Raw genomic sequence first — 72,089 nt, 5'->3', positions numbered from 1 at the left:
CTATAGGACTTGGTATGTACAAAACGGCATATTTTTTGGCGGTATATATCTTCGTTTCAAGAAGAGACAGGAGAACAGTAAATACATCAAATCAATAGCGTTGAGTTAAGCTTTCAAAAGGTGTGTAAGCTGTCAGGATCAGACATACACACGGCTCAGTATAGCCAAAAAACTGAAAAACTAAACTTTGAAAATTTTGGTTTTTCGACAATTACTCAAAATTTCAACCTACGAATTACGCCAATAACTGAGCGTTTGTAGAAGGACTCTAGACGAATCTAACGGCATTGTTTATCTACACACTAACGGTGTATACCCTATATCCGGGAAAATTCGAATTTTTAAGTTATAGGCTTCATAAATATGATCAAATCTATTTCTTATGGGAAAACGGTATTTCAAGCTCAATAATTCCTGTAATAGCTTCAGTTATCCTACTTGACCTTAGATGCATAAGATACTACTTGTCAATACGTTTCAAACTCATGTTTAGTGAACAAAATCGGTTAAGCCGTTTAGAAGTTATTAAGCTACAAAAGTATAATCCAATTAACGATTATTCCCTAAATGGTTTATGTAGTTGTAATGGTTACGACGCTAATTTGATCTGGCAACGGGCAATCCGAGTTCATTTATTGGCCATCCCAATATTTTTTTCCATTTATTTCGAATAGAAAAAAATCTAATGTACATTCGATGGACACTAGATCATTTGGGAGATAATGCGACAAAGGCGACCATTTATAAAGCTTAACGTGTAATCGAGAAACATTGCATTCAACTTTATACATTTAATTTATAAATAACTTTGAAAAACTTCTGATACAAGAATAAAAAACCGCTAAACGCCGTAAAAATGAGTGGCGCATAAAATATTCCAGCTACAAAAGATCTGATATGAATATTACGTGGCGCGAAAATGTATTTTCATTTTGATGCAAAACAAAATTCTAGTTTTATTTTAAAAGATTTTTTCATAATATGTATGTGCTAAATTTGAAGTAAACGCGCCACAAAAGAGTTTCAAAATTCAAACTCTATCAAAGTTACTCTTTTGTGGCGCGTTTTACTTCAAATTGGGCAAATATTATGAAAAAATATTTTAATATAGAACTAGAATTTTGTTTTGCATCAAAATGAAAATACATTTTCGCGCCACGTAATATTTATATCAGATCTTTTGTAGCTGGAATATTTTATGCGTCACTCATTTTTACGGCGTTTAGCGGTTTTTTATTCTTGTAATTTTTACTTGAAAAATATCTTACCCCGGAATACAAAAACTATTTTTATTTGTTGTTACATTAGTCAATATTTTAGAATTTGTTTTTTATTTTATGGTTTGTTATTGAACATACAATGAAAATAATTTATTAGAATTGAAGTTTTTCTAACTTTTTTTAACTGTCCAGTTATTACTTTTACGGGTCAGTGCATTATAAATAACCTTAATGTGGATAAATTATTAATGAAGGAAAATAAATTATGATTATCTAAACCCATTCATTACCAATTTTTTTAGACCCTTTTTCATCATCTTATAGACACTGTCGAATTAGATCCCGAAAAAGGAAAGGTTTAAGTATCTAATGAAGCCAGACCAAAATACAAAAGAGTCTCGACAGCAGGCGCTAAAGCTTATCCGAAGGACACAAAGATAAATGTAGGCTGTACACAAAAGCTTACGTCCCGTCGCAGCGTGGAAAAGTCTACGGTCTACAAGGTCAAACGACTGGTTTAAATACATGATATTTTTGTTTCATATCCAGTATCCTCATTTACATTAATTACATATTTAAAAAATAACAAACAATCAATGATAAAATAGAGCCAAAATTATGACATAATTTTGGCATAACGGAGTGTGTTATAACGTGTTTTTTAAGGAAAACAATTTATTCGTATTAAGAGGAAACAGTAGCGATCAACAGTTAGCGAAAACGCGTTCCAAGATTGCGGCTGTAATTTTGAATATTTTTTCGAGATATTTGGCACACGTATTCGTAATATAATAAAGAATGGCGGTACAGAGCCCAATTTGAAAAATATATTAATATGTGGAAATTACTCTGTAATTAAATGCAATATTAAAAAAAACGAGCCTGTACCGCCATTAAGAAGAACAAAAAAATACACTTTCTTCAAATAAACTTTTTTATCCGATGCCTAGATTTTGTGTCATTTTGGAACTACTAAAATTTTTTATTTCATTAGTAGTTCCAAAATGACACAAAATCTAGGCATCGGATAAAAAAGTTTATTTGAAGAAAGTGTATTTTTTGTTCTTCTCAATGGCGGTATAGGCTCGTTTTTTAATATTGTATTTAATTACAGAGTAATTTCCACATAATAATATATTTTTCAAATAGGGCTCTGTACCGCTATTCTTTATTATATTACGAATACGTGTGCCAAATATTACGAAAAAATATTCAAAATTACAGCCGCAATCTTGGAACGCATTTTGGCTACCTGTTGATCGCTACTGTATCACCTTAAGGTAAACTTAACACGCATTCTGTATCAGCAGCACGGAATAAATTCAGTTAGCGGTGTGATCGAAAAACTGTAAGACTTGTATTTTTTTTCATATCGAAAAACTGTTTATGCAGGGTGTATCATGTCCTAATAGACTTAATTTTCTTATTTTATGTACAATATTTTGTAGAGTGTAGAGTATGTAGGTATCCAGGTTTCGGATTGTTCGTTCTTCACAATATTCAAAATAATATATTTCATATACAAAACATATAGTCCAGGAACCGAAGCGTTTCACCTCGCAATTTTTACAGAATGGATCGATTTGCTTGAAAATTTGAGAATAAGTAGTGGATAGTCCAGGAATCAAAATCTATATGATGCTGAAAGGCGCTTTTACCATGGGGGGGTGGTTGCCACCCCATCACGGGGGTGGAAACTTTTTATTATATTTTGACTGCAAAAGTTGATAAAAACGTTCATTCTAAGCAAAAAATGTTTTATACATTTTTTGCTAAAATTAATAGTTTTTGATTTATTCGCTACCGAAAATGTTAGTTTTATATCGAAAACATCAATGTTTTTCGATATACTCATTTACGATTCACGAAATTTTTGCCGTAGAAAAAATTTTTTCAAACCAAATTCTTGGGAATTAAATTACCTACAGTTTTATATTTAAATATTTTTTGTATCTCTAATGCTAATCTTTCTATTCTGAAAAAAATGGCATTTTTTACCAAACTACAAAAATTTCTTATTCGCTTTTAACTCCAGTTTTTTAAAAACTGATAATTCTAAGCCGGTCAAACTTCTAGGATCTATTAATAATACATAAATAAAGAATAACGAATAAGGCTAATGACTAAAAACACTGCTAACATACATTATTATGCTTCCAATTGGATTTCTCCTTTTTTTTTTTTCAAAAAATTATATTGATTTTTTAACCGTAACTTTTTATTTTTTATCTTACAAAGTTTGTTAAAAAAGAATTTTGTAGATTTTTACAAGATCTATAAGCCTGTTAATATTAAATCTTTTTAAAATCCTCAGTCAAAAAAGAGGTGACTTTGAAACGGTTGGTAAAGTTGGTTTTTGCATGTTATTACAAGTTTTAATTGTCAATAGCTCACTTAATTTGTGATGTAGAAAAATTTTTTGAAAACCATGTTCTTGGAAATTAAATAAGCTAGAAACTCATATTTAAATATTTTTTCTTATCGCTGACGCTTATCTTTTTATTCTGAAGAAAAGGCCATTTTTTGCAAACTACCAAAATTCGTTATTTGGTTTTAACTCCATTTTTTTTAAACTAATCGCTCTAAGCCTTGTCAAACTTCTAACACCTATTAATAATACATAAACAAAGAAGACAAAATAAGGTCAATGACTAATTTTAATTAGGATGGTGATTAGGGAGTTGCTCCTCATCACTTTTTCGCTGAAAAAGATAGCGACTGACATTCTTTTCATTATAAGTCACTTAACTTTTGAGCTAGATACTTTTTTTATTCCCGGAGGTAGATATTTTTAAATACTTCAAATTAGTTTCCACAAGTTATCCTCGAAAAATGCATAGTTTTTCCGTCTTTTGACTTTGAAACTACAATATTTAGCATTTGACGAAGAAAGCTAACATATAACAAAGTACAGCTCGATTACTATTGGTCTTAAAGAAAATTAAAAAAACCGGTTGATTTTTTCGATATACAGGGTGTTTCTAAATTCATGCGACAAACTTCAGGAGGTGATTGCTCGTATGAAATTAATATGGGTTCTTCCTATAACAAAATTTCCTCAGCCCAACCCTTAAGGGTGATATCACCCATAAAAGGTGGTAACTAAAATTGAGTTTTTATTTTTTTTTTTTAATTTCAGTAAAGCTAGAAACTTAAAATTCTGTAATTTTCGTGCACTCGCAAAGGACTAACCACGTGTATTTTTTCAATATTCCTGTTACATTATACGGGGGTGAAATTAGCAACCCTTACTTTATTTCATATCAAAACTATTTTTTCGAGACGAAGTTGTATGAAATAAAATTTAACTTAAAATCCTTGTTTTATTTAAAACTTTTTTTTATTCTTAAATTTTTTTCCCAAAACCAATAGCTGCAGAGAAAAAAAATAAACATAATAGCTGCAGAGAAAAAAAATAAACATCATAATTTATAATTTTTTTAATAAATTGAGTGGAAAACAGTAAAGATGTAAAATGTAATACGATTCATAATAAATGCTGGAAATGACCACCTCTAGAGAAAATACATGAACGTAGCCTACGTGTCATGGATTGCCGTACACGTTCAAAGATTTGAGGTGTATTTCTTATGGTGTCACACGCTATTTGAATAAGATTCTTCAAATCGTTGATATCAACTATGGGTGTCGTGTAGACTAATGATTTAAGGTAACCCCAAAAACAGAAATCACAAGGATTTAACTCTGGAGATCGAGGAGGCCAATGTTGGGGCCCTCCTCGGCCAATCCAACGGTTGGGATATGTTACATCTAAATGTTGCCTAGCAGTCCGACAGAAGTGTACTGGAGCACCATCGTGCATGAACCACATGTTTTGTCTGATATTCAGTGCGATGTCTTCAAGTAGTTCAGGGAGATCATTTTGTAGAAAACTGGTGTAAGAAATTCCATTTAATGGCTAAGCCAGAAAATGTGGCCCAATTAGGTTATCCCCTACTTACTATACCAATCCATACGTTCACTGAAAAAACATTTTGAAAATGGTGCTCTATAATCTCATGGGGATTCTCGTCTGCCCATACGTGATTATTGTGAAAATTTATGATAGCTACTCTTGAAAAATGTGCCTCGTCCGTAAACAATACATTATTTAAAAATTGAGGATTTTGTCGCATTTCATGTGTTAACCATTCACAAAATCTAGCTCGTTGAGGAAAATCTCTAGGTAAAAGAGCTTGAACCCGTTGGATGTGGTAAGGATATAACTGCTGCTCTTTTAAAACTCGCCACACAGATGAATGGCTGATATTTAAGGTGTTGGCAATTATTCTAGTGCTTGTTTCCGGGTGTACATCAATTTCATCTAAAATTGCTTGTTCTACCATTACATTTCTAACTGTCCGGAAACGACCAGTACTGTTTGAATTTCTTTTTAACATTCCAGTTTCGGATAAGCGGTTGTGAATACGTGCAAATACGGAATGATGAGGCGTTATTCGTTGCGGATATTTTTCAGCATAAAGACGTCTAACTTTTCGACAATTGCCATTTGCCATACCATACACAAAATGCATGTCGGCCATTTCAGCGTTTGTATACATGTTATAAAATAAACAATACACAGATAATGCAAAAATAACAACCTACAAACTTACAAGTAAACTTCGATTGGTAACTACCAACAACAGTGTTTGACATCCGTCTACTAAAATTTGAATAAACATTAAGTAAACACGGTAAATGTCGAAGTGACAGCAGCCTACTATTCTAAAACTTTGTAATTAAAAGCATTAAGGTAGAGGTGGTCATTTCCAGCATTTATTATGAATCGTATCACATTTTATATCTTTACTGTTTTCCACTCAATTTATTAAAAAAATTATAAATTATGATGTTTATTTTTTTTCTCTGGAGCTATTGGTTTTGGGAAAAAAATTTCAGAATAAAAAAAGTTTTAAATAAAACAAGGATTTTAAGTTAAATTGTATTTCATACAACTTCGTCTCGAAAAAAAAGTTTTGATATGAAATAAAGTAAGGGTTGCTAATTTCACCCCCGTATAATGTAACAGGAATATTGAAAAAATACACGTGGTTAGTCCTTTGCGAGTGCACGAAAATTACAGAATTTCAAGTTTCTAGCTTTACTGAAATTTAAAAAAAAAATAAAAACTCAATTTTAGTTACCACCTTTTATGGGTGATATCACCCTTAAGGGTTGGGCTGAGGAAATTTTGTTATAGGAAGAACCCATATTAATTTCATATATGAGCAATCACCTCCTGAAGTTTGTCGCATGAATTTAGAAACACCCTGTATGTAAAACTAACACTTTCGATAGCGAATAAATCGAAAACTATTAATTTTATCAAAAAAATGTACAGACAGTTTTTTGCTTAGAACGAATGTTTTTACCAACTTTTTTGGTCAAAATATAATAAAAAATTTACACCCCCGCGATGGGGTGGCAACCACCCCTATGGTAAAAGCGTCTTTCGGCATCATATAGACTTTGATCCTTGCACTATCCACTACTTATTCTCAAATTTTCAAGCAAATCGATCCATTCTGTAAAAATTGCGAGGTTTTGTACTATTGTAAGCTTCATTACTTGGACTAATATATCTAACCGGAAATATGATCTGTTTTCAGTTTCATTGTAAAAATTAACACAAAGAAAGAAAATTATTGGATCACAGAAGTTCTCACACACTTAAAAAATAGTAAATATTACTGTTTATTTATTATTATTATAAAAATATAATGAGTAGGTAACTTAATTGCAATGTGCGAGATATTTAAAATGCCAATCGGTAACATCTTGTCAACACTCTAATCTTAAACATAAACCTGGATCCCGCGTAGCAAAAAAAAGTTGATTAATTGCAAGCTGAAAATTTGTTAATACCTTAACGGTGTCTAGTCGGACAAACTTTGATGTATGGGAACACTGGAACAGGGGAAGTTTTAATTGTTGAACAGGTTCAAAAATTGAAACGTCAGTTCCTACGAAAACGTTCCATGTATATTGTCGGACAGAACTTCCAATTGATTTGTTACAATTTCATTAAACTCTCATGCAAAAATCAGACTAGTGTTTATCACCGACTGAGCATTTTAATGAGTGGAACACGAAGAACATGTAAAATGACAGGAATCATGTTGGTTAGAAACAGCAGTCTGATGTTTGCATGCGAGTTTAATGAAAGGGTAACAAATCAATTGGATGTTCTGTCGGACAAAATACATGGGACGTTTTCGTAATCTGATGTTCCAAATTTTTAAACTGTTCCACAATTAAAACTTTCCCTGTTCCAGTGTTCCCTTACATCATAGTTTGTCCGACTAGACACCGTTAAGCTATTAACAAATTTTCAGCTTGCTATTAATCAACTTTTTTTGGTACGCGGGATCCAGGCCTAACAAGAATTTCTTCTAACTCTTAAGCGTCGTTTAAACACAACGATAAGTCACAGCAACTAGTTGTGATGACAAGTTGAAACGCTGTTTAGACGCTGCGATTCAATGCGATACCACCTTCAACCCAACTCCAACTTTGATAAGTTGTGCGATGCACCGTTTACACACAGTGATAAGTTGCAACAACTCGATTGACCTTGATAAGTTGTTTGATATATCGCTGTGTTTAAACGATCCTTAAGGAAACTAAGTTGAGTGGTTTAGTTTTGATTTTTGAAATAATACTTTTGACATAAAGGCAGGTTTACATGTATCCAGTAACTGGCGCCAATCGCACTGACATGAAACCGCTGGCACGCTCTGGCATGGTAGTGGCATTATGTAAACACTTTTTTTGCGCCAGTCCAGTGCTGTCTGCCAGCGCTGTCTCGAATAGAAAGGTGGTCTATTTTTCATGCCAGTGGCATGCCAGTGAGACTGGCGGCAGTTAATGGATAAAGGTAAACGTGCCATTGACATGCGCCAGACAGTGTCCTTTTCAACGATCTTCTTCTTGTGCAGTCTTGTGATCCTCGGGTTGAGATACTGCTGGACATTGATGTTATGGAGCGGTGCTAGATTCTGCTAAAACCATATCGTATTAGCTGGATTTTGTGGATCTAAGTAATTGAAATAGAAGTTTGTGGAATATGGCACTTTTGTGATGTGAAGGCTGTAATTATTTTTACTCAGTTTTAAATCACCTTCACCGTTACAATTGCCACCAATGAAAACGGGGCCTATAGATATGTCCTCCAACAACCCCTGTCCAAATTTTAACCTTCGCAGGGGTTTCGAGTGAGGATTTTTCTATCATTGATTGTCATTATTTGTAATCCAAAAATATGTTCTTCTATTAAAATTGTCTTCTGTGAGCTCCTGCATTGGATCATTTTATAGAGACCCGTTTGATGTTTTATTCGAATAATCGGTGAATGGCTACAATCTAACTAGTCTGGGCTGATTATCGGAGAATAGGCCATTTTTGGGAAAAGTTATTTACCAGCAATTTTATTGCTGGAATCGAAGCTTATGATTATGTATATTAATAATATAGGTATGCAAAGTCCGCAGATAGTGTGCTACTTTTTTTATAAACAAAATGGCGACCGAAAATCGTGTTTTTTTAAATTATTGCTCTATAACTTAAAAGATTTTAACTTTACAACAAAACCACTCAAATAAAAATTCACCGCAATTAAATTCTGCATAGAGATTTGTTTTTTCCGATCTGCTCCGATGAAAATTTTCCTCGGAAAATCCGGGTTTTCCCAACAAAATCTTTAATTTTCAAATAAAGTTTTAGATAGGTAATTATCTACCAATAATTAAATAATTTGGCGACTTAAAAGCCTTCTTGGTTTGGATTATAGTTCCAGAAGCTGGTGAAAATTGAACGAATATTTTAGCAACAATTCAATTGTTAATTAATAATTTACGGCCGCAATAATAACCAAAACAATCATGATACATTGATCAAACTTATAAAGATTATAAAGATGAGATGCCTATTTAACATTTTGTCGACAAAATATATATTTTTTATTTTTTTGCATAATCTTTAAATGTTTAAAAAAATAGTTATATTAAACAAATTAACGCTTATCAGAAAGTTTTTATTATATTCTAATTTTAAAAAAATAGTTAGAATGCGTATTTCAAATATCTTGAAAATGAATGTTTTAAAACTTTTTTACAACCATTTGCAAAAAAGTTATGAAACAGCAAAGTAAACATACGATTACTGCGTTGTTTATAATTTTTTTAATTCTTTCAAAGCGTAAAAGTGAGTTTAAAGTACAAGCTAATTGCTTACAAAAAATATCGATTATTAGTTTAATGGTTATATTTTAATTAAAGATTATAAATATTTTTTTTGTAATTTACACGCGCGAAAGTAGACTAATAGAGTATCGTAGCTATGTATTATACCCGTCCACATACAGAACTCGCGCGAGTTTAAAGCGTGTCAGTCGCTTCGAGTGAACAGATCCGGCTCTGTATCAAGCCTACTTTCGCGCTAAAAATTACAAAAAAAGTATTTTTAATCTTTGAATAAAATAGAACCATTAAACTAATATTTGTTATTCTTTGTGAGTAATTAGATTGTACCACAGACTCACTTTTAAGCTTTGAAACAATTAAAACAAATTATAAACAACGGAACAATCGTATATTTATTTTGCTGTTTCATAACTTTTTTTCAAGTGGTGGGAAAATTTTTTTGGAACATATATTTTCAAGACCTTTGAAATACGCATTTTAAGTATTTTTTAAAATTAGAATATAATAAACACTTGCTGGGGACTGTTAATTTGTTTATAACTATTTTTTTTTAAACATTTAAAGATTATGCAAAAAAATAAAAATATTATATTTTGTCGAAAAAATATTAAATAGGCATCACATCTTTATAATCTTTCTAAGTTTGATCAATGTCTCATGATTATTTTGGTTTTTATTGCGACTGTAAATTAATTAGCAATTTGAATTGTTGCTAAGATATTCGTTTAATTTTCAGCGGCTTCTGTAGTTATAATCTATGCCAAGAAAGCTTTTATTTCACCAAGTTATTTAATTATTGATAAATAATTACTTGACCAAAAAATTTATTTAAAATTCGAGATTTTGTTGGGAAAACCCACATTTCCCGAGGAAAATTTTTGTCGGGGCAAATCGAGAAAAACATGCCTATAGGTAGAATTAAATTGGGGTGAATTTTATTTGAGTGTTGTTGGTGTAAAGTTAAAATCTTAGGAGTTATAGACCAATAATTGAAAAAAACACGATTTAGGGGCTTCATTTTGTTAATAAAAAAGTAGCACACTATCTGCGGACTTGGCATACCTATATTATTAATATATAGGATCATAATATTCGATTGCAGCAACGAAATTGCTGGAAAATAACTTTTCTTTTTACTTTACTAATTAGACCAACTATTTTTTTTTTAATTTAATTATTATGCAAAAATACGAAAAATGTATATTTTGTCGATAAAATATTAAATAAACATCTTATCTTTATAATCTTTATAAGTTTGATCAATGTATCATGATTATTTTGGTTATTATTGCGATCGTAAATTGTTAATTTACAATTGAATTGTTGCTAAAATATTCGTTTAATTTTCACCGGCTTCTGGAATTACAATCTATACCAAGAAAGCTTTGATGTCACTAAGTTATTTAATTATTGATTAATAATTACCTACCTAAAACTTTATTTGAAAATTAGAGTTTTTGTTGGGAAAACCCGCATTTTCCAAAGAAAATTTTCGTCGGAGCAAATCGGGAAAAACATATCGTTATGCAGAATTTAATTGGGTGAATTTTTATTTGGGTGTTTTTGTTGTAATATTCAAATCTCTGGAGTTATAGAGCAATAATTGAAAAAAATACGATTTGTCGGCGCCATTTTGTTTATAAAAAAAGTAGCACACTATCTGCGGGCTTTGCATACCCATATTATTAATATATAGGATCTTATAATTCGATTTCAGCAATAAAATTGCTGGTAAATAACTTTTCCATGAATTTTGCTAATTAGTCCAGAGTAAACGTTGGAGCTGGACAGATGTGAATTTTTGTCGAACCTCTACATTATAGTATTTGGTTTTATTATTTATTACTCTGGCAGTTGGTTTATTATTTATCTGTCACTGTATTTATCTGTCACTGTGCATGTAGTAGCCAAATTCCCTGTCTGGAGATAGTTGCCAAATTGTGTGGCTCCGTGTTTGTGGCAATTTGAGTTAAGTCTCCAAAACACAAAATTTGGTAAATATATTTTCTTGTGATGGTTTGTAGTTGTTAGCTACAGATCATAACTAATGCGCTATTTAATTTCGAAATGTAGTATACCCATTATCAACTTGGTTCATCAATTCATAAACTTTCTGTAAAATCGAAAGTTTCGTTTATTCTATTTTTGTTTTTTATATACACATACCTCTTCGTGCCGGTTTACTGTAAAGAGGCCGAAATCATTAGACGGAAAGCAGTAGACCGAACTCATTAGACCGAAAAGCACTTTACCGAAACATCACTAGACCGAAAAGCAGGAGACCGAAAAGCATTAGGTACATAATACAGGGTGCTCAAATAGGATTCAACCTCCCTTCGCTCTTCACCCTTTATCCAGGCATAGGACTGGCAGCACAAGGTACTGGCGAGTTTAGAGGTTGTATTTTTTATTTGTTTTTTGTTTATTTTTTTGTTTTTATTTGTTTTTGGTTTATTTTTTATTTATTATATACAATGCTAAAAATTAATGTAATGAAATGTAATTACAACTAAATGTTATTTGGATCGTTATTAGAAATAGTTAAAATAGTGTTAACGTCGCTCTACCCTTAATTTATTTTTACCTTCACTAATTTGTTTAACGGCTGAAAATTATTTCATATCAGATTGTACAGAGTAACAATTTACCCAGTATATTTATAAAATAATACAAAAAAAATACAATAAACAAAAAGACAGATATACCAAATATTAGCATAATTTACTGCAATATTTTTTAATTTATGTACCATTTCGGTCTAATGCTGTTCGGTCTAGTGAGGTCTCGGTAAAGTGCTTTTCGGTCCAATGAGTTTGGTCTACTGCTTTTGGTCTAATGATTTCGGTCTAATTGTCGTGTACCTTCACTAGTATTATTTTTACGCCCAAAAATTATAATTTAAGGATAGGAGAGCAATTACGAAGAGCAATTTAAGAAGATAGCAAATTACCAAAGAGCCATCCAAAAAGATAACAAAGGGCAAGAAGGAATGGATAAAAGTTGTCTACAGAAGCTGAAAAAAACAACGTTACACCCAACATCTTAGGATAGAAGCACTCCAAATACTCTTTATTACGTATGATCATTCCAAAATTTGATTTTTTGATATTCATCGTTAAGATTAAATTTAAGGTGTTTAAAGTAGCGAAATTAATAACAGAAGTTAAATTGACAAGACGATCCATATGGAAATTCCCTTAGTATTATCCTTTACATAATTATATGATGTTATTAAGCAATTTTAGGATAATAAATATTATTTTAAAATTCAGTAATTATAGTAATTATACATTTTGCTTTTCAGTTTTGCTTTTGAGTTTCAACTGTAATTTTTTCACCTCCGCCTCTGTGTAATGTACCATATTGTACAACGAGAATTAAAACACATTTGGACTAGAGAAATCTCTGAATTAGCAGATATATTAAGCTTTAAACACTAGCAGAAGGGATTATCTTTACATAAACACTGCATCATTTATGCAGCAAACTGCTTTTTAATTAAAATTAAAACATAATTTACAGAGAAATGGGAAATATATTACTTTTTACCTTCTTTATTACTCAACAACCAGCGGGAAATTACTTAATATAATTACAGCGTTTATATTTACCTCGCTAAGAATTTTCTATTTTGTATCTTGTATCTTTCTATTTGTTTCATGATTTATAAAGAGCGTTTATTTTTTTGGGAGGATAAGGTCGGAAATTATATACATTACTCCTTATTTTATTCGTTAATTAAGTTAAGTATAGGTACATTATGAATCCTTGCTTAGCCTCTATGCGTCTTGAAGGTATGGGATCCCTTCTGTAGCAAACTCCTGGAGGTTATTTGTGGCTAGATCCTCACCTAGAAACAGGTATTAACCCTTATCCGGGCATCACATTTTACTTACGTAATCGGGTAACTCGGGTCCGTTGGCCCCACCACTTTTCGTGAATGTACTATTCATATTTACCCATATATTTCTAATATTCTTTCTTCATTTTTTACCAAGTTAAATTTAGATCGTCTGGATTAATAAAAGGTGTTACTGTAGTATGCGGTCTACCTTGAGGGTGCGATCTACCTGAAGGATTTGCCATATTTTCATGCCATACTTATCTGGTTTGAAGGCATATACTGCTTGAAAGGACACCTACCTCGATACGTAACACGTTGCTTATCTACCGTTATGTTTTTTCCTGGTAAATAGTATTTCTAAAAGTTTTGTTTGACTTGATTCCACACATCGCGTATTGCTGCTAATTTGTCCAATTTAAATTTACCAAACCATTTAAAGGGTTTTTACCCAATATATTTTGGTGGCTCAGGCAGGCTATTTTTTTGGCATTTAGAACACTGATGATGGATTTCTTAATCCGAAAACGTTTTGTCTTAATGTGACCCTTATTTAGGGTATTTTAAAATATACCTTTTACAACAAATCTAGTATTATTGTTTATAAATAAAAATATATTTAGTGACATAATGTCTAAAAAAAAAACAATTGCAAGATGTACTTACATTACTACAATCGTGGCGTATTTTGTATAGCACCGGAAACAACAAATAATAAACTGGTAATGACGATCTCCTCAGAACGCCGATTATAATGAAAGTAAAACCAATTGTAAAGCACATTCCAGTGATAGGTTAGATAGATAAATAAGGTCAAAAATAAAATTTTTAAAAATATTTGCATTAGAATTCTTATATCTGGCGTACAAAATACGCCAGCGCGTGTAGTTAAAGGTTAATTAAATATATTAAGATTGACTATATATCGTTTCACTATTAATTTTTAACACATTTAAAACTTAATCCAAAGGTTCTCTCAGATTTTTAAGTATATTAACAGTCAAAATTTAACCCATTTTTATTTTTCTTTAATTATACCCTTTAATGCAAGAAGTTTTTCACTTTATTGTTTTTTAAACGATGGTACATATATGGCAATCACTGGAATACCTAACTTTTATATTATACTGTGTGACATAATACGTTTCACTACCACATTATATTCCATATTTCATATGTTTCCAAAACATGTCGTTTTTAAATAAAACCCAGTAACGATGTAGCGAAAAAAATAAGAGAGACCAGATATTAATCGGCACGTACTAATTATAAGATAAATATTGTGGTAGGGGAGCAAAGTATGCTAAATGTGCAGTCACTCGAGCGCTTTGGGGACATATTGGGTTGTGAAGAGTAGGTCCTAAAACCAAAAAAAGTTAAGTAAAGTTTTCCATTTTAGTGGGCGCTTGCCATTTTTTAATTTAATTTTCCATTTCCAACAATCGTTTTTTCCGATTATAACGCCATCCATCCATTATTAGAAAAAATGTTTCGAATAAAAGTTACTTATTTTTACGTAAGGAATCCAAATCTGCAATAAAAAATGAGGGCTCCTATTTAAGATTTTAAAGTAACCCCCCACCCCACATCCATGGGGGGTCGTGTTTAGTACCATTCGATAGATTTTTCAAAAATACTGAATAAGTGTATTTTACAGTTTTTTGATCTGATGTTCATTTCGCGAAATATCGCGGTATTCGTATTTAAAATATTAAATTTACCCCCCACCCCTCTCCGTGGGAAGTCCTGTTTGGTATAATTCGATAGATTTTTAAAAAATATTGGGCACATATTTTTTAGTTTTTCGATCTGTCATTCATTTCGCGAAATATTCGCTTTTTTCTTGTGAAACTTTGGGACTCGCCCATTTCCTTACGCCCGGCTCAAATCGTCAGATTTTTGAAATATACACTCTTTTGCATGTACTTAACTTACTTTATCTTAATCTGACAATTTCGAGTTTTTTTAAGGATATATTTTTACAAGAATCTACAGGTCGAGCAAGTCTCGTAAATTTCACGATTGCGAGCCACGCTTCACGCAACCGTGTTTGCGTACTTGTGTTTCGAGTTGCGTGGTCGTGCGGAGTTATATTTACCAATTCGCGCAATCGTACTTGAGACGCTGTGTCAGGTGAGGTGTTTGAAAATTTGTGTAACTTGATTGCTTGATTCTGTGGTGTGAAGGTGGTTAAACTTTTGTTTTATTTTTTTTTGTTGTGTTTTTTGAAGATAACACAGAAAATACAAGAGGCAGCATACTTTGCAAAACAACTGTTACAATTTGAAATCAACAATTTGTTAAGTTGTTGTCTTGCAGGTAAAAAAAGTGACTTTTTAAAAAAATTATATCTTGGAAACTAAAAATTATTTTTATTTATAATTGAAACATGTAAAAGTATAGTACTCTCAAAAAAATTTTAGCCAAAAATATTCATTTTTGTAGAGTTGACTGCAATTTTTCGACAACAGCCCTTTTTTGCGGTGAGCAGCATAACAAGTTCAGTCTCATCTGAAATCAAAGTTTCTTGTAGTTTATACCTCTGGCTAGTGAATGAACAAAGGATTTTTTATTAGATGAGGTCATTTTTGTTTTATAAAAAAAACTACTTTAAAAATGAGAAAAATTGGGGTCAAAAATGTGTTTAAACTTATGTAAAATCTTCAAATTTCATTTTTTTTTTAATTCCTTCGTTCATATTCTAGCCAGAGGTATAAACTACAAGAAACTTTTTGATTTCAGATGAGACTGGACTTAGTTATGCTGCCAACGCAAAAAAACTTAAACTCTACAAAAATGAATATTTTTGGCTGAAACTTTTTTTGAGACTACCTTAAGTACTATATACTTTTACATGTTCCAATTATAAATAAAAATAAATTTTAGTTTTCGAGATATAATTTTTTTAAAAAGTCACTTTTTTACACACAAGACCTATGTAACCCCTTAAAAAAATGTTTGGAAGAATATGTTAGATGGCCAAGATGCATACATATATTTAGAAGGAAAGTTCCTGATTTCTGTAGTATAATACATAATACCGAAGAGGAAGTAGCCCTAAGCGCCGGACTCCACTTGCGATTTGTAGTTGTGAAGATTGAACACATTCTTTCAAATAGAAGTCAATCCATGATTATTTAGTCACAAATGGATTGACTTGTATTTGAAACAATGTGTTCAATCTTCCTGATTACAAATCGCAAGTGGAGTGCGGCGGTAATAACACCAAAATATTCCATAGAAGGTACAATTCCATTGAAAAATTCCTGGAATATCCCCGAAAACATGTTCCCTGAACATCCCAGGAAAATCCTGTGTCAGCATTTTAAACATTACATGAATGTCTTATTGGAACATTCCATGAATGTCCACGAATGTTCTCTGGACATTCAAAATATATTTTGTAGACATTCCCTGGATATACCAGAAATACAGTGATGAGCGCTCTAATAACCGGCAAAATAGCACAAAAGATATATTAAGTAGTGAGATAAAAAGACATGAAACTAGTCGAGCTGGGAAATTTAGCGATATTAACTTATACATTTAGATTGTATTGATTGTGTACCACCTTCAGACGTATCAGACGAGTTTGGAAACTACCACTGTCACAGTGACAGTTTTAGTTGACATACTCCTCCGATATGTGTAAAGGTGGGATCAATATAACGTAAATTTAAAGGTTAATTTCGCTAAATTTCCCAGCTCGACTAGTTTCATTTCTTTTTATCTCACAACTAAATATGTTGCCCATATTTTGCCGGTTATTAGGGCACTCATCACTGTACATCCTTGCCGATGTGACAATACCTCCTATCTGTTTTTTCATGAGTTTTGTATGAGAGATGGAAAAACATGTTTTAAGGTCACCTCCTGTGTTCATATGTCAGTTTTGACTTGTTTTGTAGTTCATAGATAGTTTAATTTACTACAAAACAAGTCAAAAAATATCATATGAAAACAGGAGGTGACCCTAAGACAAGTTTTTAGTCTCTCTTACAAAACTCATGAAAAAACAGATAGGATGTATTATTACATCACTGACGATATGTGGCCATACCAAATAATACATCCTTGATAAATATAAACATTTTTATTGAACAAAATCTTTTCATACATTTTTTTAATGCAATTTACTGATATTCCTAAATATTTCAAAAAAATGTGTCACATTTGCTTTGTAAACCTTTCTTTTGCCTTTCGTAGCCACATATTCCGTTTCCTTCCTGGTTTTTTGTAGACCACTTCTCTCAGCTGATTCTAAAAAAAATAAAATAAATGGTAATTTTTCTATCCTTTACAATTAACAATCAGAAGAAATATTATTTACAGATAATGATATGCATAATAATAATAGGTTTGTTCTAGCATCAGTTTGAAACCATCAGCGAATAGTGGACCAGCGCGAGTAGAGGGGATCGCACTGGTGACTGTATTATGTTCTTTTACTGACCAACTGTTTGCTGATGGTTTTTGACTAGTTTGACTGTTTGCTAGAACAAACCTAATAATAATGAATATTTTGTATTTTGACAATGACATCTGATGTGGAAGTCAAAACATTAATAAAATTATTTTTTCAAGTTAACTTTCACATGCGCGTCTTAAAATTGTACTTTTAATACTTATATCATAAATAACTATTAAAACTATCTTAAGAGGAAACAGTATCGATCAACAGGTAGCGAAAATGTGTTCCAAGATTGCGGCTGTAATTTTGAATATTTTTTCGAGATATTTGGCACACATATTCGTAATATAATAAAGAATGGCGGTACAGAGCCCAATTTGAAAAATATATTAATATGTGGAAATTACTCTGTAATTAAATACAATATAAAAAAAACGAGCTTGTACCGCCATTAAGAAGAACAAAAAAATACACTTTCTTCAAATACAACTTTTTTATCCGATTTTGTGTTATTTTGGAACTACTAAAATTTTTTATTTCATTAGTAGTTCCAAAATTACACAAAATCTAGGCATCGGATAAAAAAGTTTATTTGAAGAAAGTGTATTTTTTTGTTCTTCTTAATGGCGGTACAGGCTCGTTTTTTAAATATTGTATAATTACAGAGTAATTTCCACATATTAATATATTTTTCAAATTGGGCTCTGTACCGCCATTCTTTATTATTTTACGAATACGTGTGCCAAATGCCTCGAAAAAATATTCAAAATTACAGTGACAATCTTGGAACACGTTTTGGCTACCTGTTTATCGCTACTGTATTACCTTAAAACATTGTAATTTGCTAAACCAGTATATTTTACTCTACTACTACTCTACTAGCTACCTCATTTTCCACTGTTTCTAAAGACTTGTTTACATGGGTAGAGTTTTGAGGAGAGTAGAGTAGCGGTAGTACTCTACCAAAAATGGCTTGATACCATTCACATGAGGAGAGTACAAGTATAGTACTGATGCTAGTATAGTGAAACCGATTTTTGTATTTTTAAACACTCTTGATTATAAGTGCACCTTAAATTATTAATTTTTTGCTTAAGCTTGTTTACTCCAAAGCCCCCTTTGCCATTCTTTCGACGATTTCATCCTCCGCAGCTTGCTGCAAACTTTTATTTCTGTAGTATACACTACCTAAATTCCATAAACTCTGGTATTCGCCGTATTATAGCTCTACAAGTTTTAAAGTTTCATCTTCGGTGAACTTCATTTTCACTATTTACACAAAACACAATTCCAGCCAGAATGACAGCGCCCCCATGTACTCTCCTACCTACTCTATTCTGCCATAATTGAGCGTGTTCCATGGGTAGAGTGTGCAGCCGAGTAGACATTTTGGCAGTAGTGGTGGTCATAGAGTAGTTACTTTGCCATAGGTTGCTAGTCACTCTACTTTAACTCCAACTATACACTCTACCAGCTATTCTACTGTGCTGAGCATTTTTACAGGTAGAGTTACTCTACTCTATCAAGTACTTGCATCATTACTCTACCCGTGTAAACAAGTCTTAAATCTACTGAATGAAAATCTACTTAATCTTAATCTACTCTTAATGAAAAATGTCTAAAATCATTTACCCACCGAGTATTATTGTAGAATTTAAGACAGTCCAGTGCCTTATAAATAATTTCGATATGAATATTTTTTCCTTTAATTCTCCTTTGATACCACTCCATTTTAGATTTTCTGGAACTTATTTCATTGTGTTAATAGCCCATATTTATTGAAGGAACCCAATCTGGATATTGTTATTATCGATTAAGTCGGCTGGTTTTCCTATAAGATTAAAATGTTAACATCTTCAAAAATCGTTACTGTTGTAATTGTAACTTACCAGATATAAAATGATTACAGCAGACGGGACAGGAAAATTTTCATTTCGCTAGTAAAACCTGTACATTGTATTGCATTTAACCATTGTTGTCTCTCAGATACCTTATGTAGTTCAGTTTAAAAGTGAACTTTATCTTGACTTTATCACAATTACTTTGCATTTCACACTTCAAAACACAACACCAATGAAGCATATTATCTTTCTAAATTAATACTTCCAGAGAAAATGTTAAATTAATCTTTGTACAACACAAAATTACAAAGAAATACAACTAAAATTATCTAAAACTCATTAAGAACAGATAGAATAAGATTTATCTTTTACACCCAGTAGCCATATTGACATATTGATTTAATTTTGACATGATATATATGATCAGTAGAAACGATTATATTTAAATTTGGTAAATATAACTCCGCACGACTACGCAACTCGAAACACAAGTACGCAAACACGGTTGCGTGAAGCGTGGCTCGCAATCGTGAAATTTACGAGACTTGCTCGACCTGTAGATTCTTGTTATATTTTTTTTTTCGGGCCCCCCTTAACGAACTCCCCTGTATTAAGAGCCAATATATGGTAGAGGTACATCTGCAGGGTACCAGGTTTCCCCCATATGCTAATCTGACGCGCTCGAGTAACTGCAAAAATCCCCGCTTGGGCTCCCCTACCATTGAAATTTAGAATTATTTCAGAAGTCTCACAAAATAATAAATATTTTTTCAAAAATTTTGATTTTAGTCAAATTTAGAAAATTAGTCGAATTTTAAATGCCACAAATATTTAGTTCTTAATCAAAGTTACAAATCGGTACAAAATACAAGTGCATTGTTTTTAATTCCTAGTTCTATTGATATACCAGAAATATAAGAAGATAGTTTATAAAAGAAAAAAATTACTAAGCTAGTGTGTCGAACTTATTCCCGGTAATCCATCCAAACGTTCAAAGTTGGCAAAAGTGTAGTGTAGACATTGCTAGTGTGATGACATTAAGTTCACCAATTCCCTAAGAAAACAAAACTTTAAATTCCAGACTTCCTCTCAGCAATGAGCTCCAAACGTGTTCCAAACTAGATAAAGGTAAAAAGTACATCCCGTCGAGCTTTACCAAAACTGTATTGAAACTTAACGTAGGAGACGTGTTCCATGCGCAGCCGGTCCTGTTCAATCTCTACTCACGTGCTGGCTCGCCTGACTTGCATTCTTAGCAGGTGACATAAACAATCTTTATGCACGTTGTTCACGTTTTATAGTACAGGTCTTGATCAGATATTAGAATTTATTTTTTATTTCTTTATACACTTCTTTAAGAAATTAACGCACCACTTCGGTAAATAAATTTTATTTGTAAACAAGCAAAGAATAAATAATTAAACTTTCCCAGATTTATTCTACATTTTATTAGTAATTATGGCAATTTGTCAACCATCATTCAGGTTAAAGTACAACAGTTTAAATAAATTGATCTAGTTTGGCTCTAGTTTAGATGATCTGCATAGATCAGCCTCTCTCCCACTTCCTGTAAGTTGTTTGGTTGGATCGGTGTCGCTCTTAATCGCCTACCAAGGATATTCCAGATATTTTTGATCGGACTGAAGTCCGGACTACGTGCTGGTCATTACATAGTGTTAATTTCAACCTCTTTTAGATAATTTCTGACTATCTGTGCAACGTGATCTTGCATTAATAAGAAATATTTTCGCCGTTATAAGGGGCGAATGGATAACTCATCCTCCACCAAATAATGTGGTGTATGAGAAGTTATCCTGAGCATATAGTTCGTTGGATCGTCCCAACACACGAACAAGTCCTTGGTCCTAAGTCTATATGAAGACTACAGGGGAAAAACAAGGAATGTCACATTTCATACATATTGAGATAAACACCAATAAATGTTTAATTCTTATGATACCTAAAAACTACTTAGGAGATTCTTAGCAGAATTCTAGCAATTAGTAGTCTATAATCCTAATATAATATTAACCCCTTCGTGCCGGACCGTCATTCGGCATGTCGGCCCTATATATGGATTCGACCGTTTACCGAGCGGCTTCGCGCGGTCGGTTAAAATAGAGTATCACACTACAAGTAATTGTCCTTCACATAACATTTCGAACATTTGTACTTATGGTAGTGGTCTTTTCGGGCCGCTGATCACAGTTTAAAGTAGCAGAAGAAGAAAAAGAAGATTATTAAGCTTCTTGACAAGTGACGTCCGCGCATCACTGTTTTTTTTTTCTGTGCGTGTACTGATCACAAGTGCTTTCCAAATAGTTTTATAAAAATTATTAGACAGTGTTTAAAATACCACAAAAGTCATCAGAGAATAATTGTGTATCCCGAAAGAGGCGGAAATATGAAAATTTGCAACAGAAACTGGTAGAGTTAAGGTATTTATATGATATTTTTGGGTTTTATCCCAAAAGACCAAGTTATTTATAAGATATTATGAATCATTTTATGTTAGATAAATTAAATTATGTGTGAATAGATCGAACTATAAATATTTAATATTTACGAAATGACAATTTTAACCAAATTCAAACTTGGGGTCCTTTTTTGTTGTTATCAATATATTTTCTCTGTTGTCATAGTTACTATATCTCGCCTTCTTCCCTATTCGAAATACTCAAAACGTCAATAGTATTTGTCAAAACACACAGAGATGTAACAGGCGCTATGTTGCCACACTGCACTGTTTTTCCTATTAATGTTTATTTTGTAGCAAAATGTCCGACAGACATGATATTATGCAAAAATTTATATTGTTTGTGTCAATAAGGATACCTTAAGGTAGCCCAAAGTAATACAGAATACATTATTAGGGGTTTAAAAATAAAATTATAGCCCAAAGGTTTCAAATAGAACAAAATAAAGGGTTTACCAATAAAATTAGAGCAGGGGTGCTTTTAAGCAGCCCAAAAAATCTTTATGATTATTTGACCTGCCTCTATTTTTCAGAGGTACTCTACAGTAGTCCAGAAGATTAGAATAGAACAAAATATATTAGTTTAACTGCTTTTGTAAATTTTACTTCGATTTCACGTTACAAGCAAGTTTACTTGCACTAAATTATTTGTTTGGTTTTGTGTTCAAACAATAAAACTAGAGCAGAGGTATTTTTTAGTAGCCTAGACAATCTTTATGATCATTTTATCTGCTTCTATTTCTCAGAGGTATTTTTACAGTAGCCCAGCAGTTTGGAATACAATAGAATTATATTTATTTCACTACTTTTGTAAATTCTACTTCGATTTAAGATTACAAGCAAGTTTAATTACACCAAGCTTTTTGTTTGGTTTGTCTTCAAACAATAAAATTACAGCAGAGGGTACTTTTTAGCAGCCCAGACAATCTTTATGATTATTTTATCTGCTTCTATTTCTCCGAGGTACTTTAATGTAGCCCAGAAGTTTAGAATACAATAAAATGTATTTATTCAACTACTTTGTGCACATTTTGCCTAGATTTCATATTACGAGGGTAGTAAGTTTACTGCTTACATTAAATGTTTGTTTGGTTTTTCCTCAAACAATAAAACTAGAAGAGGGTACTTTTTTTAGTAGCCCAGAAAATCTTTATTTTGAGCTACTCCTATTTCGCAGAGTTACTTATAGTAGTCCAGAAGTTTAGAATAGAATAAAATATATTTAACTACTTTTTGCACATTCTGCATTGATTTTTATCGTCTACCTTAATATTACAAAGTTAGTAAGTGTACTTACAATAATTTTTTGTTTGGTTTTGTCAAAAATATTAAACAAAGACCACTGTTTATCCAAAGACTATACCACAAAGCCAAGCTGCTGTTTCCACTCAGCATCCATCAAGAGTTCTTTCAGAATCTAGCAACTTTAATCAGCAGCGTTTAAACTTCAATGCAACCTTGAGCAGACCAAGAATTGGACAAAGTCAGTACTCAAATCACCCTCTACTAGCATCGAGATACAAACAATCGAACAGACAGCAGTACCAAAAGCAAATGAGAACAACCAGGATGTCATACTAAATGTCAATAAAAATTAATAGGGTAATATGGCTAACTGTATTAAAATATGGAAAGGGATTACTTCAGATAAGAAATTTTTAAGTTTGGTCTAAGGTTTTAATATTTTATTTAAAACAACGCCCTCTGAAGGGAGAGCCCCAAAAGTTCTCATAGACCCAAACTGGTCGTGTGACAAAAAAAAATACTTGAAAAGTAATTAAAAATTACTATTTCTCCTTCTTCCCATACAAAAGGACAATTTATTTTTCGTAGTTTTTTGTATTTTTGAATTTAAAACAATTGAATTGCTTTATAGAAGCCACATATTTTAAGCTGGAAGACTATAATAGGTTAGTCCTCAAACTCATTTTCAAGGGTTATGGCAAAAATAGATTTAAAAGTTGTCTATTTTGCTATTCCTGTTCATTAAAATTCTAAAAAATATTTAAAATTTAAGTACAGAACTTTTTTATATTAATTAAACTATTTACCGTTTGGTTTGAATAATATCTCGGCTTTTATATTTACAAAAACTTTAAAACCAGCCCTAAATAATCTAATAACAGGAGGCTTTACTTTTGTCAATTTTTTAGAGGACCATTTACCAATTTCAAAATCGTATTTAAAATGTAAAGAAAATATTGTTTAAACATTTTCTATGTTTTTTCTGCTTGGGATTTACTATAAATAAAAAAAAGGAAAAGTATACTTTCACCCCCACAAAATATAACCTTTCTTGGTTTTACGTTTGATTCGAACCTGATATATTTTGCACCTGCTGACAAAAAAAAAATCTAATAGTATTCAGAACATCAAAAATAAAAGTACATGTAAAATAAGATCATTTGCAGCCTTAATCGGTCAGTTTGTAACAGTTCGTCCATTTATGGAAGTTAAATATGGAAAATTATACTAAAAAAAAAAAAACAATATATAAATAAATACAAAAGAAAAGTAGCCTCTTTCTTAAACTAATAGTTATAACACTAAAATGACCATACCTCAATACTTAAAAATGATTACAATTGGTGGTTAAATAACATACCAATTAGTGAGCAAAATATAAAATAATCCAATTATGTACTTGAAATATTTTGCGATGCATATATCTTTTAGCATGGTGGGTATGCTGCATTGATAACAAAACTCATGGTTTTTGGAGTCATGAACAACAACTACATATAAATGTACTTCAGTTACTAGCAGCATATAGTGGCTCGAAATTCTTTTTCAACGGATATAGGAATTGTAACATTTTGCTAGGAATAAATAACGCAACAGCTGTGTCTTGCATTAACAAGATGGGTAGTGTACAGTACTCAACATTTGCAGATAAGTTTAATAATTCTGTGAAAATAGGAATTTAAAAATTATTTTTGCATCTGTAACAGTAAAAAAAAATGCTTTTGCCTGACTCGGAATCAAGATCTTTAAAAATAGAAACAGAGTAGGTATTCTTTAAGTGATAATTGTGTTACTATAATTTTGAGCAGCTTCTTATTCCAGAAATTGATATGTTTGCCACATATCCTAAAAAAAAAAAAAAAAAATGTGCAAGGTATGTAATTTTGAACCCTGACCCCGGATCAGAGAAAGCCAATGCCTTAACTCTAGATTGGCATGGATTTAAATTTTATGTTTTTCAGCCTTGGTACACAACCTTTGACCACCATACCTTACACAACCAAAAAGATAATTATGGACCTGATAAAAATTTAATCTAGAATTTTTTTTGGGGTTTTATATCCAGGACATCCTTTGGGTTTCCATATTCTTGTCAGGCAAGCTTTTTAAGAAAAGGCATTCCTGAGGATTCCATCCCATCTATTACAACAAATCACTAAATCTGTATGATACAGTTTTCAAGAGATGGTGACGGTTTAGTATAAAATAATAACCATTTTGCTTATGAATTATCAAATTTTAATTTTATTAAATCTATCGTAGAACCGGATTATAATTATAGCTCGTATTAACATTCACAGTGCTGCATTGGCGTTGATAGAAGATATCCTAGAATATTATAAAAACATTTTTAAATTTTTTTTACCAATGTATATATAACCTCAAACCTTAATTGCCCAAATATTAATTAACTTGGGACCCTCTACCAGTATTACTTTATTTAGAAACATTATTTCGTCTCACAAGCCTTTCCCTGAAAGACCTTACTTAGAAACTTGTAATGCTGATTGCACTCATTTCAGTTCAGAGGTTGCAAACCTTGTACCTAATAAAAATTCAGAATATTTTCATGGATCAAGATAAAATTGACATTTTGATATAACATAGGATAAAGACTTCCCCAAAAAATAATAATAATAATAATAAATAAACAAATATCAACCTATTTAAAACAAAAAACACAGTTGAGAGTGTTTAGAGATTTCTAAAACATTCGTCCTCAATCGGAAGACAATTTGTTTATAACTAAAAACAAAAAAAAAGAGACGTATAAAGCAACATCTACCCAGGCGTTGAGTAGATAGATATAACATTTTTTTAAATTAAAAATACAGACACTAATATTTTTAAAGTGTATAGTGTCAGACATGCATCTACCTCAGCGGGAGTTAGAACTGGATTATAGAAGATATTAGAGAGACGGCGAGATGGACAGAAAATTCTCAAGTATTCAATATTTTTTATAATAAACCTCTAGAAAAAGATTACGGACTCTTTGCAAAACCGTATTGTCTGGTGAGTCCATGTAATTGTATGTAATTGTAATTATATTACATGTGTAGGTTACTAATATTAGTAAGAACATTAATTTTCTTATTATGTTTATTTGTACCTGGTTGAAAGTACACATCTCATATAATTAAAATATAAACATGAATCTTAATTAATAATTGCTCTAATATATTAGTTAGGTATACATATGTATATATTTTGCGTAAAGTTTCTAAAAAAAAAAAAAAATTGCTAAGTACTATTCATTTTTGGATTGCAATGTACTTTTGTTTATTTATCGCACAATATTGTTTAATCTTTCAACAGCCTACCATAAGTACAAATGTTCGAAATGTTATGTGAAGGACAATTAATTGATTGGTTGACTTACCTGTTAAGGAGGGACAATCATAATTGTCCTATCTTACATTTCGAACATTTGTACGCTCCCCCCCATTGATTCTTTTGAACCCACCCATGTCTTGTGCGATAAAAATAAAATAAAAAAAAAACAGTGATGCGCGGACGTCACTTGTCAAGAAGCTTAATAATCTTCTTTTTCTTCTTCTGCTTCTTTAAACTGTGATCAGCGGCCCGAAAAGACCACTACCATAAGTACAAATGTTCGAAATGTAAGATAGGACAATTATGATTGTCCCTCCTTAACAGGTAAGTCAACCAATCAATTAATTAAAGTTAATGTAATAATAACACTAATTTTAGAAATAATAGTTATTCATGATATAAGTGTTAAAAGTACACGTTTAATGCACGCATGTGAAAGTTTCTGCACGCGAGTTCTGCAATTCACACGAGTGCCTTAAAAATGTACTTTTTAACACGCATATCATACAATACTTCTTCTACAAACGTAATTACAGTAAAATATCTACAAAAACTTTTACTTGAACTTGACTGACATTCCAATTTTTATATTTTTTTGGCATTACATCAAAATTGCCTATACGGTCAATACGAACTTCATTGCCTTAAAAATTTTAAAGCACTAGTACCTTAAAGTAGCATTTTTAACGCTCGTAGGGAGTGCATTTTTAACACAGTTGTAGAAAAAACTATTTTTATTAAATTTATTATTTTACATAGTATGTGAGTTCAATTAAATTTAATCCATAAAATACCATTTTAAACAAAAAATGGTAAAAAAGATAAACAAGATAATTCGGATGAAATTCCCCAGATTATTTTGTGCCTGATATCGTCCCAGGCTCCTAATCTGGGAAATTCCATTCGAATTATCTTGCAAGGGATAGTAAGGTAAGTTGTAAACAGCAGCACAGTACCTTCACCTCCCACACAATCCCATCAGTCAAACATCCAAACAACCTTATAAACCTAATCTCCTACGGGACATCACCCACTTTTGGGCGTGGTTTCCCCACTTTTAGATTTGAATACGGTAATTCGGACGGAACAAAAATACCTGAAATATGATGAAGATGGTGTCACCGCCTTATGGCGAACGAAAATTCATGATGCACTTGTGTGCATCACCGCTGAACGGACAGTCAAGCATGATGCACAGGGGTGCATCACCGTACCGAAGGGGTTAATTTATATTAACTTATTAATTTAATAATGCACCAAAAAGCTGCTAACATTCCTTATTTTTGTCCAGTGGCGTGCGGACAATCCTGATCCTTCGACTTGATACCCATTTTTAAAAAATTTATATAGGCTGATCTTTCTGGTTATTGTTCTGAATCGACAGTCGATAGTACTCAGTTTTTGGTACCACATGGAGAGAAAAGCCAGAATTCACGAAAAAGTGACATTCCTGATTTTTCCCCTGTACTCTTCATATACGACTCAACATTTTCTATATTATTATTGTCCAGAGGTGTATTTTCAGTTATATCTAGAGGTTCGTTGGTTAGATATTTAGTTTTTGTTAGATTTATTTTTAATACTATTTCTTTTGATTTTTAATTTAGCTCTGATAGCATTTCCTGTAGTTCTTCTCTGTCTTCTGCTATTAGCGCAACATCATCTGCAAATTGAGTACTAGGAATCAAATTCGTTGGATTTTTAACTAGATAAATTGACGTGGCGTGAAACGCATATTTTAGATTCCCCATATCTATCTATTTATCGTCCACTTGATTTGAAAATTGTAGAAAGCTCGAACTTAGGTTGTAACTAGAAATTTTTTCCAGAGTAAGAAATCTTTAGTTCTCCAGACTTGTTCTTTGTATTTCTATTTGCAGTTAAAATTACATACTTTTACACTATTATTCTTAGAGGAAATAGTATCACATTTAAAAGCTGATAGTCTTACACGAATTTAAACAAAAAAGGAAGTGATTCTAGGACGATTAGGTAAAAAGTCAGGATAAGATTAAATCCAAGCAGCTTAGTCTGTGAGTGATGTATCTTTGAAGAGTATGAAATGAAGATTAGTCGGATCATGTTAAGTGGGAGCTAAAAATTCAAGCGTTCAAAAATTTGAACGAACTACAAAATACCGTAAGTTTTGTATCTCCGGTTGTGGTTGATATGGGATATGATGTTCGGACCTTTCAATCCAAATAGGTAAAAAATTTAACTGTGTAACTCTGTAATCAGTAAATTCTTGCTACTTATGTATAAATATTTGAAATTGTATACCGTTTCCGTGATGCTTTGTCCAACGCCTGGTCTATTTTCTCACGTTTTGTTGGTTGGTGTGCGAGGGAGACTGTCAGTGTGTGTGTCGCATATATATTCACCGTTAACTGCTTACCTTTTGCTGCATTAAAGAAAACGAAAAATGTTATGCACTGCGGAGGTTTATCTCCTGGACCTTGGAGGCATATCCTTCCTTTATCAGATCACTGGTTGATGTCGACAAGTCATTTACCTATTATTTAGTGTGGCTGACATTAAAATTTTAAACCTTTTGTACGAAATTATTATTGTTATACATAGCATGATATATGATAACTTAATACTTAAATTTTCAGCAATTTATATAGTTCTTTCTTTATTAGTAAGGTAAGGGTATTGGATGCAGCGTGTATATTTCCCGGATGCATCTAAATAATTGGCACCTAGGACTTTTCTATTGGTTCTTTGCGGCACGCGGCCGTATTTCAACCAATAGGCGGTGAGGTGCCAAACACGTATATCGAATGTTATTTGGTGCAAAATTCATATACGGATTGTTAAATATTCGTAGACCAAAAAAGACGATTTTTTTTAAAGTCAGTTAAAAGGAAACTAATTTTAAAACACTTGTCAATGTATTATTAAATAATTAACGAAAAAAATACAGTGCATTAGGAACTAAAACAAAATCTATTTACATAATTAATAAAAAATAAAATTAAAGCACTCGTGGGAGTGCCGACAGAAGTGAAAACTTATTGCGAAGCAAGTTTCTACGGGTACACACTCTATCCCTCCTCTAACCATTATAACTTCGGTCGAACTTATACGCAATTTAACTTATAGTATATAAATTACTAATATCTCGCCGTGTCGATGACGATCGCGAGATCAATGATTTTTTCCCATCCAAAGAGAAGTGCTATAGCTACTTATATTATATAGTATATTATATTATAGGTACGCATTGGGAGTGTCCTATACTATTTATATATATACATACGCATACGCATAATATATTTTTTATTTATTTTGCTCAACAGGCCATGTAGGCCCTGGGCATGAAATACACTATTACATTTTTTTCTATACATACAATATGCAATATTTGTTTATTAGAAAATACATTATATAAGTAAATATATATAGCTATCATTTTACAGTTCATGGCAGATTCTTGTGTTAAAATTTCTCTTGAGCTCTTCTTACCACTCTTCTCCATTCTCTTCTGTCTAGTACCTTGTTTCTCCAGTTATCTATTTTTAATTCACGTAAATTTGCTTGGACGCTGTCAACCCATCTTTTACGAGGTCTTCCTTTACTTTTTCCCCACTGGTTTCCTGTTCAAAATCATCCTGGTCATTCTATGATTTTCCAACCTTTGCACATGTCCCAGCCATCTTATTCTATGCGCTTTTATTATTGCGGTGATTTTTGGTTCCGCATACAGCTCTATCAACTATTTGTTCGTCCTTCTTCTCCATCCCATCTTTCTAATCTTTCTTCATCTGCCTTTCTCAAAACCCGTAATTATTAAGCTCCATATACAACCGTAGCTCTAATCACTGTCTTGTAAATTCTTTCTTTTGTTTTTCTTGACACAGACTTAGACTTTATTAGGGAGCTCAGCATTCCGTATTTCTGGTTGCCTTTTGTAATTCTGGATTCTATTTCTTTATCCTTATGTCCATTTTCCTTTACTTTCACACCAAGGTAGGTAAACTCTTCCACTCTCTCAAAACTGTAGGTATATGTAATCTTGCTTCCCTTGTATTTTTATATACTTTTCATTGTCTTACTGTGTATCCCCCATTATCATGTATTTCGTTTCCTTTTCATTTATCTTCAGGCCAAACCTATTTGCTTCTTTTTCACAATTCTTTTCAATTCTTTCTTTGATTTTGCTAATATTTTTAGATCATCCGCGAAAGCAGTACATTGATGTTCATTTTTTAATATGGTTTCTTTCATTTTTATGCTGCAATTCCTCATTATTTCTTCAAGAACAAGATTAAACAACGTGGTTGACATCGGGTCACCTTGCCTGAGTCTTTGTTTGATTTCGAAGGCCTCTGAGACGTCTTTCCACACTTCTTCACTTTTTGTTTTTGTCAACGTCATTTTAATCAAGCTAATATTTTTTTGGGGAATTTTTAATTCTTTCAGAGCACGGTACATTTCTTTTCTATTTATACGATCATATGCATGCTTGTAATTCTTTTAGAGTGAAACTCTGGTCTGTTACCGTGTTACCGAACGGTTTGATCGAAAGCCTGCCTGGTACTCGCCCACAGTATCCTCCATGTAATCGTTCAGTCTTTTACGTATGCATTATGATGATAACTCATACCCTGTATCTAGGAGTGCTGTTCCCCTATAAGTTTCTCATGTTTATTTATCTCCTTTTTTATGTATGGGGCAGATTCTAGCCAGCGTCCAGTCATTTAGCATTTTTTCCTCTTCCCATATCTGTCTCACCAGCCCATATAGTTGCTGCTCGTACAGTTGTTCTCCTCCTACCTTTAACATTTCAGCTGTTATTTCTGTCGCTTCTGGGCTTTTGTTATTTTTAAGTTGGCTGATTATATTCATTACCACTTATTTTGTTGTAGTCTCCACTAATGGATCATTTTCTTCAATGTTCTGTATTATGTCCATCTCGTCTTCTTCAACGTTATTTAATAGCTCTTCGAAATAATTTTTCAATCTTTCTAGCACCTGCGCTGGTTCACTTATAAGTAGACCGTCTTCATTCTTAATGGGGTATTCCCATCTCGGCTCACTATAATCCTTTAGTCCTTCATGATACCACAGGTACATTTTAAAAACCTCCCAGGTCGGCTCAAAGATTAACAGATAGGTATTAGTACCCTATTAGTAGGTATAATAATAATTTTATCTTGGAATTATAGATTAGGGATAATCTCTTATTAAAATAAAAAAAAGATACTACCCTCAATACCCATTGCTTCAATATTGTATAGAAATTTTGGTTTTTTTGCGAATTTAAGAAACAGTTTCTCTTGGTTGGAAATGTTGTTCGTGGAATCGATTTCGCTACTGATAATAGAATAAAGCTTGGTTAATATTTGAGGCATATTGACTGTTTGGGTATCTTCTACGCCACTGCTCATGTAGTCAAAAACAATTATTATTTCTAGTTAAAGGTACACTTATGTCACTGTTTTTGCACTATGTTTTACAAAGCACGACAAAATACAGAACGATGTTACTGGCTCGACACCTCGTAGTAGAATTAATTTATCATTGTAAAATTTAATCAATGGTATTTTGCTTGTAGTACAATGTTTACCTTTTAATAACAAAACCTCAATCTTACTTTTTCTTCTTATTATTTTTTGGGCTATGGCCTTGACGATTATCCAGCAACTAGAATTAAATATAATTGGCCAATATAATTAAAAGTGCTAAAAATGTTGCTGAGCTATGGAACCAGGTGTCGCTCTTCCGAACTTGCACGGTCCCAATACTATTTTTTCCATTGAGATGTAAAATTATTTGATAGTTACAATTAATATCCCATGAGCCGAGCTGGTATATTTTATATTGGGCAGTTTTAATCTTTGCGCCGACTTGGGACATTTTTAAAAGACCTACCTGTTTCTTGGGCCGACATAGGCACTGCCCTTCTTAATATAGATGCTTCGGCTCTGATATCCTTTGTCCATTATTTTATTCTCCAGGTAAAATTACTTATTTCTTCAGTTTTAAAATTTTCTTCGAATTCCTCTAGCTTATCTTCTTTGCATATCCTCTTCTTTCTCCTACATAGTCTTTTCATTTCCGTTCTTGCCAGGTGTCCAGAACCTCTACCGACAAACGACTGCAGGAGATTCCTCAGATAATTTTAAGCCAATTTAACCCAATTCACTTAGTCCGAAAACGCTTCCTAAGGGAGCTGGAGCTATTTGAAGATGGCGTCTGGAAATTAGTGTTTCTTAAATACCTCCGGAACGCTTCTATTTAGTAAAACAAAAATTGGTATGCGTATTTATTTTCCAGAGATAAATCGATTCCATATGTACATTGCAAATATTAGTACCGGTCATAGGCGTCCGTTTTGGGTAGGGCAACGGTTATTTTATCGCATAACGTTTTTGTATTTAACTCTTAAGTATTTTTGACTCTGGATTATAAAATTGTGGGGTATTCTGGTACTAAAAGGTCCTCTTGTTTTAAGTCGATAGGATACACCGTTTTCTAAAAAAATCGATTTGAAACTTTTTCGTTTTTTAAATAAAAAAAGAACTATTTAGAAAAACGAAAACGTTTAATTATATTCCAGAGATGAATCGAGCCAATTTATAGTGTGGGTCATATGCGTCGGTTTTCGGTAAGTCAACGGATATTTTATCGCATAAGTTTTTTGTCTTTAATTTTTAAGCATTTTGACACTAGATTATTAAATGATGAGGTATTCTAGTAGTAAAAGTTACCCTTGATTTAATTTGGTAAAATACACCGTTCTTTTTTGAAAATGTTTTCAATTTTTTTTTAAATTCAAGAGACGAGAAATTTTCAAATCGAGTTTTCTAGAAAACGGTGTGTCCTACCGACTTAAATCAAGAGTACCTTTTATGGTAGGGGAGCCCAAGCGGGGATTTTTGCAGTTACTCGAGCACGTCAGATTATCATATGGGGAGAAACGTGGTGCCCTGCAGATGTACCTCTACATTAGCTCTTAACACAGGGAAGATCGTTAAGGGGGGTCCGAAAAAAATCTATCCTTAAAAATACTCGAAATTGTCAGATTAAGATAAGGTGAGTTAAGTACATGCAAAAGAGTGTATATTTCAAAAATCTGACGATTTGAGCGGGGCGTACGGAAATGAGTCAAAACAAGTTTCACAAAAAAAAAGCGAATATTTCGCGACATGAACGTCAGATCGAAAAACTAACAACTACGCGTTCAATATTTTTCAAAAATCTTTCGAAAGATACCAAACATGACCCTCCACGGAGAGAAGAGGGGGAAAATTTAAAATTTTAAATTCAAATCCCGCGATGTTTCTTAAAATAAACATCAGATCCAAAAACTGCAAAATACACTTATTCAATATTTTTGAAAAATCTATCGATACCAAACACGACCCCCCACGGAGGTGGGGTGTGGGTTACTTTAAACTCTTAAATGGGAGCCCCATTTTTTATTGCAGATCTGGCTTCTTTGTGTAAAAATAAGCAACTTTTATTCGAAACATTTTTTCGAAATATGGATAGATGACGCTATAATCGGAAAAAACGATTGTTGGGAATGGGAAATTAAATAAAAAATGGAAAGCGTCCACTAAAATGAAAAATTTTACTTAACTTTTTTTGGTTTAGGACCTAATAATCCTAACCCAATAGGTCCCCAAAGCGCTCGAGTGACTGCACATATAGCATACTTTGCTCTCCTACCATTAGTACTAGCACATCTCACAATTTAATAGTCCAAAGTGAAAAATGCTTAAAATTTAAAGACAAAAAAGTTATGCGATAAAATAACCGTTCCCCTACCCAAAACGGACTCATATGACCGGTAATATGAATTCGCAATGAATGGAATCGATTTATCTCTGGAAGATAAATATGCGTGCCAATTGTTGTTTTTCTAACTAGAAGCGTTCTGGAGGTATTTAAGAAAAACTTATTAGTCTTTTCGTCAAGATATAAGAAATTTGACCTGACGCTGGTGGGATCTCCCTACCGATTTAGTATCATAATAAATAGTTGACGTTACTAATCCCTCAATTGTCTTTGCGGCGGGTGGCAATAGTTTTGGAACAGCTACTAGGGCCGTACTTTATATTATTTACAGAACTGACTCGTTACCTATCAATGCAAATAAAGTATTAAAATTAAAATTTCTAGACAATGTATTAAAAATTTTGTTTACTGTAGACGAATTCGTTTAGTCATCTGAAATTAACTTGTTTGGAATCAATTATAAACGATCACAAACAATTTTTATGTCCAATGCGCTCAATACGTGAATTTTATGGAGTTAGATTATAATGTGTTTTATATCGTTTTCACTTTAAACAAAATGGACTTCCGATAATGCAGCTTTCTATCTTTAAATAAAAAAATTAAAGAATCATAAGAAAGAACATTAGTTAAAGATAAGATATACCTCTAATTATTATTTTAGAGCTTTACACATAATTCTCGTGCTTATAGATATTTAGGTAAAATTAAGTATCATTTATTTATCCAGAAAACATACATTATGGAACATTATGAAAGGGAACATATTTAAGTTTGACATTTGCACATTCAGGCCGTTATTTTCTTGCATTTAGATAGAAGGTTAGATCGCGAGTATTCAAGTAAAATATCTAAAGTCGGTGAAGCTAGTGCTAAGTGTAAAACACGTGTACATTTATCTGATGATGCCAAAGAAATTATTAGGAATGTTTATCAAACTGTGAAAGAAGATAATCCAAATCCAGAAGACGGTAAATTCCTCATCAAGACAACATCTCGACTGACAAGGATGCCATATACAACAGTGTGGAAAATTGTTACGAATAGAATTCAACCTCGTAAAAAGCGGAGTGACTTTTCTACACATAAAGCAGTAAATGAAAAAATGCTGAGGTAATTAGAAGAGCAATTTACAATTTCTATTCAAAGAACCTAGTTCCAACGCTTAGTATGATCTACGATCAACTTGTTAAAGACTATTCCATTACGTATTCGCCTTTAACTTTATCAAGATTTTTGAATCACATTGGTTTTCGATACAAGAAAATTAATAAGCGATCATCAATAATGGATTTTCCTCGTCTAATTAAATGGAGAAATGAATACTTGGATGCTATATCTAAATTTAGAGATGAATAAAGACCGATATTTTATCTAGATGAAACATGGTTCGATACCCAAGATACTGCTCAAAAAGGTTGGACAGACAATTCTATTAAATGTGCACCCAATTATCCAATTAATAGAGGTCAGCGAATAATTATTCTGACCATTGGATCCAAAAATGGCTGGCTTGGAGGGGAAAGCTTTTTACTATCGGCAAAAAACATTAAAGGTTCAAAGCTGGACTACCATGAAAATATGACGAGTAGCTTGTTTAAGGAATGGTTTGAAAAGAAGGTGTTGCCAAATTTGCCTCCAAAAAGTGTAATTGTAATGGATAACGCAACGTATCACAGCGAACAAATTAGAAAAATCCCCGGTGTAGGTTCGACAAAAAAACAGATATCTGATTTTTTGTATGACAATGATTTGTACTTTGAAGAAACATGTACAAAAAAAGAAATGTTGGAAGTTCTTCACACAAAAGTGTTTGAGAAACAATTTGTTATAGACGAATTAGCCAAACGTGATGGTCATAATGTATTGCGATTACTTCCTTACTACTGTGTCTTCAACCCCATTGAATTAATCTGGAGCCAACTTAAAGAAAGTTTACGGCGAAACAACTGCTGCCCAAATTTAGTAGCGAATTGGTGTCACATGTTGTAGAAGAAATAAAAAAGATTTCCCCAACACTGTGGCAAAATTGTGTTTTACATGTTATAAAAACGGAAGATCATTACAGAACATTAACCTCACATATTAAACCAATAATTATAACATTAGATAACGATTCTAGTGAAGATGACAGCGATAGTGACATAGAGTTGTAATTTGTATTTATTTTTTTCCGTCTAAACGTCAAATTTTATTTTTCTATGTTATTTTCTATGTTATTTTTTATTATGTTATCTTTTTAATTCTGATTTTTGCTACCACTCTTTTAATCTTTTATTGTTATTATCATTAATTTCCTTAAATTCTTCAATTTGTTCATTTCTCTTATTTCATTGTACATAATAATATACCTATAACTACATAGATATAAATACGTAATAAATATAATGATATGATATTTAAATTTATATTTATTATTCTAACCCCATTAAAATATTATATCTACTTGAAGACTTGAATTTTTTTTTGTTAAGGGGATGGGTACGAACTTTCGGCTTTAAGCTGTTACGTTATTACCGAGGACCGAAAGTCCCTGAAAACTTCTATAATGTTGATTTTAATTAGTTACAGGGGTGAAAAACTAAGAGAAAATTTAGTGTGATTTTTAATTTCAAATATCTCATTCAAAAGAACTTTTAATTCATTCCAAGGGACTTTTGGCCCTCGGTAATAAAGTAATTTTTCATTCTGCGTTTAAATGTTTCAAAAATACTTACATATTAGTTTGCTCAAGATTCGAAAAAAATGATTACATTTAAAACACATTGAAAATTTTGACAGGCGTCAAAATTTTGCATTTGTTCCTTTCCCCTTAATTTTAGCGAATGCGCTCTTGGAGGGTTTGTTGTTTGTTATTATGATACTAAATCGGTAGGGACATCCCACCAGCGCCAGGACAAATTTCTTATATCTTGACGCGAAGAATACAAGACACCATTTTCAAAGAGATCTACATAGCTCCATTAGAAAGCATTTCAGGACTAGGTGAACTTGGTTAAATTGTCTTAAAATTACCTGAGGAATCTCCTGTCTTCGTTTGTCGGTAGAGTTTCTGAACGCCCTGTATACATACAAAATTTATTTCGACTAAACGATGACTGTCGCGAAATCAATTATTTTTCCCCATGCTATAATAGGTGGTATACCTATATTAAAATATGCGAGGTTCTACATAATATATTATTTATACATAAATACACGTAATATACAGGGTGTCCCGAAAAGATTGGTCATAAATTATACCACACATTCTGGGGTTAAAAATAGTTTTACTGAACCTAACTTACCTTAGTACAAATGTGTTCATAAAAAGAGTTACAGCCCTTTGAAGTTACAAAATGAAAATCGATTTTTTTCAATGGACCGAAAACTATTAGAGATTTTTTATTGAAACTGGACACGCATCATTCTTATGGCAGGAACATCTTAAAACAAAATTATAATGAAATTTGTCCATCCCGTAAAAATTTTAGAGGGGTTTTGTTCCCTTAAACACCCCCAAACTTTTGTGTACGTTCTAATTAATTCAGTATTGTGGTACCGTTATTTAAACACAACGTTTTTAAAACTTTTTTGCTTCTTAGTATTTTTTCGATAAGCTTTTATCGAGATCCGGCTTCTTTTTTAATATATTTACATAAAAATTGTATGGGGGTTTTGTTCCTTAAACCCCCCAAATATTTGTGTGCGTTTCAATTAAACGATTATTGTGATGCCATTGGTTAAACACGGTGTTGGTAAAACTTTTTTGCCTCTTAGTCCTTTTTTGATAAGTCACCTTTTATCGAGATGTAGCTTCTTTTTCAAAATATACCTAAAAATGTAAATTATAAATAAATTTTCAGATTATTAACAGGTCTCTGAAATCGTACTTAACCATATACAAATATGTGGTGGATTCGACAAAAATATTCAAAACATCTGGATAAACACTAGCTTATTGAAAAAGTACTAGGAGGCAAAAAGGTTTTAAAAACATTGTGTTTAACTAATGGTGCCACAATAATAATTTAATTGGAACGTACAGAAAAGTTTGGGGGGGGGGTTAAGGGAACAAAACGCCATAAAATTTTTATGGGGTGGAAAAACTTCATTATAATTTTGTTTTAAGATGTTGCTGCCATATAAATGATACATGTCCATTTTCGATAAAAAATTTCTAATAGTTTTCGATTTATTGAAAAAAATCGATTTTCATTTTGTAACTTCAAAGAGCTGTAACTTTTTTTTTGAGCATATTTGTACTAAGGTAAGTTAGGTTCAATCTAACTATTTTTGACCCGAGAATGTGTGGTATAATTTATGACCAATCTTTTCGGGGCACCCTGTATATACCTACGTACAAAATTTATTTCGCAGAAGCGATGACGGTCGCGATGACGGTCGCTAAATCAATCCTTTTTCCCCATCAAAAAATAGCTTTTACATTTATTTTAAATTTAAATACTTCTACATAATTTATATATACATACAAAAAATATATAATTACAAAATTTATTTTGCAGAATGCCATGACGGTCGCGATGACGGTCGCAATTGCGGTCGCGAATTCAATGCTTTTGCTCCATAAAAAAGTGCACAACGTCCCCAAAGAAGTTTTCACTTCAAAAATTAAATGTCTTAAATGTAATATTTATGAGACATTCAATGTCCTTCGCCATGTTTACCTGCATTTGTTTGATTTACTACGATGTTGGACGAAAGATTGTGACGCATGTGACGCACTTTTAACCTTTTTAGGTTCTTTTTAGATTAAAGGATCTTCTTTAGGTGGTCGTCCAAATAGTAATCTTTTTGACCCTCTAGTAACTCCGATCTTTCTTCTGCTGATTGATGTTGATTGCACTCTTATATTGGCCTTGTGTCCAAATCACCTTGCCGAGGACCTTCCTGCCGTGTTTAAAAAATTTTCCCAAGCCGTTTTGGATTTAATATCAGCCCTATTCTGTAACTTTTAACAAATCGAATAAAAGTGACCAAGTCGAATCGTAATTACCCGAAATCGAAATGTTTCATATTTATTGCGTCATTTTTGTGTTTGGATTGGCATTCTGTAATTCACATCGTAATCGAAATCGGTAACCTCTATTACACACGGTCAGGAGGTGGTGGCAACCCCGCATTAACAAGCGAAATGAGTGTTCCGTGAACTGCTTGTTGCTGGATATAAACTTTGAGATATGACACCGTTGCCATATCCTCAATTTTTTCATGCTATCACATTACATAAAGTTACGTTTAAAAATAATAAAATATTAATGTAAATACTGGATACAAACAGCTCAAAAAAAGATACATGGTTTAAATCAAAGTTAATTAAAATTTTTATAAAAAAGAAGATAAATTGATATAATATAAAAAAGCTAAATGAAGATAAGACGTATGTATATATGCTTTTAAATTAAAGATAATTTAAATTGATGTTATTAATTATTATTAATAAATTATTTAAAATCGATATGTATTACTAATAATCTGCAATTTTAAGATTTGATTCCAGCCGAAATAACTGCTGAACAACTTTTCCCAAAAAGGGCTTCTTTTCTATAATTTGTTCAGACTAGGAGCGTTGATTGGTAAATATACAAGTATTATACTGGTACAGTATATTTATCAATCAACGCATAAGAAGTCTCTCGTATGCGTATGCTATTGTTGTACATTATACCATTGATTGAAATTATCCCGATGGGTATCCCGAATAAAGTACGTGCCTCCTAGTGGCGGGATACGGGCAACAATACATTGGCTTATAGGGCAGTCCTTACAGTAGGGATCCTGGCCTATACAGAAAAATGCAGGCGGGTGTGGGGTAATACTGCACTTTGGTTGCATTGGTGGTGTATTGGCTAAACGTGCAGGGCAGGGTATGGTGCTAATAGAAAAGGCATTCAGGCATCAAATATCCAATCAAAACCTTTTCAGGCCATAATAATGAAAAGATCTCCAATTATATAAAACAAAACTTATACTGAGATGATGGCATCTCCTAAGGTAAAATGTGCCGGAAGTAAAATGAGCCTCCGTTCGGATTTCCGGGTGAGGACTATCTCAGGGGGAACACCATTGCAGGTTAGAAAAATCAGGATAGGGTCGTGGAATCTTGGTAGTCTTACAGGTAAGAGTCTGGAGTTAGTGGATGCGCTCAAACGAAGAAGAGTTCAAATTGCTTGCGTTCAAGAAACTAGGTGGAAAGGACAAAGGGCGAAAGAACTAGGTGAAGGATACAAATTGTGGTATGTAGGGAGTAGTAACACTAGAAATGGAGTTGGTATAATTGCTGATAGTGAAATGAAAGATAACGTAGTAGAAGTTGTAAGAACGAGTGATAGAATGATGTCAGTGAAATTTGTAATTGATAAAGAGGTACTGAATATTGTGTGTGTGTGTATGCTCCCCAAACAGGTCTGGGTGAGAATGAATGAAGAGCTTTCTATGATCAATTAGAAGACGTACTGAGTGATATTCCAGCAGAGGAGAAAGTTATAATAGGAGGTGATTTCAATGCACATGTGGGCCAAACCAAGACAGGATATGAAACAATACATGGGGGATTAGGCTTTGGAACTAGAAATAAAGCTGGAGATGATATGCTTGAATTAGCAACAGCATTGGATATGGCGATTGTTAACACATTCTTTAAAAAGAGAGAAACTCAACTTATTACCTACAAAAGTGGACAACATCGATCCCAAATAGACTACTTCATGATAAGGAAAGAAGACATACGTGAATGCAAGGACTGCAAGGTAATAGTTAGTGAGACAGTAAGCCAACAACATAAGCTGCTTGTTCTGGACATCGAAGTAAAAAGCGAAACTAAACAAAAATATCGGAGAGGACCACAAAAAATCAAGTAGTGGCTGCTGAAAGATGAGAAAGAAGGTCTATTCAGGAGAAGAATAGTAGAGAAAATATGTTTGAACATGAAAGGAAGTCCTAATACAATTTGGAGAAAAATGGCCAGTAGTATTAGAGAGACTGCTATTGAAATACTTGGGAAAACGTCAGGAAAAAAGTTTGAGGATAAAGAGACTTGGTGGTGGTCAAACGAAGTACAAGGAAAAATAAAAGAGAAGAGAAAATTATATAAAAAGTGGCAAGAAACCAGATCCGACACAGATCTTCAAAACTATATGGTGGCGAAAAAGGAAGCGAAAGTAGCAGTAGCAAAAGCCAAAGCAGAAGTGTATTCAAACTTATACGATGAACTTGATACCAGGGAAGGCGAAACGAAGATATATAAAATAGCCAAACAGAGAGCAAAGAAAGCAAAAGATTTTAATCAGATTAGATGTATCCGAGATGAAAATAATAAAATACTAGTTCACGAAAGGGATGTCAAAAAGAGATGGAGAAAGTACTTTGACAGCTTATTAAATGAAGAATTTGACAGACAGCCGGTAGAGTCAACGGAGACAGTAGCAGCAATGGTCACGAAGATAACCAACGAGGAAGTGGCTCAAGCGCTTCTAAAAATAAAGAAAGGAAAAGCGGTAGGACCAGATGATATTCCTGGGGAAGTATGGAGAGCCTTGGGAGAGACAGGAACAAGGTGGCTAGCAGGTCTATTTAATAGAATTATGGAAGTCGGACAAATGCCAGACGAATGGAGAAGCAGTATACTGGTACCTGTTTACAAAAACAAGGGAGATATACAACAATGTACAAACTACAGGGCTATAAAACTGCTTAGCCACACCATGAAAATATGGGAAAGAGTAATTGATAGACGGATACGTGAAGAGACCGAAATATCCGAGAATCAATTTGGCTTTATGCAGGGTAGATCAACAACAGATGCAATTTTCATTACAAGACAGTTGATGGAAAAATACAGGAGTAAAGAAACAAACGCTCATATGGTATTCATTGATCTTGAGACAGCATATGACAGAGTTCCTCGAGAGATTCTGTGGTGGGCACTCAATAAGAAAGGAGTCCCTGGTGCATATGTAAAGATTGTGAGGGATATGTATGAGGGAGTAACGACTAGTGTCAGGACAGGTGTGGGAGAGACTGATAAATTTCATGTGAAAGTAGGATTTCACCAAGGCTCTGTGCTTAGTCCGTATTTATTCTCATTAGTTTTGGACCAGATAACAGCGAAACTACAGGGTAACATTCCATGGTGCTTAATGTATGCTGATGATGTCGTGTTAGTAGGAAATAGTGAAAGAGACTTAGAACAAAAACTGGAACAGTGGAGACAAGCTCTGGAGGAAAAAGGTTTAAAACTTAGTAGGACAAAAACAGAGTATTTGGAATGTTCATTTAAAGATGGAGCTACTACAAATAAAATGGTATCTTTGGATGGTGAAATGATTGTGAAAAGCAATAGTTTTAAGTACCTAGGATCGGTATTACAGAGTAATGGAGAAATAGATGGAGATGCATGCAGTAGAATTAGGGCTGGATGGATGAAGTGAAAAGAAGCGAGTGGTGTGTTGTTTGACAGAAAAATTCCAATGAAGCTGAAGGGAAAATTCTATAAAACAGCCATAAGACCGGCTATGATGTACGGAACTGCATGTTGGGCAGTGAAAAAGAAAGAGGAACAACGAATGCATGTGGCGGAAATGAGAATGCTTAGATGGATGAGTGGAGTGACAAAGAAGGATAAAATTAGAAATGAGTATATTAGGGGAAGTCTAGGTGTGGCACCAATTGATGCCAAAATGAGAGAGCATAGGTTAAGATGGTTTGGTCATGTTCAACGTCGAGACGTTAATCACCCAATACGAAGAATAGCTGAAGTGCAGATTCCTGGAAGGAGTAGGAGAGGAAGACCAAAGAAGACCTGGGGGGAGGCGATAAGGCAGGACATGTTGGTAAAGGGGATTAACATTGATATGACCCAAGATAGAATTGTGTGGAGAAATGCAATTAGGGAAGCCGACCCCGCATAGGGATAAGGCAAAGAGAATGATGATGACCATTGATTGAAATTGTATAAGGAATAAGCGAAAAAATTATGGCAACACTGTGGCTGTGGCTGGCAAACATTCATATTTCGGATGCCAAGCCAAATAGCAAATAAATAAGGTTAGGTTCAATTAATACTCGTACATGTCTAAATTAAATACAGTGCGTCCATAAAGTAACGCCTAAATTCATTTTTTCGTAAACCGGCGACTTTAAGAAAACATCCCGACATAGGTCGATTTTTATTTTTAATTTCCGATTTTTGGGCATATATATCATACTAGTGACGGCATCCATCTGGGCGTGATGACGTAATCGATGATTTTTTTAAATAAGAATAGGGGTCATGTGATAGTTCATTTGAAAGGGTATTCAATTCTCTATTCCATAATATAAACATTAATATAATTATTTGTACAAGGTGTTCAAAAAAACATTTTTTTAATTAAAATAATTCAGAAAAAAAAAGAAGAATGTATGTAATTTATCTAATTCAAAATACGTTTTAATGTTGTCAGAAAACAGGAAAAAAATGTTTATTTGACAAATAAATATTGTTTTTCGCTTAAATTAAATGTTAAAGCTGCCACCCACCTGTCTCTTGCCAGTTTGAACATTTCGTTTAAGCGAAAATAAATGTTATTTGTCAAATAAAATTTCAATAAAATTTGTCAAATAAAAAGTCAAAGTTTTCTGTTTTCTGACAGTAGTAAATCGCCTTTTGAATTAAATAAATTACATACACTCTTCTTTTTGTCTCAATTATTTTAATTAAAAAATATTTTTTGAGCACCCTGTATAAATAATTATGTTAATATTTACATTGGTGGATATAGAATTCAATAGCCTTTCAAATAAGCTATCACATGAACCATATTCTTATTAAAAAAAATCATAGATTACGTCATCACGCGTAGACGGATGACGTCACTAGTATGATATATATTCCAAAAAATCGTAATTTAAACATAAAATCGACCTGTTTCGGGATTTTTCCTTAAAGTCGTCGGTATTTGAAATATCCAATTTATGCGTTACTTTATGGACGCACTGTATATAATTCTCTATATTCTATACAAATAATACCACTGACTAAAAATTAAGCAGTTAAAAGAGGTACAAATACTATAAATAATTATAAATAAGTAGTAATCAACTATTTTTAGTAGATATTAAAAATATAAACGTCAAAACAAAACAAAATGCGCTTGCGTCAAGCATAATTCCTTTAATCGAAATCTCATCTCGACAGGGTAAATGCTGTCGAAATGATTTCTATTCACTATTACGATTGTAGAGATTCCGAAGTAGTTATGGAATACCGATTTGGACTATTTCTATTCGACTTGGCCACTTCTATTCGATTTTACTGACTTCTATCATTGAAATGAGTTACAGAATAGGCATATGGGATAATCTTAGTCTCTGCAATAATTTTAGTGTTGATGAATCTGTTCAAAATGTTACATTTTTATCTTGTAGCGTATTAATAAAATGTAAAAAATAAAATTGTTTTTGTTCAGCTGTTTCATTTTTGTTTAAAAAGATATCGTCTGTAACATTATTTTCATCAATGTTATTAATGCTGTTATTAATATAACGTTCTGTAATACATTTACTGCATTCTGCAAGCCCGAAAATAAAAAACTTGAACTTTTTCGCCAAAAGCTAATTTAGCTACTTCGTATCGATCTTCAGAATTAGTAGCTGAAACGTTGCAAAAAATATATTAAAAAAATTTGCAATTGCAGTTTGATGGTTACAAACTGCACCCAATTTTCCAATTTCGCAGCTGCAAAATCCTTTTGCCATATCGACTTAAAGCACACTATTATTTTGCTCACTAGTAACTGTGTATAAATTTTTAGATAATTTAATTATATCTTTATTAGTCTAGGCGCCAAATAGAGGTCACCGTGTCCTGTTCAATTCCGATGGACAAACTCAACGGTTTCTTATGGATTTTTGGTTTCTGATTACGTATTTCGAGGGTGGATTTCGATCCGAGTGGTCAAAAATTGTTATAAACAATTTAATTCTTTATAAATTGTTTATAAGGTTCTGGCTCATAAACTAAAAGAGATACAAAAAAATATTTCAAATAAAATTTGTTCCTTAATAAAAAACGAAGAAAAAAAAACGTTTACTAAACTTCAATCCAACAGTTAGACTCAAGATATTGTAAAGTTAGTGAACAATGCAAATTGAAAATTGCAAAATAAGTATTTTTCGAAGCTTTGTCGATCATAACTCGGCTTTTGCATACGCAAGTGAGCCTTTTTAATTTATTAAATTACTTCATCTTCATTTGTTTTAAAGTTATACCCGTTTGAAGTTATAATTTTCTTAAAAAAATTGTACATTAATTTGTTTATAAGGGTTTCAAGCAAATTTGAGTTAAAAACATTTGTACTTTAATTAACAATAATGATAGAAGGACTCAAAAGGAACATTTTGAGCTTACGAAAATGTTCGTAACTTTATTTTTCGCCAAGATATCGATACTTTAATAGCGCAAGCTCTGAGGCACAAGATCGACTCACAGCGTATAGTTGTTCTGAAGCTATTTAATTGTGGCATCAATTAATCTAAATGGAAAATAAGCCACAATTCAACTGAAATTTATTTTATTAACGTTTTGACGTCCAAATCGGACGTCGTTGTCAAAATAAAAAATATTAATAAATTAAACAAAAATGTTGTTGCTTATTAAAAAATTCTTCTAATAATTTAATTCAATCTGACTGAATTCAGACATATACATTTTAAAGTAGTTTGAAATGATATTGCAAACATTTATATGTGGCGTTCCTGGGACGACATTACTGAAAGATAGTTAATTTGATTACATGAAACCAACCCTAACTCAAATTTTTCATTAAAAATTTAATGAACTCTCTTTCAGTAAAGTCGTCCCAGGAACACAACTCATAAATATTGGCAATATCATTTTAAAATCTTTTGAGTCAGATTAAATTAAATTATTAGAAGAATGTTTTTCTAAGCAACAACATTTTTGTTTGATTTATTAATATTTTGTATCTTGACAACGACGCCTGATTTGGACGTGGAAATGGTAATAAAATCATTTTTTAGTTAAATTGTGGCTTATTTCCCATTTAGAATAATTAATGCCCCAATGAAATGGCTTCAGAACAACTTTACGCTGTGAGTCGATCTTGTGCCTCAGAGCTTGCGCTATTCAAGTATCGATATCTTGGCCAAAAATAAAGTTACGAACATTTTCGTAAGCTCAAAATGTTCCTTTTGAGTTCTTCTATCATTATTGTTAATTAAAGTATAAATGTTTATAGCTCAAATTTGCTTGAAACCCTTATAAACAAATTAATGTACAATTTTTTTAAGAAAATTATAACTTGAAGCGGGTATAACTTTAAAACTAATGAAGATAAAGTAATTTAACAAACTTTGTTTGGAAGCCTATTATTAAGCTTTAAAATGATATCTTCTAATGCTCATTTTCGTGCGTAGAATCTGAGTTACGATCGATAGAGCTTCGAAAAATACTTATTTTGCAATTTTCAACTTGCATTGTGCACCAATTTTACAATATCTTGAGTTATAATTGTTGGATTTAAGATTAATAAACGTTTTTTTGTTCCTTTTTTATTAAGAAAAAAATTTTATTTGAAACATTTTTTTATTTCTTTTAGTTTATGAGACAGGGCCTTATAAACAATTTATAAAAAATTAAATTGTTTATAACAAGTTTTTGACCACTCAGATCAATATCCACCCTTGAAATTCGTAATCAGCAGCCAAAAATCCATAAGAAACCGTTGAGTTTGTCCATCAGAATTGAAAAGGACACGGTGACCCCTCTGGCGCCTAGACTATATGTTGTAAATATTAAACTTACAAGTCATAAGAAATGCCTCGAGAACAAAATCAGTAAAATAAAGAAATAATGCCCCGCTTCCGCAAATATATACCATTCCATTTATGAATTTTGCAACAAATATCATTTCATATACTATAATAATTGTTTTATAAAAAAAAAGAATAAGTTTTCACTCTAATGGCATATAAAACAACATAATGTTGCTCTACACCCCACCAGAATGAAAACAATGGGAACCTTCTCTGGTTACACCTCCGAGGCTTCTACAATTTTCAAGCCATACGGATGCTGAGACTAAGATTTATTACGAGAGACTGCGACTCATTCTTAAAATCAAAAATAAATAAGATGTATTGCTCAGATTGCTTTCCTCATCAAAAATTTCCAAACTCCTGTTATGTCCATCTCCTTTGTGTTTGTTCTAGAATCTGTTATGTGTTATTTATCGACTTTAAAACAATTTTTTTATGATTACAAAGAAACCATCTAATTCAACTCAACCAGGTAATGCTTTCAAAAACAATTTTAAAAATTTTAAATTAATTTTAACCTGCTCAACTATTTATTAAATTCAACAGATATTAACATAAATCAAAGATTTTTTCATTTATTAAAAAATTTTTTCATATATTATTTTTTCAACTTTTTGAGTTATACTCCAGTAGATAAGTAAGGCCGGTTCCCGCTCACCGTGGGAAAAAAGTGAGCCAGAATCGGTATGCCGGTTCCCGCTCACCGTGGGAAAAAAGTGAGCCAGAATCGGTATGCCGGTTCCCGCTCACCGTGGGAAAAAAGTGAGCCAGAATCGGTATGCCGGTTCCCGCTCACCGTGGGAAAAAAGTGAGCCAGAATCGGTATGCCGATTCCCGCTCACCGTGGGAAAAAAGTGAGCCAGAATCGGTATGCCGATTCCCGCTCACCGTATGCAATATAATCATTATCATCATCATGACAATGGATCATTCTAGGGGGGTAACAATGGGCCATGCTTAACATATATAAAAATGCAATATAATCATCATCATGACAATGAACCATTCTAGGGGGGGTAACAATGGACCATGCTTAACATGTATAAAAATGCAATATAATCATCATCATCATCATCATGACAATGGGCCATTCTGGGATGAAGAGCATGACAATGGACCATTCTGGGGTGAAGTACATGACAATGGGCCATTCTGAACATGTATAAAAATGCGAAATGCTATACGATTATCATATATAGGGCTGAAAATATAATATTTGTACAAATTATGAAAAATCGAATAATTTGAAATATTTACAAAAATATTTTAAGTTGTTTGTTAACATGCCGGGTGTGTATGGTTGATAAGAAAAGAGTGCAGACGTTATTTTTGCAACAACAGGAATCCGTTAAAGATATGACAAACCACAATGCTAAAAGGCCGGATGGAGTCGGATGATAACATGTAACCACAGTTGTTATTTGTGTAAATGTTATCGCATATTTTTAAAACCCACAAGGTCTTGTTTTTGCAAAACATGGAAAATCTTATCTCTGAAATGAACAACGTAACCGTGAGAATGTAAACATGTGATCACGTTCGTGTTGCGTGGGGGTAACGAGCTGCGGAATCCTTTAAAAAACAAATCATTGACATTGCCAAAACGGCATTACAACATATCTTCTTTGCTAATGATCCGATTTTGACGTATGAGGTATCAAATGAAAGCGGTGGCGACACAGATGGCAACTATCAATTCTTCTTCTGTCAACGTTCAACATTAATTGCCAATTCTTCTTCTTCTTTTCCGTATAGTGCCTAACAGAACGTGACAGTGCCTAACAGAACGTGATGTGCATAACGTCACGTGAATCACGCGACGTAAATAACGTGACGAGAATAACGTGACCTGATGGTTTCTAATGGCCTCTAATGGTCTCTGCTACACTCTATTCCCTAATGGCATAGACTATTTATCTTTAAACCATCCTAACAGTGTACCTCTTTAACGTGACATTTTACCGTGAATAACGTAACGTGAACGACGTTCGACGCAGGAGATGTGCTCCAAAGTTGGAATTTATTGAGACATTTCACGCAGAACATGATCAGTACTAGTATGAATCCCATCGAGTACATACATAGGGTAATGGAGTTTCAAAGTAAACTCAGCCTGTTAAATAAAGATATTAAATCATATGAGGATTTAAAACAAATTAATAGCCAATTCAATAGTCTGCATATTGAGGGGCAAACGTGGAGGTCTGAAGAGCAGCAGCAGCAAGGTCTTTACGCCTTTAGAAAACTACCACAAGCTACATATCCGTTAAGACGTATTCAGCCTACACCATGGGAGCCACCAACAGCGAGAATATGAAAAGTGAAATAGACAATGTCTTGTGTAATATTAGCATCTGTATTTATTTTAATTTTAAAAATTATTTTTGAAATTGTAAAAAGAAAATTTCAATCTTCATGTAATATAAGACTTGATCAATAAATAAGGTGTTTAAATAAAAAAACCAACATAATCTCCAACATATTTATTAATACATAGAAAAAAATTACAACGGTATTACAGTAGAAGAAAACCAGTGTCGTAGACGATCCACATTTCTTTCGGTGCATGAAAATAGACCAACAGCGTGGCAGGGGTTTGTAGCAGGACCAACGTTTCCAGTAGCAAGAGGCGTACCATCAAACTTGCAAACATCAATAAGAAGGGGAAAAACTCCAAAAATGTGACATTTCTTGCTTAAAAATTCGGCCTTTTGTTCTCCTCGGACATATATGTAATCAGCGGCATACAACAACTTGGTTTCAAGTATTTCATTTAGTTTGGACAATTCTACATCTCCATAAGTTTTTATTTCATGTTATATATTACAAAGTTATGTATAAAAAGAGCCAACTTTATTCAGTAAATATTTCAACTGTGTAATCAGGCTGTCATCTGGACAAGGAATTCCGAATAAGTTCCAATTAAATCTGCCAATTTCGATGATCTTCTTTGTAAATTCATTATATTTGTAATACGTGCTGCCATCTAGAAAGTATAAATGTCCATCTATATATTTAAATACCGATTTAACGGTGGTCGGTACTCCAGGGAATATGTCCTTTATAAGTCCTCTGCTAATGACTAGGTCTATTATGTCGTCATATTCAATGAATGCTGTATTGTCATACCATATATACGTCTTTCCTGTATGAGTCTGAAATACAACGTTTATCTCGGCATGGGGTGGTAATATAAACAGAGGTATATCTCTTGAAATAGTTATGCTGGGAAATGATACTGAGTACATAGTATTATTTGATGTAACAATTAAGTTACCAGCCGTATTCTGAAACACATACGAAATATTTCTTATTTGTTTAGGTAAATAAGTACTCAAATGGTCGGGATTATTCGGTACCATGTGACCATTTAGATCATTCTTCCATACAAATCCATCATGTATTATATACATATGATGGTTCTTAAACTGAGGATCATATGCCAGAAAGAGAATATTAGGATATTCAATAGCACAAAAAGGCGGTGCAGTTTTCGTTGTTTGGTGAGGTATAATCTCGGTTGGTATAGGACGGGGTCTTGTAGTATGCACCCTCGATTTATGCGATCGAGTTGATGTACTAGCCTGTGTAGGAATATAAGATGTACTTTTTCTCGGTGTTGCCTGGGTTGATGCACTAGTTTGCTGCGTAGTAATATATGTACTTTTGCGTCCGTATAAAGCCTCCATACCGTTAATATCATCCTGAGTAATAGTGAGTAATTTATGTGAATACCAGGGATACATTACAGCATTCTTATCGTTACTATGCGATAAACCTAAACTGTGACCAATTTCGTGAAGAATAACCATAAAGAGATTGGCAGAATCATAATCTGTATCGTTCACATTATAACTCCATTTTTCATCCAAGTCTATATGTATTTCTACGCAAGTATCATTAATGAGGGGAAAATATGCATGTGCTAATTTTCCACCACGACCATCAAACTGCTGTCCACACTCTCGGTTACCCATACAGTTGGAGCGAAAATAATGCTTTCCTTTAACGGCTGTTATAGTGATATCTGGTGTCGGAACAGGAAGAGTTACTCTGCTAAAATGCAAATTTGAAACATCTTCCCACATTTTAAAGGCTCGTTCAACTATTTGAATTATATGGTGCGCTCGATCAGCCTGAGGAAAATACCATCGTAGATTATGTTTATACCATTTTCCAGTAAGAGAGTAATCGTTTTCACCAGTTTGGCATCGAGGTTTTTGCATTAATGCTATGGTTTCATCGTTTAATGTACCATCAACATATAAATTATATCGTTCTTGGAAATGTAGGAGCGTTGTATTGAAATCTGCTAGAGAACCATTTTCTATATACCCATACTGATGAAAAAACCTCATAGCATCGTCTTCGGAAAAGGCGTCGGTTGCTGCTATAAAACGCAGGAGTAGCATACACATGAAAAACACCTCCATCATTGTTTACATACAAAAATAGACTAACCTATATTTGTGTAAGCATCAATTTATATATAATCCCATAAAACATATGATAGAGTGCCAAAGAGACCTTATACATAACATGCTGTTAAAACAGACATCATAACGTAATTTGCCATTCAAAATCCTGTAATGTGAGGTGCTACATGATAAGATTTGACATATAATGCGAATAATATAAGATAGAGGGTCAAAGAGGCGTTATACGTGACATGTTGTTAAAACAAACATCACAACGTAATTTGTCATTCAAAATCCTGTAATTTGAGGTGCCATACGATGAGAGTCACCTTACAATGCTAATAATAAACGATAATGTGTCAAAAGGGCGTTATACATGACATGGTGTTAAAGCAGACACCACAACGTAATTCATCATTCAAAATCCTTTAATTTGATGGGTCACACATTGATTTCTGATTATCCATTCCAAAGATACATGGTACATTGCCATAACGGCCTAAGGGATAACTTGGTTGAACTGTAAATGCTTCTTCGTATATCCTAGGCCGAACGTCACCAACATAAAATGAATGTTTTAAAAAAATATATCATATTTGTACAAAACTAATAATCAAAGACTTGGAATTATTTTTATATAAATATTTTAAATAAAAATATGTTTAAACAAAGTGTTTGTTACCAGCACCGGATGTAGTCAGATGATAACATGTAACCACAGATATTAGTATTATAAACTGTTATCAGTATTCGTTAACCGCAAAAATTATGTTTTTCCAGGTTTTGGTTGTATTTAATAAAAATAAAAGACAACATATTTAATAATACCATTTATTTTTTACATACAATCTGTTAAATCATTTACAAGTCTAATTTTATAATAAAATACATATTCTCTTAAAGCTAAACTTAACAAAGTATCTGGACAAATAGCGCAATATGCGTTAAAGGCTTCAACTGGTCCATACAAAGAGTCTTTGACATACAAATTTTTCTTAATGAAAGTTGAAAGGTTTATATAGTATTCGCGAAATTGTAAACTCTTCAACAGCATCACTTTATGGGACATCATGCTCTGGTCTGCTTCTAGAATTTGATTGACCTCTCCTTCCCATAAATAATATTCGACTCCAAATTTCTCAATGGTTACTAACTTTACATTCTCCATCACCAATTGTCGTAGTGTGTAGAAATCACCGCACTTTAATTCGATGGGGTCATACTCATCGGCAAAAGTAGGTAGGTCTGCTTGGAAAAAATCAACCAGTCTTTCTTTAAGCCACTCAATTATGGTTGCCCACTCGTTTGTGTGTAAACTGATTTTGTTACAAGTACCATGACGATACAGCATGATGGATGGTGAAAAATCTCGAGCTGGAGATAATCCAATTTTGATGTTGAAAGAGCTCATTGGATAGGTAGATTCTAATAAATAATATGGTTCATTTGTGGCAGCTTCTTCAAATTTTGCCAATACTCGATCTAATTCGGCGTCAGGACTGGGTGGCTGACTGTCATCATCATCATCATCATATTCTACACTAAATGATTGACTATCGTAGCCGCTATCTTGAGAACACATGGTGTTGTAACTGAATATGCCACTGTCAGGAGAACTCATCAGGTCTGTTGGAACTACGTATGCCGGTTCGTTGTTGAGAGAATTTATACTGTTCCCTTCCCCCACTCTTGCGGGCAATCCTTTTCCAAAAAATGTATTGCTACGCGGCGGATTAAAAGGTAGATCCTTAAACTACATCTGAACTATTGATCCAACTGTTGTGTTTGCTATCCAGTCCTAGCCATTTAACATACATCTTGGTGCCTTTTCGTCTAAGTACTTTTTCAACCAAGTAAATGTCGGGATTTTTCGTTTTCTGCAATTCTTCTTCGTAAAACCCACCGCTAATCGGCGCACCTTGCATGTCTTCTAGCAAATACGTTATGGGATTTGTTATCTTCACTTGTACAATTTTAAATAATTCTGTAGTCCAATTGGGCGTGAAGGCCTTTTCAAAGAAATGTTTTGCCTTTGATACACGTACAATATCACCAACTTTAAATTTTCGCGGGCCGGCAATCTTTAAGTGACTATAACTTTTGTGCAAAATAGCTTTTTCGTTGGATTTGTTGACCTGAGATGGCTTGTATCCTGTTTTACTATGTTTCGTATTATTGTATTCCTCGGTGATTACAGGTAGGGCGTCTAACCATTTGTATGATCCATGTAAACTGAAATACTTGTACAACTTTGCTTTCAACGTTCTAATAACTCTTTCACAAATGGCAGCCTTTTTAATCGTGTAGGTGCTGTAATGATTAATTTCGTGTTTTTTCATTAAATTTTGAAATTTTTTGTTGTAAAATTCCGTTCCCTGATCGGATTGTAGGTTCTTCGGCACTCGTTGAGTATGGGCGAGAATGTCCGAAAATGCCCGAGTAATTTCCTCACCTGCCTTAGTCTTTAGAGGACGTGTCCATACAAATTTTGAAAAACAATCAATTACAACTAGTATTAATTTATAATTTTTATTCTGGTGCGCATAAGGACGCATTTCAGCCAAATCCATTTGCCACAAGTCATCGAGTCCTTTGATTATTGTTCGTCGACGAGGATAGTTTTTGCGTGCATGTTTATGCAATTCGTTCACCACCTGTTCTTTAGACATTCTTATATACGACTTTCAATTGCTTTTAGGCGAGTATCTATATTCATCGAATGAAGATTGTCTACTACACCCTGTAATGCTGCGTTCATTTCTTTTATCGTCTTCTCCATCCGGTCTACTTTCAACGAATTTTTTGCAACTTTATCTGCAGCCATGCTAACGTTTTTATCTATGTCATCCGAATTGTTGATGATGTCTTGTTTAATTGTAGCAAGAGTACCATTAATTTCGTTTATTTTAATTTGCATCGAAGCGTCATGTGTCTGTAGAATGGGAATTGTAGTTTTATGAAGCTCTTTTCTTACTTCATTAAGGCCGATGGTTAAATCCTGTATATCATTAGTTTTTTGCTGCAACAACTTATTTACATTATTCTCCGTATCCTTTTTTACTGTATTTAAATCATCTTTGATTATTTTTTGCAGCTTTTGCTCGAGAAGTGGGACTGTGGTTTTATGAAGCTCTTTTCTTACTTCATTAAGGCCGATAGCTAAATTATGTATATCATCAGTTTTTTGCTCCAATATCACACCATGTGCTTGAATTAATGGCAGGTGTACGTTACGCAACTCCATTATTTGAGCATCAACGTATTTTTTCGTTGCAGCATCACCATTTTCCGATGGGTCCTTAACATTACAAATTTTTACATGTTCGGCATTAATATTACCGTCAGAAGTATGTGGAAATGTAACTCGCATCACCTTTTGGGCGCTACCACCACCACCACGAGAATGATGACCGAATTTGTCGACGCTCATAATGGAAATGATGTTGTCATTCCCAGTTACTCTATTATATTAGCTTCTTTTAGTTCATTGATGATAGCCACGATTTCGTTGTCGTGAGATGTGTTGCCGGCGTCTTTTGAAGCCACCAAGAGTTTCAGCCGATCAACTAACTCATTGACATCATCCCAATAAATATACTCTAAGGGTGCAGCGTTGTATGTTAAACGAGAGTCATCCAACCCCGTTCCTGTGACCGTAGATGAAGATGCTGACCGAGCTGTTTTCGTTCTGGGTTCAAGTTCTTTTTGTGATCGAGTTGCATGCTTTTTCATTGTTGTCTCAGATGGTTTGAATAGAGGTTTAATAATTGCATGGTATTTTTCTCCGCTGGACCCTTTAAGACGTCCTAAGGCATCCAGATGAATTTCTGTGTTAATCAACAGTGTTTTATACTTTTGTAAATCGTCTTCATTATACTGTTCTGGGCTGGCATAAAATAACAGGTGGTATAGGCCTGGCGTACCACCTAACCTACGTTCTTCAAAATCACGTTCTCCAATTATTACTATGTCTCCATTGGTTTTGTCAAAGTTTATTCGACGTTTTCCCAATATCCATCCACTAATAGTATCATAAAATGGACCATAGTTTCTATCGATTTTGTCATCTTTTCTCAAATATTCTTTTATGTGCTTGTGACTTAGTGGAGGATAGCGGCCGATAAATTCTTCTGTGGCATCCATCGGAATCTCGTTAGAACCGGAGAGTGGCTCTTGAATAATGTTTTCATCAGGTGTCGCTATATCGGGTGCATCAAGAAATACATCCTCCTCATCCTGCTCCTCCTTTTTCACCTCTTCTTTTTTAACTTGTCTAAACTTGTTATCGATAGCATGATGTAACGTTTTTGATGATTGAGCAATATCCTTGAGAGGTGTCGAGATTGGTTTAAAAAGTTTATTTAGTGACTCATCTCGTTCAGTCTTGCCTAATTTCAATGCCAAATATTTCTTGCGAATTGCTCTAGCCAACTCGGCGACTTTCTTCTTGCGCATGGCAATGGCAACCGTATCATCTGACATTTTGTTGACGACTAAACAATTAGCTTACAATTTTATATATTTATCAAATCCTTTGCGGTATCGACCATTGTTGAGGGCAAAATCTTTCATAATTACCAGCGTGCCATACCTGTCACGCCAACATTCTGAACACATTTTTTTAAATTGATCAAATGACACGTCTGGTGATACGTGTTCATCAAATATATGTTTTAAATTTATCTCGTCTTGCTTGAATAATACAATCATGTTACAATTGTCTCTTATTAGCTGCTTCGGTATTTTTGAATATGTTTGGCATAAATAAGCGGCATCGATATCTTTATGTCTGCACATGGAATAATACTCGCGAATCTTCTGCTGTCCATCACATGCAACATCGTCAAATAAGAACACAGAGTTTGCTTGAGCTTCGTCTGGACCGATAATTTCTTCATTGTCTTTGAATGGAAAATACCCAACACCTTTAACTTGCGCTATTACATCTTGCAGTAGTTGGTATTTCGGTTGAAAGAGGGATTTCGAATAAACATATACATTTTTGAATTTGGCGCCATTTGGATTAAATAAAAGTGATAGCATGACATTAGTTTTTCCGCATCCACTTGGACCGCAAATAATGGCCCTGAATGAGTTTGGTAATAATTTTCCATGTTTACTGGTTGTCACTTTCTGGACAATGTCTAGATTATCAATTGGCAGCGTCTGCTCTTGTTGAACGACCTTCATCGTGTGACATGTGTAGTAAATAAGTACGGCAATATATTATAGATGTCGCCACTTGCATGTCATCAGTCCAATGTTGGTCTTCGAAGGAGGCGGTCTCGTGAACACTCTCATTAATAAACTGCCGATTGAGCTTCATATTCCTGGTGGTTATCAGTATTGTGGACCTGGAACAAAACTAAAAAAACGTCTTGCACGCGGAGATCCAGGAATTAATCCATTAGACGCAGCGTGTAAACAGCACGATATCGCTTATTCGCATCATACATCTCTCGAAGAACGCCACAAGGCCGATAAAGAATTGGAAAATAGAGCCTGGGAGCGATTCAAGTCTAAGGACGCTAGCTTTGGTGAAAAAAGTGCTGCTTTAATTGTAACCGGTGGAATGAAAACCAAAAGAAAGTTGGGAATGGGACTTCGTCGTGGAAGAAAGGGACGTTATTCTTTCAATCGAGATGTTGTCTCACAAATCACAAAGTCCATGAAGAGAGGAGCATCGTTACAAGATACTGCTTTGACGGCTGTACGAATAGCAAAATCGGTAATTAAAAGACTTGGCGGTCGCAAAGAAATTGATGTCCCACGAGTATTGCCACTAAAATCTGGAGGTTTCCTACCCCTCATACCTCTATTTGCAGGTCTTTCTGCTTTGGGGGCTTTAGCCGGCGGTGCAGCAGGGGTGGCGAAGACTGTGGTTGACGCAAAGAATGCCCAAAAGAAATTGGATGAAGACATACGTCATAACAAGGCGATGGAACACATCGGATCAGGTCTGTACCTGCGTAAGAAACCCAGAGGTGGATTTGGCTTGTATTTGAAAAAAAACTTCCAATAAAGCTACCCAATCGTCCGCTGTACGACTTGGACATTGCACATTACGCAAAAATGCTTAAAATACCGCATTTTCGAGGAGTTTTCATGAATGACACTCTGCCTAGAGACGGTCCTCGACAGCGAGAATGTGCAATAGTTAACTTGGATGTGTCCACACATAACGGAACACATTGGGTAGCATATAGAAAGACAAACGATGACGTAGAGTATTTCGATTCATTTGGTAATCTGAAGCCGACCAAAGAACTTGTGAAATATTTGGGTGCACGTGCCAGAATTTTCTACAATAATCATCAGTATCAAACTTATAATCAAATCATTTGTGGACATTTATGCTTAAAGTTTTTATATAATGGAGCATATTAAAGGCATGGAACTGCTTATGGATCACATGTTTCATAAAAAACGTTTTGAGGAATTCAGTAAAGAAGAACTACAATTAATACCGCTAGATTATATTATACGAACTGTAGAACCTATAGAATTGTTATATATATGGCATAAATTGCCGGGAGAATATCGAGGAGAATGGAACTTGCAGATACTACTTCCGTGCTTCGTACATTACAACAGGCCAGATTGGAGGACTCACTGGGATGGACCAGCCAATTCTCAAGCATCTTGCCATTTATGTAAACTTGCTTTGGAACAAATAAAAAATATGCGAACATAAAATTGATTTTTATTCCGCTATATAACCTATTAATCTATTGGTATGAATCAGTCATCATGTCGCAGTTGTTGAGAGTAGTTAGTACCAATTATACATTTTCATTTCAACCTTTCACACCAATCGTGTTGGATCCGAACAAAGATTATGAAATAGCTCTTCGTGCCTTTCATTCCTACAACAGTATACCAAACATTGAAAATAACAAGTTTTATTACTACAATGACAAAAACCAATTGACAAAATTTGATTTTCCCGATGGATGTTATGAAATTGTCGATATTGAAGAATACATACAAAAGAAACTGGGTGCTGGCAATGAGCTTCGACCGGAAACGATATTTAGTCTAAAACCTAACCACAACACGTTACAGTGCCAAATATTTAGCAAATATAAGATTTCGTTTAAGCAACCAGATAGTCTTGGTACAGTATTGGGATTTTCTCCGGCAATACTTCCTCCCGGCAAAACATATTCTTCGGATCTACCTGTTAGGATTATTAAAGTATCTAGCATACGCTTTGAATGCAACATTAGTACCGGAGCCTTCGACGGTAACAGACCTGGTCACACGATCTATGAATTTGTCATACAATCGAATCCTGGGTACGCAATTGACGAAACTCCTCACAATTTGTTGTATTTACCCGTTGTGCCACAGCGTGAACTTACCAATATCACTGTCTTGGCTCTCGATCAAGAAGGACGACCTGTAAACTTTAGAGGAGAAGAGAGCACGTTGGTTTTGGAACTTAGATCACGAGGGAAATGGGCCTAGTAATAAGGCCATCTACTGCTCCAAGAACGTCATTAGTTGTGCAGCAGTCTAAGCGGCAACATCTTACGTTCGCAAACAAATTGTTTTTACAATCACTTGGTTTTAAACTACAAAAATGACAACAATGTATGGAAAACGAGCACGTTCAGACAGCGTAGTAATGCCTCCAATATTTGATATTTATCGTAAGCCAATCTTTGATGAATCAATTCGAAAGGCTGAATACCGAACTTATGCACCATTCATCAAATCATTCAACTGCAATGATATTGTTGAATTTAGCATTAATCAAGTTGACTCGTTTTTTGCCATGAGCGAAACCCTGTTATGCATTAAAGGATCACTTGAAATAACTGGAAATGGCGATGTCAAACTAGCAAATAATGTGGGTGCCTTCCTTTTCGATTCGTGTACGTACAGCGAAAGCGCAAGGGAGATGGAAACAGTGCGGGATCCTGGCATCGTAAGTGCTGTACGTGCCATGACATGTTATACTCAAGAAGATTCTAATTATATGGTTATGGCTGGATGGAATTACCCTAAGGACCCAATTCTTAACGATACTTCATTCAACATACAGATGCCTCTTAAGCACATTTTTAACATTTTCAACGATTATCCAATGATTACGTGTGGTCGTCAAACAATAAGACTAGTTCGAGCTCGAAACGACAACGATTGCATTGTCATTAAAGAAAAACAAAACGCTGACAAAACTACAACTGTTACAACCGCCAAGATTAAAATTACCAACATTGAACTCAGAGTGAAGCACATATTTCCAAATGATGAAATTAAATTGGAACTCATGAAATCCATTCAACAAGATCAGCCTATAGTTATTCCATTTAGAAAGTGGGAATTGCACGAATTGCCTGCCATTACCAAAGGTGCTAGGCGTGAAGTTTGGGCTGTTAAAACTAGCACATCCGTTGAAAGACCACGTTATGTCATTGTTTTCTTTCAAACAGGCAAACGTAACACAATCACATCTGATCCCACATTATTTGACAATGTCAGCATCCAAAGTATTAGATTATCGTTAAATGGAGAATACTGGCCAAACGAGAGAATGCAGTTGGATTTTAACAAAACTGACTACAACGAGGCCTATTTCAACTATACCGAATTTTACCCAAGCTACATACATTCCCAACAAAAACGACCTCTACTTGATTTCTTAGCTTTCCAGCATCATGCGTTGTTCGTTATCGATTGCTCGAAACAAGAAGAAAGCATGAAAGCATCCACCGTTGACGTAAAACTCGATATTGAAGCGTCTACTGGCTTTCCCGCCAACACCAAGGTCTATTGTATTATTATTCACGACTGTGTAATGGAGTACTTCCCTCTCACCGAAATTGTAAAAAGTCTAACTTAGACGCATGAGGTGTCAGTAGTACACGAGCAGTCATCATGAGAGTAGCATTCATAGATATTCAGGGATTCGATGTGGACGGGTGGTTTGTTCCCAAAGAACTTACCATCGAAATAGGTTTTAAACGAAGCCATTACATATTTTTACCTCCGAAACCATTCAATGCGCTAAGTAATGAGGATAAGAAGACGGCATCATACGTGGAGAAAAAACTGCTTGGTATTCGATATTCTGATGGAGATGTAGAATTGTCCAAACTAAATGAAATACTTGAAACCAAGTTGTTGTATGCCGCTGATTACATATATGTCCGAGGAGAACAAAAGGCCGAATTTTTAAGCAAGAAATGCCACATTTTTGGAGTTTTTCCCCTTCTTATTGATGTTTGCAAGTTTGATGGTACGCCTCTTGCTACTGGAAACGTTGGTCCTGCTACAAACCCCTGCCACGCTGTTGGTCTATTTTCATGCACCGAAAGAAATGTGGATCGTCTACGACACTGGTTTTCTTCTACTGTAATACCGTTGTAATTTTTTTCTATGTATTAATAAATATGTTGGAGATTATGTTGGTTTTTTTATTTAAACACCTTATTTATTGATCAAGTCTTATATTACATGAAGATTGAAATTTTCTTTTTACAATTTCAAAAATAATTTTTAAAATTAAAATAAATACAGATGCTAATATTACACAAGACATTGTCTATTTCACTTTTCATATTCTCGCTGTTGGTGGCTCCCATGGTGTAGGCTGAATACGTCTTAACGGATATGTAGCTTGTGGTAGTTTTCTAAAGGCGTAAAGACCTTGCTGCTGCTGCTCTTCAGACCTCCACGTTTGCCCCTCAATATGCAGACTATTGAATTGGCTATTAATTTGTTTTAAATCCTCATATGATTTAATATCTTTATTTAACAGGCTGAGTTTACTTTGAAACTCCATTACCCTATGTATGTACTCGATGGGATTCATACTAGTACTGATCATGTTCTGCGTGAAATGTCTCAATAAATTCCAACTTTGGAGCACATCTCCTGCGTCGAACGTCGTTCACGTTACGTTATTCACGGTAAAATGTCACGTTAAAGAGGTACACTGTTAGGATGGTTTAAAGATAAATAGTCTATGCCATTAGGGAATAGAGTGTAGCAGAGACCATTAGAGGCCATTAGAAACCATCAGGTCACGTTATTCTCGTCACGTTATTTACGTCGCGTGATTCACGTGACGTTATGCACATCACGTTCTGTTAGGCACTGTCACGTTCTGTTAGGCACTATACGGAAAAGAAGAAGAAGAATTGGCAATTAATGTTGAACGTTGACAGAAGAAGAATTGATAGTTGCCATCTGTGTCGCCACCGCTTTCATTTGATACCTCATACGTCAAAATCGGATCATTAGCAAAGAAGATATGTTGTAATGCCGTTTTGGCAATGTCAATGATTTGTTTTTTAAAGGATTCCGCAGCTCGTTACCCCCACGCAACACGAACGTGATCACATGTTTACATTCTCACGGTTACGTTGTTCATTTCAGAGATAAGATTTTCCATGTTTTGCAAAAACAAGACCTTGTGGGTTTTAAAAATATGCGATAACATTTACACAAATAACAACTGTGGTTACATGTTATCATCCGACTCCATCCGGCCTTTTAGCATTGTGGTTTGTCATATCTTTAACGGATTCCTGTTGTTGCAAAAATAACGTCTGCACTCTTTTCTTATCAACCATACACACCCGGCATGTTAACAAACAACTTAAAATATTTTTGTAAATATTTCAAATTATTCGATTTTTCATAATTTGTACAAATATTATATTTTCAGCCCTATATATGATAATCGTATAGCATTTCGCATTTTTATACATGTTCAGAATGGCCCATTGTCATGTACTTCACCCCAGAATGGTCCATTGTCATGCTCTTCATCCCAGAATGGCCCATTGTCATGATGATGATGATGATGATTATATTGCATTTTTATACATGTTAAGCATGGTCCATTGTTACCCCCCCTAGAATGGTTCATTGTCATGATGATGATTATATTGCATTTTTATATATGTTAAGCATGGCCCATTGTTACCCCCCTAGAATGATCCATTGTCATGATGATGATAATGATTATATTGCATACGGTGAGCGGGAATCGGCATACCGATTCTGGCTCACTTTTTTCCCACGGTGAGCGGGAATCGGCATACCGATTCTGGCTCACTTTTTTCCCACGGTGAGCGGGAACCGGCATACCGATTCTGGCTCACTTTTTTCCCACGGTGAGCGGGAACCGGCATACCGATTCTGGCTCACTTTTTTCCCACGGTGAGCGGGAACCGGCATACCGATTCTGGCTCACTTTTTTCCCACGGTGAGCGGGAACCGGCCTTACTTATCTACTTACTCCATAAAGTTTCATTGCTCTACAGATAATTATGACTTTATATTACAATAAATTTAATATCACCTACTGCATTACCTATTACCACTTGACTTTAAATCTGAATTTAGTTATTAATGATTTTATTGATTGACACTTTTAATATAAAGAATTTTAGCAAATTACTACTGTTCAATTTTTCCATTGCAACTCTTCAAACAAATTTTTACAATCAGATAACAACTATTGCATATCCGACCAATCTTGTCTAAAAATTGCACCATAGTCCAGGGCCCATCTGTTTTGAGATGGACGTTGAGAGGTGACTCAATTTTTTTTTGCAGAAATTGCTTGAAAATAAATCAAATAATAATATTTGGGTTTTCCTCCCTCTCAAAAAGGTCCGGAACGTTGTTTAAATAATTAAAATGTCAAAAAATGAAAGAAAAATTCGATTTTTTTCTTCGTTTTTTGATTATAACTTTAAAAGTATTCATTTTCCAGAAAAGATGTACTGACATAAAAGTTGCGTAATTAAATTTCCAACAATATAGAATTAGTTAAAAGTTGAAAAAATAGTCACCCTTGTTGCAAAATAGCAATAATTGCGAAAAAAACCATACAAAAACAAGTATTGGCATTTTAGGTTTTTCAACCATTTATGCTACACTTATGATCTTCATATTTCACCCAGAAAAACTTTATGATACAGTAAAACAATACTGTAAATTTCATTAAGATAGGTTCAATAGATTTTGCAAAATAAATTTTGCAATCCAGCTTTCGCAAAAACAATTCATTTTTTCAAAATGTTACAGGACTAAAAATAAAGCAGATAGCAAGTTGAATTTTTTTTGCTTATAGAAGTGTACTGTACCTTTCATTTGCAATTTACAAAATTAAAATCAATTAACTACCACGGTGTCAGGAATTTTCTTAAATAAACATTAATTATTGGTGCTACGCGCAGGACAGCGGTGTTCGATTCAAATGAAGTTGATTTCCACCAAAATTTCTTCCAATCTTCATCTAACATATTATTTTCTTACTCTATATTTTGTTGTATTTTAATATTTTAATTCCACAAAAACCAAACTAAGTTTATTATTGTTTGTGAAATATTGTTTAGACAATTGTATATGTTTAAAAATAATAAATTTTTATTGTCAAATTAAAATACATGAACAAAGAAAGTTTTTGCTAAAAAAAGTGTTATTTCAAAGGATAGAGTATGTGTTTTTATTTTGAAATAAACAAATTTATTTATTTATATCGAAATGTAATAAAAATTAAAATGTATCAATAATTATCAAAGGTCATTGAAATGCCCAATCAGAGCAAACAATTCCTGACGCCGTGGTGGTAAATCGATTTTAGTTTTGCAAATTTCAAATGAAAGGTACAGTACACTTCTATAAGCAAAAAAAAATTTAACTTGATATCTGCTTTATTTTCAGTCCTGTAACAGTTTGAAATAATAAATTTTTTTGCGAAAGCTGGATTGCAAAGTTTATTTTGCAAAATCTATTGAACAGATCTTAATGAAATTTACAGTGTTGTTTAACTGTATCATATAGTTTTTCTGGGTGAAATTTGAAGGTCCTAAGTTTAGCATAAATGGTTGAAAAACGTAAAATGCGAATACTTGTTTTTGTATAGTTTTTTCCCAATTATTGCTATTTTGCAACAAGGGTGACTATTTTTTAAATTTTCAACCAACTCTATATTATAGAAAATTTAATTACACAACTTTTATGTCAATACAACTTTTCTCGGAAATGAATACTCTTAAAGTTATAATCAAAAAACCAAGAAAAAAATCGAATTTTTCCTTCATTTTTTGACATTTTGATTATTTAAACAATGTTCCGGACATTTTTGAGAGGGAGGATAACTCAAACATTATTATTTGAGTCATTTTCAAGCAATTTCTGTAAAAAAATTTGAGTCACCTCTCAACGTCCAAATGTACTAATATTTTTACAGATGCGCCCTGGTCTAACACCCAATTTTACATCTATAAGTTCTTTAACATCCTGAACAACATCTAATAATCCTATATAAATAAAATCTGCACAATTAATTAAAAATAACATCACTTTATATATAACTAACAATTTTTCTTTTCTCGGTTTAATGTAGTGTTTTCTTGCTTATCCCCTTAAGATCCTGCCAATGTTTTGTTAATACATTACGTTCAAATCTATCCCTCTACCAACCCTCCCTTTAGCAAAGTGCAGAGAAAAAGTATGATATTGAATACTACTACTATGCTCTTCCCTTATACCGGAAACATTTAATTTTAGTTTAACCAGGACCTGAAGATGCTGTGCAAAGTGTAGACAGCGAAACCGGTCGTCAGTTGTAAAATAAATTGTTTGTGAGAACATCTATCTTTTCTTTACTGCACTAGTATGGACTCACACATGCAACCCATTCATTTTCATAGCTACGACTATTGCTGAGACTAAGACAGATGTTTTATTTTTCTTTAAAATACATTAACAAATATTTTAAAATCAGTCTTCTTTTAACTGACTTTAATTAAAAGTCCTCTCTTTTTGTCTACGAACTTTAACATTCCGTATATGCATTTCGCACCAAATTACATTACATATACGTGTTTCTCACCTCGCCGCCTATTGGTTGAAATATGGCCGCGTGCCGCAAAGAACCAATAGAAAAGTCCTAGGTGCCAAATACATATACGGAATGTTTAGATGCTTCCCGGATTACGTGTAGTGATGACATATAATCTGTCACGATTATTATCTTGTTCATCTTATCCGCATTTGCGTGCAGTATTGCTTGGTAGATTGCATAAAGTTCTCCAGTTAATACAGTTGCAGTATCTGGAATTTTATATTTGAGAATCTATGTGTTGTTAATAATTACCACTCCGACTGCATTTTCAGTTTTAGACGCGTCTGTATGCTGGTGCTACAGTGTATATTAGATATACACTGTAGTACCGTGTAGTACTGTATATACTGTAGTATCGTATACTGTGTACTCGAAATGTGAGTTAATTACATTTCTGAAGTGTTATATGATGAGATTAGGGTTAGTGTCATGGTACAAAGGGCGTCTTTGTACCATGGGTTAGTGTTATTCTTTTTGAATTGTAATATACTGCAATTGACTGTTAGAATTTTTACAGTCCAAGGTGGAGATGAATATATATTTTTTTATTGATAAAAGGGTGAACATTTCTGCCAGTTAAGTAGTTTTATTACATGGTGGATTCTGTGAGAACATGGGAGATTAAAGATTGAAGAGTGAAATAGTGATTAATAGTGGTAAACAGCTACTGTTTAAGAACCAATAATCGCTGTTTATATTGCACTTTGCACATTAGCAATGGCGCTGTAGTGCCATTTGCACTTTATATTATAATATAATATAATATAACCACCAAAATAATATAACCACCCCTATCTTCGAATATAATATTATTATGTTCGAAGATAAGGGTGGTTATATTATTTTGACTAACTCATACAAACCCTGTACAAACGAGTTATTATTCACATATTATAAACCAGAATTTGATAATTTTAACGATGTTCTATACCTTCTTCTTCTTGATGTGCCTATCTGTGACGAATATTGGCGATCATCACGGCAATCTTCACTTTATCTGCAGCAACGCGGAAAAGCAGCACATATGTTGTGTTGAAGCAGATTCTGAGAATCTCTAACCAGGATGTTCTTCTTCTTCCTGGATCTTGCTTTCCAAATATTTTTATATACATTAATAACATTAATAGTTAGTACCAGTACCAACATTTTATTTATTTTTTATTTAAAACAGTTGTTGTGTTGGTATTTTAGTTCAAAATTACAATATGAGACCATCTGGAAAACTAATTAAAAAGTTCGACACTCAAGACATTTCTCTTTTCATTATTGTTATAAAAAAATGCTCTACTTTATTATTCGACAAAGAATCGCACTAAATAAAATTGATTACTTATACTAGCACAACAGATTTTGTAATTGAAGTTTTTGTTACCGTACATGTTTGATACAAAATTTATCAAAAAAAATTAAACAGCATACTGTTATAGACAGTTTTATAGCAGTTAATTGAACGGCTGCAAAATATCTAAAAATATCTTTCGTCAACCATGATATATCAAAACAAATTAGGGGCAGCTATTGTCGATATATACATTGTTGTTAAAAAAAACAGAACCAGCAATGCAATCGTAGCTCGAGGTATATTTGTGGCATATTTTCTGGAGGTATTTCATCTAGATAACACAATCAATCAATTTCATGCCATAACTTTATTGATTTAGATTTGTTTTGTCGTTATGGCTGAAATGTGCTACATCATACAAATTGTTACTTACCCTTGAATGATTTTTAACATTTCTTCGTCGCATTCATTCAGTGAATGGAAGTAATAGAAACAAGAATTTTAGGTAAAGGTTATCAAGGAAAACTAATTAAATAAGTTGCTTGATTAATTTGGTCATAATATGTTTCAAGAACTGTATAGAAAGAAGATATATTAAATATCTGTACATTAAATCATAATAGTATATTATGCAACCAGCATTTAATGATGGTCATTATGAAGCGAGTATTTAGGTATGGTTCTGAGCAAATAACTTATAACTTTAAAAAAGCAAATTTTCCTGCCTTATATCGAGAACTGTACGAAACGGATTGGAATTTTCTGGATACTACTAGTGACGTTAATGTAATTTTAAGTAATTTTGATGATAAAATGTTTTCTTTGTTTAATACGTATATTCCAGTTTATAAAAATTTTAGTCATAAATATCCACCCTGGTTTGATGCTGACATCATTCAGAACATCAAATTAAAAGCAAAGTATTGAAAAAAATTTAAAAGATTCAAAAATCATTGTGATTTGCTTGAGTTTCAACGGTTAAGACACCTTGTCAAATCAAAAATCAGTTTGGCATACAATGTGTATGTCGATAACATTCAAATATCTCTATCCATCAATCCCAAGAAGTTGTGGTCGTATGTTAATACGAAAAATAATAGTTCAAGGATTCCTGGTGTAATGAAATATAATGGCATTACTACCTCCGAACCACAAAATATTGTGAATGTTTTTGCAGAATTTTTCAATAGTGTTTTTCTGTCATCTGATATTAATTTTAAAGCTAACTCTTCATCAGTTAACGCAGATTATTTAAATTTTTATCCTATTGTAGAATCTGAGATAATTTCTGCTAGTAATAAATTGAAAGACAAAATTACGTGTGGACCTGACAATATACCATATTTTCTGGTTAAGGATTGCATAGGTGCCTTAACTCTGCCACTATTAAAAAAAATTTAATTTATGTCTTCTGAATAAAGAATATCCAAGTCTCTGGAAGGAGTCAAAAGTGTGCCCGGTATTCAAAACTGGTGAAAGGGATCAGGTAGAAAATTATAGACCAATTTCCATAATTTGCAATCTGTCGAAGGTTTTTGAAATAATTTTGTATAATCGTATTTATTCAAGAACTCGTAATCAGCTGTCTCAACACCAACATGGTTTTGTTTTCAGTCGGTCCCCTGTGACAAGCTTAGACACTGGTCACACAATGTATTTTAGAGGCCCTAGATAATAGAAGTCAAGTTGACGACGTCTATACTGATTTTTCGAATGCGTTCGATAGAATTCACCACGGAGTATTGCTTTCTAAATTATGCCACTTTGGTCTTTCTGAGGTTGCTGTTACTTTTATGAGGTCTTACTTGTCAAATAGAACGCAGTTTATTTCTTACAATGGTTACAAATCGGCAAAGTACCTTGCTTCTTCAGGGGTTCCACAAGGTTCTAATCTAGGTCCATTATTGTTCTTGTTATTTATTAACGATCTGCATGAATCTATTTCTGCACCATGTTTATGTTATGCTGATGACTTAAAGATTTATTCATTGATAAGCGACCTTAACGATTGTCATTTTCTGCAGAGTGAACTGAATCTCGTACATGAATGGTGTAAGGAAAATCATCTGAATCTTAATGCCAATAAGTGCAAAGTAGTTAGTTACTCCAGGAAACAGTCTACTGTATACCATCCTTATATTATTGATGGCAATGAACTGGAACGTTTGAATAAAATTAAAACCTTGGAGTTATATTTGATTACAAACTTACTTTCGTTGAACATCTTAATATAAAGGTTAGAGAAGCACTTAAATTTTATGGATTTATAATTAGAAATAGTCGAAATCTCACTAATACTAAGGGCCTTAAATTACTGTTTTACACTTTTGTACGCTGTAAACTGGAATATGCCTCTATCATTTGGTCACCGTTTTATGATGTACACATCCAAATTATAGAACGGGTTCACCGTAAATTTTTAAAATTTTTGTCTTATAAAATTAATGGTATATATCCTACGAGGGGTATCAGCAATAATGAGTTATATAGCGGTTTGGACGTAGTTTCATTAGAATCTAGACGAATTAATGCCTCCCTGGTATTCCTGTACAAGCTACTACATAATCTCATTGACAGCCCTGATATTCTTCGACAAATAAATTTTAACGTTCCGTCTTATCCAGTAAGAAATTTGATTACGTTCAGAAATACACAAGCTAGAACTAACCTTATGTTAAATTCTCCTCTATTCGTCATGTGCAGCTATTATAATGCCTTAAGTATTTACTGCGATATATTTAACTGCAGTTTAAATCAACTTATTTCTATGGCCAAGATCTACCTAGGTGATTAATAATTTATTTCTTTATGTTCAAATTTAGTGTTGTAAAATTTTTGTTATATTATCGGTACCTTTGAATTACTAATATTTTATTTAATTTTTTATTTGTGTAATATTTTGTCCTGTAAATGGATTCTCTTGGATAATAAACGCTATTTTTATTATTATTATGAGGCATCCGAAACGAGCCGCCAAGCTCCAAGTTTCGTATAGGGCAAAAGCTTCATAATGATAATTAAATGCAAGTTGTGTACATGATTTTTTCTATCATCATTTACAACAAAAAATATATTAAAATTTAATAATTTTGTAACGCAAACCAATTAAGTAGTTTGTCAGTTTGTTTACATATTGAGAACTGTCAAAGCGTATGTACCTATTTGACTCGCCATGGATCACTGCGCGTGTGCCGCCTTGATCGCGAATGTCATAATATCGCGATTCTATTGGTTAAAAATCTGTATCGTAATGAAAATCTGCATCATAATGAGGTTCATTATTAGTCCAGGAACCGAAGCTTTTCAGCTCGCAATTTTTACAGAGTGGGTCGATTTGCTTGAAAATTTGAGAATAAGTAGTGGATAGTCCAAGGATCAAGATTTATATGATGCCGAAAGGCGCTTTTACCATGGGGGTGGTTGCCATCACACCTTGGGGTGGAATTTTCTTATTAAATTTTGACCGCAAAAGTTGATAAAAACATTCATTTTAGGCAAAAAATTTCCTATACATTTTTTTGATAAAATTAATATTTTTCGATTTATTCGCTTTCGAAAGTGTTAGTTTTATATCGAAAAAATCAATGTTGTTCTGAAGCTATTTTCTTGTGTCATTTTTAAAATTAACTAGTTTTGATGGGAAATAAGCGAAAATTTTACTAAAAAAATGATTTTATTAACGTTTCGACGTCCAAATCGGATGCCGTTGTCAAAATACAAAAAATATTAATGAATTAAACAAAAATGTTGTGGCTTAGTAAAAAATTCTTCTAATAATTTATTTAATCTGACTCATTTATATCGGCAATTCAGACATACAGTGCCGGCAAAAAAAATCTTTACATTGCCAAATAAATCACCCAATTTGAAGACAATTTGCATGCGTTCTGTCTGCGCTTGTTGGGGAGGGGAGGTGAGGGGGGGATAGCGTACTTGCAACGGCAATTATCTGTAGTTTACGGACCGCTTGGCTTATTTAGGGTATTCTGCCCATTTGCACTGTGAACAGTTGGCTTTGTGCGGGAAGTCAGGGTTAAACTTCTTCTCATTTACCGCGTAAAGTTTGAGATCGTCAAATTGTAAATTGAACAGACAAATATGGGTCGAAAGAAACTCACAAAATAGGAGAAGGTTTGTGCTTTAACATTACTGGAGAAAGAAGACTCTGTAATTACCGTAGCACGTGATATTAGTGCTTCAAGAGGGGCTATTTATCAACTGAAACGTTCGGCTGCTACATTTCAGTTGATAAATAACCCCTCTTGCAGCACCAATATCACGTGCTACGGTAATTACAGAGTCTCGTTTCTCCAGCAACGTTAAAGCACGAACCTTCTCCTCTTTTGTGAGTTTCTTTTGACCCATATTTGTCAGTTCAATTTAGAATTTGACGATCTCAAACTTTACGCGGTAAATGAGAAGAAGTTTAACCCTGACTTCCCGCACAAAGTCAACTGTTTACAGTGCAAATGGGCAGAATACCCTAAATAAGCCAAGCGGTCCGTAAACTACAGATAATTGCCGTCGCAAGTACACTATCCACTCTCCCCTCCCCTCCCCACCAAGTGCAGACAGAACACATGCAAATTGTCTTCAAATTTGGTAATATATTTGGCAATGTAAAGATTTTTTTTGCCGGCACTGTATATTATACATTTTAAAGTAGAAGACTTTAAAATGATATTGCCAATATTTATGAGTTGCGTTCCTGGGACGACTTTACTGAAAAATAGTTCATTCGATTACATGAAATCAACCCCAACTCAAGAATATTCGTCACAAAAAATTATAACATGTGATCTGTCTTTAAAAAGACAACCACATGCAACGGTGCAGTATAATTCTCGCGTTAGAGATTCCATAGTAAATCACGAGCGAAAACCAGGAAAAAACCTCGTGATACTATCCCGGCATCGTGAGTATTAGGTCTTACTTTGGCTTACTCTCAAAACTAATAATAAATTCTGACATTAATATGTACAAATGTTATTTTAAATTTTAAATAATATTAATAATACATAGATATATAAATAATAAGTAAGTAGTAAAATTTTAGTAAAATTGTGGCTTATTTTCCCAACAAAACCAGTTAATTTAAAAAATCAATGTTTTTCGATATTATACTTATTTACGATTTACTCAATTTTTGCCGTAGAAAATTTTTTTTCAAACCAACTGCTTAAGATTTAAATAACCTACAATTTCATATTTAAACACTTTTTCGTATCTCTGATGCTAATCTTTCTATTCTGAAGGAAATGGCATTTTTTACCAAACTACAAAAATTCGTTATTCGTTTTAAACTCGAGTTTTTTAAAACTAATCACGCTAAGCCAGTGAAACTTCTGGAATTTATTACCAATACATAGAT

General features: G+C 33.4%; 2 protein-coding genes across 2 annotated transcripts; one reads left to right on the top strand and one right to left on the bottom strand.

Annotated features, from left to right (window-relative positions):
* Nucleotides 1–49,973: 49,973 nt before the first annotated feature.
* Nucleotides 49,974–51,578, bottom strand: LOC126885401 (matrix metalloproteinase-18-like). Its single transcript, XM_050651966.1, has one exon. The coding sequence runs from the start codon at nt 51,576–51,578 to the stop codon at nt 49,974–49,976; it is 1,605 nt and encodes a 534-aa protein (XP_050507923.1).
* A 7,576-nt stretch (nt 51,579–59,154) lies between these two features.
* Nucleotides 59,155–60,411, top strand: LOC126885400 (uncharacterized). Its single transcript, XM_050651965.1, has one exon. It carries the CDS (start codon nt 59,155–59,157, stop codon nt 60,409–60,411), a length of 1,257 nt encoding a protein of 418 aa, XP_050507922.1.
* The last annotated feature ends 11,678 nt before the right edge of the window (nt 60,412–72,089 follow it).

The sequence above is a fragment of the Diabrotica virgifera genome, chromosome 5, assembly GCF_917563875.1.
Source record: "Diabrotica virgifera virgifera chromosome 5, PGI_DIABVI_V3a".
Classification (NCBI taxonomy): Eukaryota; Metazoa; Arthropoda; class Insecta; order Coleoptera; family Chrysomelidae; genus Diabrotica; species Diabrotica virgifera.
Note: the sequence above shows the minus strand (reverse complement) of the source record. Positions and strands in the feature narration are given on the sequence as shown.

Bases quoted from the DNA above. Each gene is read 5' to 3' on its own strand.
- LOC126885401 (XM_050651966.1), bottom strand. From the start codon at position 51,578: ATGATGGAGGTGTTTTTCATGTGTATGCTACTCCTGCGTTTTATAGCA.
- LOC126885400 (XM_050651965.1), top strand. From the start codon at position 59,155: ATGTATGGAAAACGAGCACGTTCAGACAGCGTAGTAATGCCTCCAATA.